Source organism: Xiphias gladius, chromosome 15 (genome assembly GCF_016859285.1).
Source record: "Xiphias gladius isolate SHS-SW01 ecotype Sanya breed wild chromosome 15, ASM1685928v1, whole genome shotgun sequence".
NCBI lineage: Eukaryota > Metazoa > Chordata > Actinopteri > Istiophoriformes > Xiphiidae > Xiphias > Xiphias gladius.
This window is the reverse complement of record NC_053414.1, coordinates 23,700,493-23,771,571: the sequence shown is the minus strand read 5'-3', so window position 1 is coordinate 23,771,571 and position 71,079 is coordinate 23,700,493. Positions and strand designations below refer to the sequence as shown.

At 40.0% G+C, this 71,079-nt stretch overlaps 4 protein-coding genes across 5 annotated transcripts in view; all 4 read left to right on the top strand.

The window, feature by feature from the left end:
• gcgrb (glucagon receptor b) overlaps window positions 1-5,143 on the top strand; it is a 14,776-nt gene extending 9,633 nt beyond the window's left edge. Inside the window, exons 10-13 of the mRNA XM_040144907.1 lie at window positions 761-849; window positions 1,375-1,519; window positions 2,611-2,652; window positions 3,030-5,143. Of these exons, the coding sequence (XP_040000841.1) occupies window positions 761-849; window positions 1,375-1,519; window positions 2,611-2,652; window positions 3,030-3,461 (708 nt within the window). The 3' untranslated portion in view covers window positions 3,462-5,143. The remainder of the gene's footprint in view (window positions 1-760; window positions 850-1,374; window positions 1,520-2,610; window positions 2,653-3,029) is intronic.
• Window positions 5,144-28,431: 23,288 nt separating this feature from the next.
• LOC120800045 (tubulin beta-4B chain-like) lies at window positions 28,432-31,868 on the top strand. The gene is made up of 5 exons (XM_040145816.1): window positions 28,432-28,689; window positions 29,763-29,871; window positions 29,978-30,088; window positions 30,283-30,527; window positions 30,614-31,868. Exons 1-5 carry the CDS (start codon window positions 28,633-28,635, stop codon window positions 31,424-31,426), a joined length of 1,335 nt encoding a protein of 444 aa, XP_040001750.1. The 5' UTR covers window positions 28,432-28,632; the 3' UTR covers window positions 31,427-31,868.
• Window positions 31,869-32,771: 903 nt separating this feature from the next.
• Window positions 32,772-43,031, top strand: dennd1c (DENN domain containing 1C). Of its 2 annotated transcripts, XM_040146138.1 has the most exons (23): window positions 32,772-32,926; window positions 33,407-33,471; window positions 34,170-34,213; window positions 35,098-35,147; window positions 35,233-35,352; window positions 35,479-35,548; window positions 35,645-35,725; window positions 35,819-35,884; window positions 37,032-37,085; window positions 37,234-37,344; window positions 37,597-37,697; window positions 37,772-37,817; window positions 37,942-38,043; window positions 38,801-38,926; window positions 39,219-39,320; window positions 39,700-39,790; window positions 39,892-39,932; window positions 40,025-40,075; window positions 40,175-40,222; window positions 40,319-40,426; window positions 40,709-40,791; window positions 41,562-41,775; window positions 41,858-43,031. In XM_040146138.1, exons 1-23 carry the CDS (start codon window positions 32,910-32,912, stop codon window positions 42,860-42,862), a joined length of 2,796 nt encoding a protein of 931 aa, XP_040002072.1. In that variant the 5' UTR covers window positions 32,772-32,909; the 3' UTR covers window positions 42,863-43,031. The 2 variants fall into 2 exon arrangements, with proteins under 2 accessions (XP_040002072.1, XP_040002074.1); XM_040146140.1 differs by lacking the exon at window positions 35,819-35,884.
• A 7,717-nt stretch (window positions 43,032-50,748) lies between these two features.
• Window positions 50,749-69,320, top strand: LOC120799888 (complement C3-like). Its single transcript, XM_040145374.1, has 43 exons — window positions 50,749-50,827; window positions 51,457-51,652; window positions 51,771-51,933; window positions 52,133-52,227; window positions 52,666-52,754; window positions 54,057-54,139; window positions 54,246-54,333; window positions 54,448-54,550; window positions 54,729-54,849; window positions 55,115-55,230; window positions 55,755-55,901; window positions 56,400-56,499; window positions 56,618-56,712; window positions 56,840-57,031; window positions 57,179-57,334; window positions 57,655-57,784; window positions 58,884-58,952; window positions 59,320-59,517; window positions 59,625-59,745; window positions 59,857-59,945; window positions 60,074-60,213; window positions 60,716-60,928; window positions 61,117-61,180; window positions 61,284-61,373; window positions 61,569-61,775; window positions 62,204-62,279; window positions 62,415-62,574; window positions 62,727-62,822; window positions 64,086-64,236; window positions 64,556-64,641; window positions 65,252-65,329; window positions 65,445-65,600; window positions 65,741-65,803; window positions 65,963-66,044; window positions 66,248-66,296; window positions 66,475-66,565; window positions 66,707-66,796; window positions 66,877-66,979; window positions 67,176-67,265; window positions 67,712-67,804; window positions 67,941-68,024; window positions 68,621-68,765; window positions 69,036-69,320. The coding sequence occupies exons 1-43, from the start codon at window positions 50,751-50,753 to the stop codon at window positions 69,175-69,177; spliced, it is 4,977 nt and encodes a 1,658-aa protein (XP_040001308.1). The 5' UTR covers window positions 50,749-50,750; the 3' UTR covers window positions 69,178-69,320.
• Window positions 69,321-71,079: the final 1,759 nt, after the last annotated feature.

Genomic DNA, 71,079 nt, shown 5'->3' with positions numbered 1-71,079 from the left:
TATTCTTTAGTGTTTCCTGCCTCTTGTTCCCATAGAGACAAACAACATTATGGATAGACACACTTATGAGCACAAGCGCACATTAACAGTGACAGTTGCAACCTTTATGACCCCATGCAAAAGCATACGTGTGCACACATACACTGAAAAACATATTAACAAATCCGCACATTTCCTGGAATATGTGAGTCGTGCAGTGCTGTATGCACTTTGTGGAAAAAATCTCTTTATTGTCATGGTTGAAATAGTTGCCGTACGGTTGTGTAACAGACGTAACATCATAAGTCATCCTACAACAATCCCTAACAAAGCCCTGCAGTTCAAACATTGTTCCACACATATTCACACCTAAATAAACTGTATTTTTGTGCACTCAAACACACACATACACACACACACACACACACATTCACACAAACACATCTGTCAAGACAATGTACACATGTTACCAAACTTGGAGTGCTAATAACTTGAGTGCAGTAATAATTAATGTCCTCTGTCATCAGAGAGGGGTCTGCAGTAGATCACAATGAGTGTTTGCACATGCGTGTGTCTGTGTGCATGTGTGTGTGTGCGTGTGTGTTTGTTTGGGGCCATGTCAAATCCCTAAGACTCAAGAGTTACAAAATGAGTGTCCAGCTATGGGCATTTTAGACAGTCTCTGCCTCTCTCTCCCACACATGATATCATCTAAAGATGTACAGAATATATTTTGCATATTTGTTTGCCACCGCTTAACTCCCTTCTTTTCTTATTTCAGATTAACTTCTTCATATTCATCCGAATCATCAAAATCCTGATGTCTAAACTCAGAGCTCATCAAATGAGATACACTGACTACAAATTCAGGTTGAGAACTGTTTCCTGTTTCTGAAAGAAAAAGAATAATTGCGTTTGGGGTTATTTGCGAGACAGGTGGCGTACAGTTTTTTTTTCAGAGCTTTTTCTCTAAAAAAGATGAGAGTGAACTGAAACAAATTTGCAGGGCAGAAAAACAAAACAATGACCATAGAGATGCTATAATGTTCTTCAGAGCTGTGGAGAACTGCAGAGTCAGGTGCTGGGTCATCACTATGAACAACCCCTTTTCACATCCAGTGTTAATATAGAAATACTGATTGTAGCTGCTCTAAAATCTTAGAAATGAAAATTTTACCACTTTGCATTTCATTCCAGAAATAGTTATTGTACTGAAGACCATAATGAAGTGTTCTATGTATTTTTCTCCTGGTATAAGTTTAACGACAATGGACAGTTTAATCTTACTTGATGAGAGTCGTACAGAAGTGAAATGAGTAGCAGCTGACCTTTCTAGTTCATTATAATATAATCATTGCAACTATTCCCTGTTTCCCCTTTCCTTCTCTGGTCCAGACTGGCAAAGTCCACTCTGACTCTCATCCCCCTGCTGGGGATTCATGCCATCCTCTTCACCTTCGTCATCGATGAGTCGGTTCCCAAAGGCTCCATGCTGCGCCTCATTCGCCTCTTCTGTGACCTTCTGTTTAACTCCTTCCAGGTCAGAGCTCACAGGAAACTTAACAGTGTCTTATTCACATTTCCAACCTGAAAGGTTTAACGTTAGTGTGTTTCAGTGGGTTTTCTGTCTTTTTCCCCTGTGGCATACAAGATCATTTCTGAGCTGGTTGTTTCTTCAAATGCATTTTTACTTGCAGGAACCTTTTATTATAATAAAACTGGATGTTTGGCTATTTTCTTTCATATGTTCAATCAATTACATTTGTGGCATTCCTAGAACACTGAGCATTTTATTTCTATAATTAATATTCTACCTCAAAGGAAAATTCTTTAATTTACAGTGTTAAAATGTCTTTTATCCATTTCATAGTCTTGTAGCATAAAATGTTTTACTACTTTTCAATTGGGGAAGAGTGATAAAATGGACCTGGAGTAAACCTAAGTACAAATGGACTCATAATGAAAAAATAGTAATTGCATTCAAAGCTGCCCTGTGGCGTTTTCTTGTGAACATATAAAATTTCTGTTTACATGCAAAACACATTGTGTGTATCTTTGAGGTGCAACAGCTGTGTTGAATTCATTTCCATCCTCTTGAAAAAAATCTGCAAAGCTGATTTCTGGAAAAGTTTGAAACCTGCATTTTTTGTGTCCTCGTTTACGTGCTAAGAGGACTTCTTCTTCTTCCCTGGCTTTGTTGACAGATCTCTGCTTTCCTTGGCCCAATTACAGCCACCTGTAGATCAGTGGAATAGTGTGAAACCATTGAGAGGAATGAGTATCGTTTCAGAGAACAGAGAGGCCCACTCATAAAAACATTGCTCAACAGCATCACTCCTGGTCAAAAACTCCACAGGGTACCTTTAAACTGTACTTGAAAAGACCTAAACTGCAATAAATTCTTTGCAGTTTACATTGCATTTATGCAATATGACACCTATTGTATTGGTAAAATTTTTTCACATATTTTTTAATTTTTAGGAGTCTAATGGTGCAAAGGGTTAGGTGATATCTAGGTATTTGTTGATAATGATAACATATAAAAAATAAATAAATAAAATAAGGAATTAAATTGGTTTGTGCTTCAGTATCTGACATGACTGAAATGTTACACTCCACCTTCCATTTCAGGGCCTGCTGGTTGCCATCCTGTACTGCTTCGTCAACAAGGAGGTGAGACAACTGTGCTTTCATGTCAACCACCACCTTAATTTAATCTCTGCCATAGCTGCAGTTCCTTCCTTTCCCTTTGTAGAGAAGATAAATTAGGCATTTCTCATCATCAGTGTTCCTGTTCCTAGCCTTTATCCGTCTTTTTATGTCTCTAAAAGCTCCATCTTTGTTCAGGTCCCACTTCAATCTTTTGTCTACAAAGGTGGACGGAAACAACATCATCCATCTGCTAATCTCTAAATTTTTAAATGTTGTCTTTGGCAGGAGACGTCCATCGAATGAGATGCTCAGTGTCTTATTTAATCTTCATCACAAATCTTCATGTCTTCATGTCTCTCTGCTGTCTGCTCTCTCTATGCTATCCCATCATCCCTCAGGTTCAGTCAGAGATGCTGAAAAAGTGGAAGAGGTGGAAGCTGGGTAAGGACATTGACGAGGAGTACCGCCACACCCACAGCCACACGCCGCACATCAAGGGTGGCAGCATTGCCACCGGCAATCTCCCCGACCCCCACGACAACAACGGCAGTGACCCCAGCGGTGACTCGCCTCGCCTCAACAAAACTGACAGAGGCTCGTCCTGCTCTGCCGCACCGGAGGAGAACCGCCGACTGGTCGTCTCCTACAGCAACGGGACGGGGAAGGACAGGCCCACCAAAAGTAGACACACCCTGCAGTTCTCTTTCCTGCCACACCAAGGCCCCGCCACCCATGTCAGCACCACCACAGAGGACATGTATCTGGAAGAGCGGGCAAGACAGCCAGACAACAAGACAGCCTGCGTGGGAATGAGGATAATGAGGAAGTGAACTGCATGGATCAGGATACCCACCTGCCCAGCTGCAAATGAGTATTTATTGGTTTTGGGACCTTGAGCAAAAAAGCACTTATTGACTTCAGACATCAGGAATGATTAAACTCTAGCGGTGTTTCAGTGTGAGTGTGTGTATGATGTCATTTCGACACTTTGCAACCGACCCTCTCCAAATCTTTCCATCTGTGCTACTGTTGCCATTGTGAGTCATGCTTGTGTTGTGAGTTTGTTTGCAGCGATGGACGCTCATTTGTGATACCTTCCTACAAAAAACTCTTGGTGTCAGTTTTTTGTGTTGTCTTGTTTTTCTTTTCTTCTATGGTTTTATGAACCTGAAGGTGGAATACAGTGCGCATGACCCCTGACATCTTGGTCACGGACAGCGTAAGAAAGACAGGAGAGAGCAATTCACTGGAGGCCACTGACTCCATGCTTACACAGCCATGCTGAGGCAGCCTCACAGAAGATGGAGGCTTTCATCTTCAAGACCGAGCTATGATTTTTAAGTTATTCTGGTTTTAAACGACCAAAGCCAAACAAGAAAATAATAATATACCTTTGTGGGTTTTACATCATTTGGGCAAAGCATTAAATCCGTTCTTTCATGCGCATTGCTTTCCTCTTTTGTTTTCTGTACCAACTCTATCTTTCTCCTTTTTTGAACAGGTTCTCCTGTCTGAATGTATATGAACAAGTAGAGAGTATGGGTGACACAATGTTTAAGTGTAAATATGTAAGTAGAAATACACACTACGTCCACAGCTCCTGGTTTCATCCAGTGGTGAGACTTAATTTAAAATCTTGATTTGCCTTCGTACAGGCTCGAAGTAAAAATTCATACATGACACACTGGCAGTTAAATGCATGAAAATCAGTTTGGCAAATGTGACTTTCGGTGTTACATAACAGAAAGTTGTTCCAGATCCTTGTCCATACAGCTGCACATTTATCCAGTAAATAGAATTCAGGCAAGTGCAGAAAATTACATGTTTTTGTACACAAAAATACAATATGTACAGATGAGAGAAGTTCTTTTATATGCCAGGAAGGATTTTAATGGGAAATTGTTACATTTCATAACATAATGTGTGTATATTTTTTGTTGAAAAAAAACACCACATTAGCGATGGAGGAAGAGATTTTATTTTTGTTTTCTCCCTCTGCAGATTGGATCAGGGCTTGCATTTCATGACAAAGAAAGCTAAATGTGACTCACAGAGCTACTTTTATTACTTTGACTTCAGGAAATGAGAAAAATTAAGCAAGGTTTATTTTGATAAAAAATTCAGATTCAGTTTAATTGTCAATAGATTTCAATCAAGATGGAGCCAACAAGGAATTTCACAAGGAGACTCTTGATAAAGTTCTTGATCAAGGATGGAAAAAATGTGTTTGAAGTGCATTGTATAATGTAAATATTGATGAAAGTGAATATTATAAAGACAAAGAAGTGGTGGGTGGAGGGATGTGTTGTTGTTTAGTGAAATGAAAATGAACATGACTACTTGCCTTGCGAAGAGACTCTGTATTGCAGAACATGATCGCACCTGTCCTTCAGTTTAAAGTCTTGCATATGTCAGGAGGGGGCCAAAATAAAAAATGTCATGAGTGAAAGCAAAAAGTTTTATATAAAAGCCAAATTGTTGTGTCTCATATGTCTCTATGGATCCAATTAAAGTGAATTCTGTCAGCCAAAAACGTGTCAGCATATATTGTGTTTAAATGATGGTATGAAACGATCCAGTTATGATGATATGAGACATTAGTGTTAGAGTTTCTTTCTTTTGCAGCTTTGCAGTGAGTCTACTAATCAGGAGCTGACATGCATTTGTCAAATCTATGATCCATCCACCCATTAACTATACCACTTATCCTTATAGAGACAAACAACCGATCGCACTCACATTCACAACTACCTACCTTCAATTCAGAGTCACCAGTTAACCTAACCTGCATGTCCTTGGACCATGGGAGTACCCAGAGAGTACAGAAAGGCGCCGGCCAAACCGGGGTTTGAACCCAGAACCGTGCTAACCACTGCATCACCGTGCCACCTGTCAAATTTGTGATATTAGATTTTTTAAAGAAAATCGTACTCAACTGATATTTGGTGGTTGCCTTCACTGCAGACATGCTCCTCCGGTGGACTCCTAAAATGTGTTTCAGCATCAGCTGAAAAATACGACAAATACATCAAATGAAGTCCCCTGTGTGTGCGAGCATACATGCATATCATTGTGCAGTTATTCAACACCATGTTTGACTGCAAAGCCGATCAATGGACTTATTATCAATCAACATGCATGTATCCATCGGAGATTACTGCAACATGAAATTATAGACTCATCTGAGTCTTGTTGTGCGGAAGGCCACAAGTCGTCAGCGGATGAATTATGTATTGGTCACGCACACATGTCCAATAATGTGTGTGTATGTGTGTGATTGATGTAGAAATCCCCCTGAAAACAACTCCCTCGCTATGCTCGTATAACATAAACCACTGGAGGTTGCTCTCTGAATGGCAGGATAAGGCCAGCAGAGAATATTAGTTGGGAACAATGTCTCACAGGGGAATCGACTCGACATCGGCTTTCACTACAGGCGAAGAAGGTGATGACTACAGAATAAGACAACAGCGCATGGGAGATATTAGAATTTTTAGGCTGTAACAGGCTTTTGCAGGCTCAAACAGTTTCACTACCATTAATCACTTGAGCTATAAGCCTCAGCCTCTCAGGTACATCTACTGCATTTACCTGCTTCTCAGAGTCTTTTAATAGTAACAAACGTGGATGTATTGCACATTTTCAGGATAACCGGGGTTACTAGCATTCAAATTTTATAACAGATTATAACCATTTAGAAAAAAATGCACTGTTAAAAAATTGCATTTTAGTAGAATTTTGAAGGTGTTAAATATAAGAGCTGTTTACAGGATGGTAATCCAGCTTTTTGGTGAAAATGGCAGGAACTGTGGTGTCAAGACAGCCTCATAAGCGATGGATAACGTAAAATAAAATGTTTTATTTTGATATTGGAAAGTCAGACATCTGATACATTGATACATCTTGTCTGCGTTTTTGGAGAATGCAAGTGTTTAATTAAGGAGTTCCTTGTACTAGTGTTGCTGTACCCTCACCAAACTAAATGGGAAAAGGAAATAAAAACAAAGTTGGTCACAAAACAAATAATAAACAAATAAATAAAAGATGCAAAAACCGACTGTTCAAAAATGTTCTTACTTCATTGCCAAGGGACCACTCCTATGATATGATAGAATAGTTTACAAAAGCATCATAACCAGTAAAATAAGATAAAATAAGGAGAGAAATTCAGGTGTTGCAGCAGCACAAATTTTGGATACATAGAGAATACAAAAAAAAAGAAAGCAAAAAAACAGAAAGCAAAAATATAAATAAATAAAAAATAAATAAAAATAATAAAAATAGACTTAAAAAAATAAAATCTGTACCATGGCAAATCAAGTCAAAATTACAAGACAGTGCGAACAGCACTTAAACAGTGGATTCATAGGGACAGGGTTTACAGTATAATCAGTCTGAACGGCTTTAAAATGATTTAATTTTCACTTAATGCAGTATTTTTCACTAAACATTGTGTAGGTTGTACTAGCTGTGTTTCCTCTCTTTGGGAGCACACGTCAAACAGATCACTGGAGGGCATTGGAGGTCTAGGTAATCATATGCAGAAAAAGTGTTTGGCTTCTCTGGTGTCAACGTTGTGAGACACCAGGCTGCATTGAGAAGCCACTGTTAGGGCTTTAAACCTCGGCTTGCGTCAAGTTCATTTAATTTAGATTTGTTTTCTTTCTAAATTTTACAAAGCTGTTCAGAAAATGCAGCTCAAAATTCCTCTTCGCTTTCAGCAGCCTGATGCAGAACTTAAAATTACAAAACCACAGCCAGGACATTAGAAAAACAGATCAAAAAGTCGAACTGCACTGACATTACCCACACAGGAAACCTCTATTTTAAGGACTGTCATAATATTCTAACTGCTGGGACCAGCTAATGCTCCGGATGGGCATTTGTGATGTTGCAAGTCTACAGGGAGGACCGTGGAAAATACATTACATATACGAAGGGTCACTGAAAACATATTGCAGAAATCTTCCCTACATCCTCCCCAAAAACTCCGACTCAAGGTCACTCTGCTGAAAGCATCTGTCTGCAGCAGATTCCATTCATTGAGGAAACTATTTAACAGCAATAACTTGAATCTCAGCCAAATCCAAACAGAATGTAGATGTGTAAAAATACCTATATTCCAGGTATTAAAGAAATCTTAACCACTTATTTTCTGAATCCCGGTCTATTTAAGTTCCCTACATTCACTTGCCCAACTACATTTAAGGTCGTCATGAGTCCAGCAAATATCCAGCTTCGTAAAGATCTCCAATCAGTTGGAAGGTGTGAAAGCAGAGGGTGAGACTATGATTAAAAGGAGTTGGAGCACATCGTATTTACTGAGCACCATCTTCAAAGCAAAGGCCAGCATAATTACTGAATGAATGATTAAATATATAAGATGTGATATTATACCTTATACCTTTGGTGGTTAGAATTTGGTTTGAAATCACCAGCTTCATCAATACAATGTGTTCATGTGTGTGTGTGTGTGTGTGTGTGTGTGTGTGTGTGTGTGTGTGTGTGTGTGTGTGTGTGTGTGTGTGTTGCAAATGCAGGCAGATTTTCTGATTGAATAACTGCTTCCATCTCTTTGTGCCACTGCCGTCTGTGACTTCCTGTGAGTTAAAACTGGATAGGAAGTCGTTTACACATGCAAAACAAAATCAGGCTGCGTTATTTTGGGATCAGGACAAAAACAGCTTCTAACAAAGATATAACAATGACAAAGCAGCTACGTGGAGCAGAAATCAATCAAATGTGACAGGTCTATTGTGGAAAGTACTTGAGTCCGAGAACAAGCAAAGACTGGGTGAGGTTTAACGGTCCCCACAACAGTGAAGGAAGAGGAAAAAACACTGTTCATTTCTGGGTGAACAGTGTGTGATGTGGGTGGGGTGTCAATATTGCATAAAAATCACGATACGCCTCGTGAGTGCAATGCAATTAGGTCTGTGATATGAATCAAATGTTCCCACTGCTACACTGTAATGAAAGTGGTCCTTCCCCTCGTGTTCAATTGTCACACACAGAAGGAATCAGCCTTTCTGAAATGAGCTGTTTCCTTGTATTCCGAGAAAACATCAACATACTGCAATGAGCTGACAAAGTTCAGTGTTTAGTTTACACTTTGTTACATGGAGACACATTCAGAAAAGTAAACATGGACGTACAGTGGCACCAAACTGTAGAAGAAATGATTGTGTGATGAATGATTGTTTTAAAATGTAGCATTTTACCAACATTTGACATTAAGCAGTGACAAAATTCAAACAGAACATGCTTTAGGTAATTTCAAGGCCAAGGTGTCTATTAGTTGAAAATAACTGATAAAGTTCAGCTTTAATATCCCTGCACAATGTAAAAATGAAAAAGTGAAGAAAATTCTAAATTTTAAGGCAAGAACTTCAATTAAATAAAGTTGGGGTAATATTTTACAGTTTCACAACATTTTTTTTTTTTGTTAAATTACTTTCAGTAATTAACTCAAATCTGTAAGTTTTACCCACTCGGAACTTGCAGTTTAATATTAAACTCAAACTATGTTTATTTTGTCACAAGTAAAACAATGTCAAGTCTGATTCATCATAAATGACACCATCTCATCACACTTTTTCCTGTATTGCTAGCAGCCTTATTCATGGTTTGCAGTATTTTAATTTTGATCAGAAAGAAGAATGTTACTAATCTGAGGCACATTTATAAACAGGCACATAACAAGCCCCCATTGAGTCAAATTTCACAACAACTACAATGAATGCTGGGACGTATGTGTACACAGGATGTGTTCAGAGTTCACATTTTCTTTTTTTTCTTTTTTTTTGCGTTTACGAGTGTGATGAGTTAGTAAAATGAGAGCTGTTAGACGCCATCTGTAGACAACGGGCTTGATTGAAGTAGAAGCCTGGTCGGTCAGATGCGCATGAGAGGGATTCCTAAAAAAAACGCAGCAGAAACTCTTTCTGTGTAGATACACCACAGGATGTTCACAATGACAATGCTAACATGCTGTGTTTGGTAGATATAATGTTTAGCATACTCACTATCTTTGTTTAGCGTGTCAGCATGCTAACAGTTGCTAAGTAGTCTAAAACACAAGGTAGCCCTAAGAACATGTGAGGCTGATGGGAGTATGATTAGTTTTGCAGGTATTTGCTCATACACCAAAGCACTAGACTAATTTAATTTTGACCTGATGATGGTGCTAGATGAAGAAAGAGGTTCAACAAAGTCATTAAGATTTATTGTCCTGGAACCATGTATATCTGCACAAAATTTCATGGCATTCCTTCCACTCTCTCAAAATGGTACTGAATTACAGCAAAGGACCGTCAAGACTCACTTTTGTTGCAAAAAAAGACAAGGTTGGTCTGTTGGCGCAACTTCATTATTTTATTTAAAATCTAATTATGTATATTTTCAAGTCCTTACAACTTGTAATTTTTAAAAATTTCCAAATATGCAAAGTATACGGCATTTTTACAATTTACCTGTGTCTCAATAGGAGCAGAACGAGACCAGAGCTTTTGAGGCGAACAGGGATAAATTTGCTTTTGTGAGGCTTCTGAGTGCTATGTGAGGTAGTTTCAACTATGGACCCAACATTGCAGTTGTGTGTGTTTATTTGTAACCTTTGTAACATGTTGCTTGGCTGCTCTGGCTGAACTCTTCCCATCATCCGTGTTTTTCAGGTTTTCGACATCCCTGAAGAGCCATCATACAAGATTTAAGCTTGCCGCTACAATGTTGGCCCTAAAGGCTGAGTGACTGGTACAGAATGCAGACAACTGATGGCCCATTAACTCCTAATATATGTAACAGCAATGGGAACAGACAGAGATAGATTCTGATTTCTTCCACACTTGGCTCAGACTTCCATAACTGCTAATGGCTTGTCAGCTCATCTGCCAGAAAAGTGCCAGTGCTGAATCTCACGCCTGTAAAATGAATTGTCCTCGACCATGCAAAGTATCCCTCTATCAAACTACCTATAGTCTCCATGTCTTAAACAACCTGGATGAGCTGCACTTCTTTTTTTCACATATGTGCTTGACTACAGTTAATTTAAATTACAAAGTGAAAATTAAGGGATCGGTGTGGAAGCCCAGAATAACACATTGAACACTGATTGATGTAACCACTGATTACCAAATCGGTAGCACGTGGACAAGAGAAGAGCGTGCTTCAGAAAGCAAATAGATGACACAGAATCAAGTCACTCTTGGCTTTGCATCAGCTGGTGCGATATCCACTTCGTTATTATACAGTAGCTTCTGTCTCTGACACTTGAGCTTCAACCTCGCTCTAAAACAAGCTGCTAATACTTCCCTGTCATTTCATAAATAGGAGCCAGTCTCAACTCAGACAGCTGAATGAATGTTCTTTCTTGCAGTTAACCATCAACACTTCACTGTGAACATTAATAATAAACATTTTTAGTGGGCAGACTCTGAGTAAAGTGGCATGAAAAGGTTTGGGCACCCCTGGTCAAAATTTCTGTTACTGTGAATAGTTAACCGAGTAAAATATGACCTGATTTCCAAAAGGCATAAAGTAAAACAAGAAACATTTCTTTAATTTTTTTTTAGCAGGATTACCTTTTTATTTCAATCTGTACAGTTTCAAAATAACAAAAAAGGAAAAGGTCCCGAAACAAAGGTTGGGCACCGTGTATGGTCAGTACACCCCCTTTGGCAAGTATCTGAGTTTGTAAAAGCTTTTTGTAGCAGCTAAGAGCCTTTCAGTTCTTGTTTGAGGGATTTCTGCCCATTCTTCCTGCAAAATGCTTCTAGTTCTGTGAGATTCTTGGGGTGTCTTGCATGCACTGCTCTTGAGGTCTATTCACAGGTTTTTCCATGATGTTTAGGTTGGGGGACTGTGAGGGCCATGGCTAAACCCTCAGCTTGCGCCTCTTGAGTTAGTCCATTGTGGATTTTGAGGTGTGTTTGGGATCAATATCCTGTTGTAGAAACCATCCCTTTTTCATCTTCAGATTTATTACAGAGGTGTGATGTTTTCTGCCAGAATTTGCTGATATTTAATTGAATCTATTCTTCCCTCTACCAGTGCAATCTTCACTGTGCCACTGGCTGCGGCACAAGCCCAAAGCATGATCTATCCACACCCGTGCTTAACAGTTTGAGAGGTTTTCTTTTCATGAAGTTCTGCTCCCTTTTTTCTCCAAACATACCTTTGCTCATTGTGGCCAAAAAGTTCTATTTAAATTCATCAGTCCACAGGACTTGTTTCCAAAAATGAAGCAGGCTTGTTTAGATGTTCCTTTGCAAACTTACCGGCTGAATTCTGTTTTCTTCTAATGACTCTTCCCTGAAGGTCATATTTGTGCAGGTGTCGCTGCACAGTAGAACAGCACACCACCACTCCAGAGTCTGCTAAATCTTCCTGAAGCTCTTATGCAGTGAAGTGGGGCTTTGATTTGCCTTTCAAGCGATCCTATCAGCAGTTCTCTGTGAAAGTTTTCTTGGTCTTCCAGGCCTCAACTTTACCTCCACTGTTCTTGTTAAGTAACATTTCTTAATTACATCACGAACTAAGGAAACGGCTACCTGAAAAAAACATCTTACCCTCTTCTTATAGCCTTCTCCTGATTTGTGGGCATCAATTATTTTAGTTTTCAGAGCGCTAGGCAGCTGTTTGGAGGAGCCCATGGCTGCTGATTGTTGGAACATTTATAAGGCTTTGAAATTTTCATCACTTGGCCTTTCCTAACGATGACTGTGAACAAGCAATAGCCCAAACAAGCTAATTAAGGTCGAGAACTTGGTAAAAGTTATTTTTGGGGTGTCCAAACTTTTCTATGGTGCTCCTTTTGTTTTTTTCACTCCCAAATATGTACTATACAAAAATATTCCACTAACCTTGCTTAAAATGTTGAAAAGACTGTTTCATCTTTAACTTTATGCCTTTTGTAAATCAGATCATCTTTTACTCGTTTAACTGTTCACAGTAACAGAAATTCTGACTCAGGGTGCCCAAACCTTTGCTACGGTATCTTGCCACGGTATCTTGCATTAATCATCTTTAACCAAAATTCTTTTAGATACCTAAATACTCCATCTTGCTATATAAAGTCTAGTCTTGTCTAGAAATACACAAAATTTCTGAAATGTGTATAAAGTATGGATGAACTTAAAGTAAATGCAACACATATGCCATCCATTTTCCAAGCCAAAGTTTTTTGGTTGTTGAATACATTTTCCTACCTTCCAGACAGGCACTGGTTTCCGCTCCTTCCAGACAAGCACTGGTTTCCGCTCCTTCCAGACAGGCACTGGTTTCCGCTCCTTTTAGAACGGTTTAAGAATCAACTTGCACAGACTTGAAATTTGCTCAAGGTAATCAATCACAGTTACCGCATGTCTTTTGTCCGTCTTGTCTTTTATTACCTGTTAATGTAGTTAAAGGGGAAATCCACTGATTTAAAACATCAAAATCAGTTATCTAGACATGAGGAGCACTATGGTGCCAGTGAAAACAATTTCATGTTTTTACCAGGCAGGGAAGCTCCAACAAAAAAATGAACAAAAAAACCTTACCCTCGCAAGCCCCCTAATTTTAGGAAGGGCGGTACTAAATGGTGCTTTCAGGTGCTTGTGTGAAGGTAGGACAAACACCTTGATGAGTCTTAAAACTAGCTAATCTGAGTTAAAACAGAAACTTCTGACCACAGAACAGACCTTATCTGATTATATATAAATTAAAATAGATTTACTGTATTAGCAGTAATGGGGTCCCCTGAAGGCCTCTGTTATGTTAAATCACTAGCCTACTCTTATCTCTTCTCTCATGCTGTGGTCTGTATAAACAGTAACACATTTTGGGACAAATGTGTCCACAGAGACTCTGCAGTGTTTGTTCAAAGTTTCATTAATGACCAACAATTTGGCCAGTTGATGGTCACCCACCTCTTTAATCATCCCATTAGGGTGTGCCTGCATGTGTGTGTGTGTATGTGTGCGTGTTTCTGTGTGCATTTCTTCAGGGTCAGAGTTGAGCTAAGAAATGTAGTGGTTAGAGTTCAGTTTAGGGGAGTGAATGTAAACAGTGGAAACTCCGCGTAAGTCTAGTAAACTGCATATGTGTCTGTAATGTTTGTGTGCGTGTGTGTATGCACGTGCGTGTGTGTGTGTGTGTGTGTGTGCTTTAAGTTTCAGACCTTATCATCACAACATGTTCCTCTATAGGTGAACAGAGGAAATTCCATACTTTGAAATATTTGGCACGTTTGGATCAGAATTTCACAGAGTAGCAGACTGCGCTCGGATTCCCACGGGGACCTTTTCGAAGGCATCAAAGCTGCAGGGCCTTCTGACCTCGCCCAGTTTTGTTCGGGTCAGCGAAGAAACAGAGCAGAGACCAATAGTGTCAAAAATATCATGATTTTCTTCAAGGAGAACGTGTGGAATCAACGAAGTGAGAAGGGAGAGTTAGTGCATCTGTGTGCAAATATTGTCTTTCTTTCACTTCTGTCACTTCTTAAGTCTCTGGAAATTCACTCCTCAAGGAATAGTTCAGTAGGAGTTAGATGAGAAGATCGATGCCACTCCAATGTGTGTACGCTAAATATGAAACTGCAGCCAGCAGCCAGTTATCTTATCTTCATTTTTTTTTTTTTTAAATCAGATTTAAAAAAGGAGATATAACGTGTTATTTAGAGAGCTGTAGAGGTGCTGGTGACTTTAGTTACCTTCGGACAGATCCAGGCTAGCTTTTTCCCCATGTTTCCTGTCTTTATGGTAAGATAACTTAATCGGCTGATGCTACATATTTACCATACAGACATAAAAGTGGTATCAATCCTCATCTATTTCTCAGAAAGAAAGTGTATTTCCCAAAATGTTGAACTATTCATTAAATGAAGACACTGGGATTCATGCATGTATCTTAGTGTTTGCCTCTTAAAGCATTTGCACACCTGCACATAATACTGAAGTGTTAATGCAGTTTCAGTCTCAATCTTAGGTAGACAAGAAAGCACAAACAATAAATAAATACACCTGCGCTAAAGTACAATAATTGTGGATTTCAATAAAAATCACTAACAATCACAATGCAACAAATAGAAAGAGAATAGAAAAGGGGAATTAAGCAGAACATAGTGTCTTCAGTGTGTATACTGTATGTGTAGGAGTGGGAGATTAAATGTGTGTGTATGTGGGAGGAAAAATAACGAGGCTCATCATCATGTGTAAACATTAATCATTCAGGGTCACAGTAATAACCTCTGAGTAAAGTGTGTGTAATTGCAGTGTGCATGCCTCTAAAATAATCTGCCTGATACTCCTCTGTGTCCCTGAGGCTCGTCACCCATTCTGCTGCCAGTGCAGTAGCTCCATACAGTGCTGTTGGCCGTGCTTTCAGCGAGTGAATAAAACTGTGTGTCAGATGTACATTATCATGTCTGATTCATTTAAATCATCTACATTCTTAGTTTATTTGTTTCTATGCTTGAGCTGTAAAATTACAAAGAACTTTGGTGTGGAAAGGAAGAGAATTTTTTTTATTATTCTTCAGATTTTCAGTCAGTGGGCTAAATTAGTGAGGTTCTAATGGTCAGTGACCATGTTAAAAGATTCATACAAAGTGAACAGAAGTCTGAGGAGTATTGAAACTGTCAATGAGTTGAATCAACATGAATTAATTAAACAGATAAACAGTGTGCATAAATTAGTTTTCTAACCCAGAGCTGCTGCAGCATAGACACCATCCCTCCTCCTCCTCAACATCCCCCCTCGGTTTTCTTTGCTTACATCTGTTACTTTTCTCCTTATTCTCTACTCTCTCACTTCTCGGTTTCTCAGTACCCGTCATTTCTCTCTCTATTAACTCTCAAAAACTTTTTCAGCGTTCGAGGGGAACTGCTGACGCATGAGGAGTAACGGAGGTACCCTGAAGCTGTTTTTGTTTGCACCTCCTCATCAGGAGACAAACAACAGATGAAAAGTTCAGCTGGACCGTTTGTTCACATCTGTATCCTCCTCCTCATCTCTCTAATATCTGTTGTTTCTCTGCCTCTAATTTCTCCTCATGTTCTCTCTATTCTTTCTTTCCTCGGCTCTTGCTCCATCTTCTCCCAATATCTATTAAAGGTTAAATAATGTTCATTACAAATAATAAGCAGGACTTGATTAAAGGGCAGCTTTAATTTAACATCCTGTGCAATCAAGAGATCTGTGTTGGTGTCTGTGTTTGTGCTTGACAGCAGATTGGTGTATTGTTAAAAAAATCAAGCCCGCATAGGAAGCATGAACCTCCAATGGAATGTTCTCCCTCTGTCAGACCACTGATCCCTGGGTCTGGGTCTGGAGGTTTTGGTCGTTAACAAAAAAAAAAATAACACGCTTCACCGAACACACACACACACACACACACACACACATCATCTGTTCTTTCTCCGGAAACATCTTGCTGTGCAGGAGATGGAAAAGTCAGGAGTGGGACAGTGAGGTCTCATGCCTTCAGTTCATTTATCTCCTATTTTGTCAGTGAATAAAAACATAGGGGCACAGCTGTAAATTTGTGAAATCAAAGGGAGGATGCACAACCTCCTTTTTGTCATTTTAATAAGGCATTTGCTTAATGCAGTTTTTTTTTTTTAAAAACCCTATCCTCAAATAACTCTGCTCCTATTGGATTTGTTTTGTAAATTATAGCTACAGTATGTAACTTTTTTTCTTGTATTTTTTAGTTGAAATAACAAATATCAGACATATCTTAATATGGAGAGGTGCTGTCAAAGGCTTCTGTCACGCAGAATCATTGAACGGCCTGGCAACAGTGCAGAGATATTCCCTTTTAAAGTTACAGCAAAGAGTAAGACCAGAATATAAAATAAATGATATTTGAGAGATAAGGTTGCAGAGAGGGTTGAACTCAAGAGAATAAAAATTTAATTTGTGCTTTGATGAGAAAATGTACTAAAGCAGTTTTTAATAAAAAACACAACCTAATTTCTAATGCAAAAGATCGTTCCTTCTGTTTCAACTTTGTTTTTATGTATTTCTGTGTCCTTGCTTTTCACTCCTTTTTGTCCTTTCTGTCTTCATTAAATTATCCTTTTTTTTACCAAATTAAATCACCAAATAAACAAAAAAAGTAAAGATAAAGAAAGAATTTACATTTCTGTGCACACTGCCCTTTCTGTCTTTAACCAGCGCTTTACGTGGACCAAAGCCAAGGGTGACATCATTTGGACTTCATGGCATTCACTGACTTTCCCAAATCATCTTTTTCTCACTCCCTATTTTCCCTGCCTCTTTCCCTCTTATCAACTCCATAAGTCTTAATAAAAGTCACTCAATAAAAGGTAGCTATGAAAAGTTAATGCTGGAGTTAGTCGACCATGGAAAATATAGGGTAAGTTAAAGACATAATGACAAACCAAAATGTGAACCTAAAAACTGGTGTTCTGTAACATAAGGGGGTCAGCCGTAAACTTGATTATGTGTGAGCCCTCAGTGAATTGTCAAAAACAAGTATCAAAGAAGGTGGGGATGCAAAAGAAAATTCAGATTTTTGCATTGCTTGTCATTTAAACTGGACGGACCAACAATGTATAAAACAGAAGAAAAAGTAATCTGTACACTCTGTTCAAGGTGGGTTTCTTCAGCTGTTATACACCAATATACTTTAATAATGCTCCTAAACTTGAGAGAAACCCATTCAAACTGTCTTCATCAGATTAAAATTGTGGAACACTGGCAAAATCATCAGTAACTGCCCACTGATATTTGGATGAATGATACCTTAGACTGATAATCAGACTGATTTGTCTTTTTTTCACTTCATGGTTCAGTCTGACAGTGTGTTCCACCAAAAGCATTTAGTCCTCATGGAAACTGTGAATATAGTTGCTGGGGAGACTTAACTAATATAAAATAGATTTAGAGTCTACAGCCATGCCAGCGGCTCTGTGAGGCCGTACGTGAGCTACAATTATCCCAGCATGCTAGCCTGCTTACAATGATAATGTTAGCATGTTGATGTTTAGCAGGTATTACATTGACCATGTTCACCATGTTGGTTTAGCACATTAGCATCCAAACATGTAATTGTCAACAGAAACAAAGTCAGGCTGAGACTGTTTTGTAGGTACTTGGTAAAAAACCAAAGTACTGGGGGGCAAATTAAAGATTTGACCTGATTATGGCGCTAGATGAAAAGTCAAGGGATCAAAGTTATTATAATTCATCCTGGGGGGGACATGTATGTCGCTACCAAATATCATGGCAATCACCCAAAAGTTGTTGAAATATTTCAATGAAGAACTAAAAAGTCAACCTTATGTATGGTGGCGCCCGAGTAAAAGTCAGAGGATCACCAAAGTCAATAGAATGTATCCTCTAGAAACACTGGATATCTGTTGTACACTTCATGGCAATCAATCCAGTAGTTGTTGTGATATTTCACTTTGAACCACAAATGTCAACCTTCATGCTGGCACTATAGGAAAGGTCAGGAGATCACTAAAGTCATTAGTATTCATCCTATCCATCTAATAGATGTCAAGATATTTCAGTCTGGTCTAAAATGGTGGACTGATCAACAGACCGACATTGACATACTTATGGTCATGGTAGCAGCATGACTATAAGTATGGTAGTAAGATTTAAGAGTTGCTATTTCTGCAAATTGACTTACAGCTGTAATGTCATCCACACTTAGCTATCGTACTGTTGATACTTTTCTGTTTCTTCGAAGATGACATAGGAGCAGACCTACTTGAATCGCTGAAAACACTCGAGAGGATGGTAGCAATTCACAGGTCTGGAAACAAAGCTAAGTGTACCTTTAGTTCAGTCTAAACACATACAACTTTGTACCTAACCCATCAGAAATGACTTTGTTCCCTTCTGATGGATCCAAAACAAACACCATTAAGTGTCTGTTTTATTGTCTTTGAGAATGTATCTAACTACCAGGTATAAGGCGGGCAAACAAGTGCAACCTCACTCCTACACTGAAGAAAATGTGACAAAACATGATCTGAATGATTTGATGGTGGAGAACACAAAATTAAGTGAACATCTCCAGCAATTATTGTTTTGTTGCCAAAATGTGATGATTTAAGCAACTTGGTTTAAGTTTGTTAATTAGCTTTGAGAATTTTGTGATTTCTTCTGTGTTTCTCTCTCAGGTTTGGCTGGCTCTGAAGCAACAGCTTGACATGCAACATGACTTGTTATCAGTCTCACGGCTCAGTCATACGTGTTCTTTCCATTTTGGTTTCCATCTTCCCATCTCTCTACTCTTGTTAAAGTTTATACAAGCTCAATTATTTGACTAAACACAAGTCCTTTTATGTTTCTGAGCAGCAGTACTGACAAAAACACTTTCAGAGTTCATTCTGGCAGCTTCTTAAAATTCTTTGGATGATTGAGCTTGAGCTCCAGTCCAACCAACCTCAGTGTCAAAGCCAAATACATTTTCCAACATTTTTTTCCAACAGTGTCTGTGATTGTGCCCAACAGCAGATTCAAGTGACCAGATGTTTGTGAGGCCGCAGTTGGAGCTGATATGTATTTAAGGCTTCAACGCAGGGCCAGCTCGTGGCATAGGCGACATAGCTGGTTGCCTAAGGCGCAGAGTGTCAGGAGCAGAATATGCCACTAACAAAATTTTATTAATCCTGGTTACAGTAACAACAGTATCAGCAAAAACAGTCGTTTAATTACAATAATAAACATACTGTTCCCCCCGTCACAAGTTGACAACATGAATAAACATAAACATGAATGGAATAAACACTGCTGCTCCTCTTTTACTGTGCGCACTAAAAGTGGGGGATGATGGGTACCGTTTGAGGAACAATTTTTGCATCACTCCGCCCAAGTCCATGACGTAACACTGACTGACTGATGGCAAATGTTAGATTGGATCAACCGGAGGGAAGCTTCAGTCATTACTGAGCCAGGTGCGCAAGGACAAAAACAGAGAAAAGGGAAGGAGGAAAAGAAAGCCCATAATAGAGGTAGGTCTTCTTATGTTAACATTAAAATGTAGCAATAGTAGCAATAAAGCTAATGCTAGATAATGGTGCTTCGGTAGCTGCTAGACTTAGATAAAGATTGAAGGATATGAATCTGAACAGCAAGAAGTAAGCAGAGCCTTTACTTAAGTAAAAGCTCCAATGTTTTACAGCAATGTAAAAATATTATTGGGAGAGGAAAGAAGAAACAACAAAGTCCTAATTTCACCTAGGGCACCAAAATAGCTACAGCCGGACCTGCTTTAAGGCTTCTTCCTCTGCTGTCTATAATTGATATTTCTTGAGCATATGTTTCTTTTTTTGTCTTTTTTTTCTTTTCAGGTGGGTGTGATTCATTTTTTTTTTAAAAGTTCTATAATGACGTTATTAAAGAAACACCAGCAGGAATCCGTCCATGAGATGACAGACGACACAACCTAATTGCTTGAAGGCTCTCAAACAGGTATGTGCTCAAAATAAAAAAAGGGTGCAGGGTTGAAAGAAAATGGTTATTAATCACACATTTGGAAAATATATAATATTTACTAAGTACCCTTCTCTATTAATTTTGTTTTAAGGGGCCTGCTTTCTCCACTTCCATGCATGCATTTTTTGTAACACTTTATAACAGTAAGCCCACTGGCTAGCCATTTTTAAACCAAATTAAAAAGTAATTCTTTTTCAACAAAGCTGCATAAGAGAGTAAGAGTCATGTTCTCAGAGGAATGGTTCAACACTTTGGTTAGTACGCTTATTGCTTCCTAGAGTTAGATGAGAAGAGTGATACCATTTTCATGCCTGTATGGTAAATATGAAGGTACTGCCAACAGCCAGTTAGCTTAGGATAAAGACTGGAAGCAGGGGAAAACAGCTAGAATGGTTCTGTCCAGAAAAAAAAAAAATTAGTTGCATCACATGACCCCCATAAAACCACAAAGTGTCACTTTCACACACAAGGCAGTCAACATGTGACCCACACAATTCTAGCGCTGTGCTTTAGCTGGGAACAGTAACGCTTTATGCATTAAAATGACCTGTTCACTGGTTGAAAGCAGGAGGGAAACTCACAATTCATTTTATGACCAACACCGAAAGACGATTAACCAGCTTAATATACTCACCATCATGATGTCATCTTTCCTTTAGGGGTTTATTTTCTTCTGTATTCCTATTTTCTCTTTGTCCATCCATCCATTCCTCTGTCTGTTTATCTATCCATAGTGGAGAGATTTAGGGTATCATAGGGATACAGAAGTGGTTTGATTAAAAGAAGGCTTAGAAAAATTAGAGAGGAAAGGAGGAAGGGCTTGATAGGTAGGAAAAGTTAAAAAAAAATAAAGAAAGAAAGGGAGAGAGACCCGACTTTTCTATTCTTTAATATTAAACCACAACCTGAAAGAGGGGAAAGAAACTAAGTCAACCAACCACTGAATTCTTGTGCATGCAACGATTCTGCATCAAAGCTAGAATATGTATCGATATCCAACAGGTTACAAAATGAATATATAGGATTTTTTTAAAAACAAAACCCTTCAGATGTTGTTTTTAAAACAACCTGTGTATTTAAAAATGACCCCCATTATTAAGGCTGTTCAGTCTAGGTTTGTCTAGGTTTTCTGTGAGTCGCCATGTTTAACGCTGCAGGCTATTGATCACCCACTGAATAATTAATGTGCATGTGCAGAAATAATAGAGAAAGGCCATTTTGAAGTCCGAGGTTTGGGTAATTGAAATCTGTGTATATGTGTTTGTGATCTGTGCATGTAGATGTGCACATGTGTTTATGCGTGCCATTAAAATGACACACATACACAGTCACACATACACACCACACATCTTCACACCCCTTCACAACTGATAATTCCTGAGATGATTTGAAAGCCTTTGAGAAAGAGAAAGATAGAAAAGAGAGAAGGAGGGAGGTTGAGGGAGCGATACAAGAGTGGCAGAAGTGATGTTTGTACTCTATATATATATATGTGTGTGTGTGTGTGTGTGTGTGTGTGTGTGTGTGTGTGTGTGTGTGTGTGTGTGTGTGTGTGTGTGTGTGTGTGTGTGTGTGTGTATGTGTGCCTCTGGGCCATATCTTAATATACATAAAAGTGTGAATTTCACTTATGACTCTCTATTGTCTTTTTTTTTTTTTTTTTCTTTTCTTCTTTTTTCCGCTTGAAGTAACTCTGTAGGAACAGACATGAAAAGCGTTATAGCTCAATGCACATGCCGGGAAACGCCGCACATTGCTTCAAACGTGTCACTTTTTGCATACATCTGTGTAATGCTGTATAAAGAGAGGCGAGAAAGAACCATAGTTTGTGTAATGATATCAGTGACCAACATACGATTGCATTAAACCAAGCATATTACAAAATGATTTTAGCACTAATTATCTTGGTACTAATTCTTCATAATGTCAGAAAGGTAAGCCACAAATTGCGAGTGGCTGCCAGCGTCTTAAATCATTTCCAGAATATATCATTAGATAAAGAAAACCAATTGCAGTAATAAAGGCAGCACAGTGGCTGAGTGGTTTGTTTTATTGCCCTGTAAACTGTGGGACTGATTCTATGAGGGCTTTGCATGTTTTTATTGGGTTTCTCTCAGGTGCTCCACTTTCCTCCCATAAACCAGTGACATGGGGATTTCAGATTGTTCTTAGAAAGGCACAAGGATGAAGGAATCACAGCAGCAACAACTGAAAGAAATCCTGGTGAAGTTTTTGACTAATGCTGTTCCCACTTCGAAATTTCTTTTAATCTTTTGCTCAAGTACGTTATAGCTGAAATAGCCCCCACAGTATTTACTTTTTTAAAATGTATTTTACTCTGCACCAAATGGATGTTTGAGAACAATCATTCATAACTATCTAGATAAATACACTAAAAAGAGAATCATTTTTTACAGCAAAACCCATTAATGCTTTCTATAGAAGAATGATTAATGGACTGCACTTATATAGCACTTTTCTAGTCTTATCGACCACTCAAAGCACTTCACACCCCTTCACACCTCGTTCATACAGCACTTTTTTCTATGCATACAGCGTTTTCTATACATACACTCCCACACTCACACACCAATGATACATCTTGGGCAATTTGGGGCTCAGTATCTTTCCCGAAGACACTTCAACATGCGGACTGGAGGAGCCGGGGATCGCACCACCGACCTTGCGGTTAGTGGACGTCCCGCTCTACCTCCTGAGCCACAAATTGTCTACTCTAATGTAGAAAAACTATGAGCATCATTTACATATAGGACACACAAGTCTTTAAACACACCCAAGGCAACTTTGTGACCCATATGGCCTACTCATCAAAACATAATGATCTTGTTTACACATAGTCAGCAATAGGACTAAAGACTACTGCTCGAGTTGAGACTGAGGTCACCAACAAGAGGACCTGAGACCTGACTTTTTGCACATAAACTATAATGAGACTGCATTTATTGTGTATATTCTTTCATTCTTCATTTTGTGGATATATTTGTGGAAAAAGTATCTAATGCATCCCATGGCAGCAGCTGACATTTGGAAGCCAGCATTGGTAGGAGACATGCTGTTGACCTCCGCAGCGCTCTACTGACAGAAGCTCGTTCTAGCGCTGTGAAGACTACAAAAGTTGATGCTGAAAAGTTTTTTCCCCTTTTCCACAAGCCCACGTTGCATTGGCTATGTACCATTATTAGTTTAAGACGTCTGTCCCTTTGTAATATTGAATGTTCCACACGGAGTTACGTAAGAGTGCTCAAATCACAGATGGTACAAAGTCTCATAGAATATGTAAATCATATTGCAATATCATACACTAACGAGCCGCAACATTAAACCGGTTAGTTTTAAATTTTTGGCTGAATAGTGTATATATACAGTAAACACACATAGACACCGGTGGTGGCTTATTGGTGTATATTGTGTTGTAGTATATTTAAATATAAAATAGCCAGACAGAAAAGTTTCTCTCTGGCAAATGCGGTGACTGAAATGCCTGAAACATCGAGGCGTTTCCCCACATTGATGCAAAAATCCTTTAAATCCAGTATTTATTTCTCCTAATTTTGGATTTACTTTTCTTATTTCTAGGACATAATAAGAAAGAAAACTGTGAAATTGAAATGAATGACAAGAGCTGAGAGCTGATTTTTTTTCTTCCTTTCGTTTTCTTGGCCAACAGATGCGAATGATGAATGTGTAAAGAGGGAGAGGAATAAATCTTAAGACATCCATATGCCAGTGCTTTTAGGCACAATCGACTGCACACCCACAAATTCTCTTTCTACCACTCTGCCTCCTTCAGCACACTACTGTATTTGCCTCAACTGTCAAACTGATCAGCAAAAATGGCCAACAGCCAAAAACCACTTTCCCACCTCTTATTGAGTTCTTCTCAGTCACACGCATAAACAAGTTATTAGTGGCTTCTGCAGGCTTCTACTCCAGTAATTCATGTATCATGTGACTTTTATTCACCTTTAACAGCAGCACTAAGTGTGAATATCTACTCCAGATAACCGAATCGCTGCAATAAAACAGACTTGCATAAAGTTAGGATCTTTATGACACTGTGTAAATAACACAATAAATTATAAATTGTATTACACAGCTTATTAAGTTGTCCTTCTTTCTCTGCTCCACCAGCCTTTACTTCTTCGACCCCTTTTTCACTTTCACTTTTTCTCTCCTTTTTTTCATTGTGTGTGTGTGCGTGTACACTCGTGTGTCTGTCTGTGTGTGTGTGTGTGTGCGTGCCTGTGTGTGTGTGTCCTTTCAAAGTGCTGAGTACCCTCTTCAGTGAACGCTGCTTCCAACAGACTGGGTGGTTTTATGACTCTCCTTAATGAGAGGGAATGCATCTGCCAGCTCCTGCAGAAAAGGACAAACTGCTGGTCAAGCGTTCCCCCCAGTGTAGCATATGTAAATAACCATGAAATCTATGAGCAGTAAGAAAGCTGAAGGGAAGTATGTGTGTGTTTTTCAAGTGTGATATTTTAAGAAAGCATATTGGGAGGAAAGGGCGGGTTAGACTGGACAGATGTAAGGTAGGAGATTCAGTGATGATGGTCACGGTAGTGATGTCGGAGGCGAGAGTGCGAGAGAAGGACAAATGTGACACTATAGGAGAATGTGACCTGAGGCACTGGGGGTTTGATAGAGCGTTTTGAACATACAACATCAGGATATGCGCTTAATGAAGGGCAGTATGATCTGCACCCTTCATATCCTCGAACGGAAAGGAGGAGGCAATCTCAGCAGGATGTCACATGTTCTTATTGAGCCCTTCTCTAATTGAGTTCTTCTCAGTCACACGCATAAACAAGTTATTAGTGGCTTCTGCAGGCTTCTACTCCAGTAATTCATGTATCATGTGACTTTTATTCACCTTTAACAGCAGCACTGAGTGTGAATATCTACTCCAGATAACCGAATCGCTGCAATAAAACAGACTTGCATAAAGTTACGATCTTTATGACACTGTTTAAAATGTGTGTGTGTGTTATGTGTGTTAGTTTTTAAATGGTGAACAGGTAAGAGTAAGTTAACCGGAGGCTGCAGCTTTCACCATCATCTTTCATAGGTAAATCAGCCCTAGAATTTTCTCCATATGGGATCCTAATCAAGCAAAAGGAATTCCAAGTTGGCATGTTTGAATGCAAACAGTACCGAGATGGATATAAGAAGCCAAAAAAAGAACTGTTCAGAGAAATTTCATCAGTTTGTTTGTTTTTTCATCACAGTACTGTATGGCTGCTATTTTATGCATTTATTATGCAAATACTATAGCAATCAGGCTTAGGAATTGCCTTCTTCGAGGTATGTGAGTATCATTATGCACATCTTTATGCACATAAGAAGTAACCAAAAGGAGCGAGGGACAGTAAAGATACCAGGGTCAGGAAGCCTGAGTGCGATCAGCTGAACAATAATAGATCTCTACCACCCCCCGGTGGATATCAGGTGTAATTATAGTGATCATGGCTGGATTAAGCTGGTTTCTGACCACCAGTCCAACAGCAGACACACACACACATATAGTACCCTTTTTGTTTTGTTTTGTTTTGTTTTGTTTTGCTGTTGTGCATCAATTTCTGGTAAATTTAGTAAAAACTGACTATGGGGGCCTCACAATTAGTTAATAATGCCGGTCCCAACATAAGACACTCGGGTAGTCATCCGTGACAGTGATTCAAAGTTCACCTACTGAATGTTGTTGTAAACCTGAAAATAAACACAAAAATAGAACTTCAATTTTATAACTCTACCCACCTTTGAGCAGTGCTGAATACAAAGAAGAAGATAACATAACTTTCAGGTCAACTAAAAGTAATGCAGTTCTATCATTCTGTTATTGTAGATTAGATTACAGGTAATCTATTACATATAATATTAAAACTACACTCATCCATCATTTTTTTATTAACAATTGATCAAATGACTGTGCAATGTGAACAGCGTCGCTCACATGAATCCACAGAGAATCCTCACATCACTCTGTAGTTCTCCTTATCATTGTTTTGGTTTTATGGTTCGCAACTTTAATGTTTTGATTGAGCCTCACCCATCTCGTCAACCTTGTTTCCAGCTGTTTTTAGCGAAAAAAAAACAAAACACAGCTTGATCTCCTAGCCCGAGGAGGCCAAAAAATAAATTAATGCAGCTTTAACAATAAGACAAACTTTGTTTGTCTTTCAAACAAGATATGCAGATCAAATTCACTTAAAAGCCTCATTTAATGATCAACATATTGTTTACACTGTATATGACTTCTGTGTGGAGCATTAAGAAATCCAGTACATTTTATCATTTTTAAGGCCCACCATCAGTACCCCTCTCTCTGCATTTGAACTAATGAATGACCAGTTATAAGAATGAAAAAACAAACACAGCTGACTGTGGACTCAGACTGATGTTATTTGTGAGACTGTTGGCTGTGTTTCAATGTGTTTCAGGTTCTGGCTGCAATACGGGCTGGGTACTGCACAGTCATTGACTGGTGGGCGTTGTGGATGTGGCTGAAGGTTATTTGAGGTAAGGAAAAGACAATAAAAGAAATGAAATAAAAATAAATCTAACCATAATGTACCAGTTTATGTATCCACAGCATGATCAACAATCTTGAATCAGGATATTGTATATCCAGATTGTGTGTGTGTGATCGCTTTTTTTTGGATTTCACTTCCTTACTCATCTTTACTGTATTCTTTGGAAAGGTCCGACAGCTGAAATAAAAGTTTGGTGAATTTGCAGACTCATTTGCAGACTATCACATTCTGCTTCCTTGCTTGCTCCCATTCAGGCTCTGTTTTCATACTTCCTGTCTCCCCAGGCAACAGCACAAGCAAAATAACGAGGTGCTTCCCAGTGACGGACAACATTTAATTGGCTTGTACATGCAAAATATTCACTGAGGACACTGAGGTCACCTCCTCTGTATTTTTCTCTAGTTTTAGCAGCCTGCGAGGTGCCGAGTTATACGACCAGGTTTGTTTGATGAAATACTGAGACTGGGCGTGTTGGGACCCAACGTCAATTTTTGGCCTTGATCGAGGTTGATCCTGTTATGACAGAGATAGTGTCTCTATGTTCCATGCAAACATTTTATCCCAAAAGTAGAGTAAGACTCATAACCAGGATACAATGAGTGCATGTTAGCAAAAAAGGCTACTTTTAAGATGAGATTTTATTAATCCTCAGTGGGTACATTTTTGTGTCACAGCAGTACAAAGAAATAGCCTGAAGAGGTGAATGAATTCAGCAAAATAAGAATACAGGGCTCCTGTCTTTCCCTGGAGTTAAAAGAAAAGTCTACAGGCTCTAGGGCCTTTTCCCTTTTGTGCCTTTTGTTCCTCTGGAACAACCTCCCTGCTGACATTAGACTGCCTGACATTGTTAAGGCTTAAAACGCATCTTTTTGCCTTAACTTTCAGTCAGTGGCTCATCCTTCGATAAGTTCAGGTCTGCTGTCCTGGGACGTGTCTCTCTCCCCTGTCTGTCGGTGCCTCATTCCGGACGTTCTGGATCTGGATCTGGATCTGGATCTTCGTCCTCTGTCTGTTTTTTTTTACCTTTCTCCTATATGTGCAAATGGTGTGCTTGAGTTTTGCTTCCTGTGTGTTTGTGTAGTCTTTCCATGGTGGAGACGAGGTGCTGTGGCTCGAGTCCTTTTGGCGACTCATGGAAGTTTGCACGATGTCCTCCCCGATCCATATTCTTCATATATGTTTATAGTTTATCTATAATGTTTTCATCCTGATTGTCCAAACTGTTGTTTTACTATGTTGCTCTATTCTGTAGATACAACATCTGCTGCATGTCTGTCCATCCTGGAAGTGGGATCCCTCCTCTGTTGCTTTTCCTGACGTTTCTTCCATTTTTTTCCCCTGTTAAAGGGATTTTTGGGGGAGTTTTCCCTTGTCCGAATCGAGGGTCTTTACAAATAAAACGGACTTAACTGTATGGATAATGAGGCAAAAGTTCACATTACTGCTAGTCCCCGCATGCTAGGGAATCAATCTCATGCCAACATTACTAACCCCCCCCCCCCCCCCAGACAGGCGTCAGCCACACATTAGTGCTCAATGGCTACTTTGTACGATGCAAAAAATGTAACATGAATAACTGAATCAAGCTTTAAGGGCCTTTATCTCTGAACTCTCATCCCTCCGGCATGTCAACCCCACAACAACCGGTGTCTGCTCGGGCGCTCTTCCAGCCAGCCAGCCAGCCAGCCAGCACGGGCAGGCAGGCCAATTTTTCCAGCCGTGCCCGGTTCCCGTTGCCATGGCGATGACGTCATGCTGCAGCACCGGGAGGAACGGCGCAGTCGCGGACGGAGGGGTAGGGCCAGACGGAGAGCTTGCGACGCAGCCACAGCGCCTCCGCCATTCAGCCAGACTGTCTACCGCGCCGGGAGGGCCAGGACCGAGCAGCCCGCCGCCAGCTTCCTCTCCACCGCTCCTCTCCAGCAGCCGCAGCAGCAGCAGCAGCAGCAGCAGCAGCTCCTCTGTCAGACTCCCGACGCCCCAGCGACAACATGAGAGAGATAGTGCACCTGCAGGCCGGGCAGTGCGGGAACCAGATTGGAGCAAAGGTACGGAAACACGCACACACACACAGCCCGTCGGCGTTTTCTCGACCTGTTAACTGCAGTCGGCTTTATGGCATAGAATTCGAGTTTATTCTGGTTGCTGCCTACGTGTCGGCTGTTAGGAGGCCGTGCTGTCCACAGGAAATACGAAATAGGTCAACATAGTGGAGTGGAAAATGTTGTGTAAGACCCTGGCGAAGGCAGCGTACAATAGCATCCTTTAGGATGGGCGGTGGCAAGCAGAGACATCCCCGCTGTGGTCACTCGGATCCCGTTAAATGGGCGCATCCACCCACCCTGAGTCACCATCGCTGGAGCAGCGTGTGGCTGTGGGGTAGTAGGTGTGTGTATCCGGGGAGGTAGATTTTTCTGAAATCAGAGGGATTTGACAGGAAATGAATGAATGAACAGACGACAGTCTGGCGTGTGTGTGTGTGTGTGTGTGTGTGTGTGTGTCTGTCTGTCTGTCTGTGTGTGGCCAGAGAGAGAGAGAGAGAGAGGGGTGTGGCTCAGACACCGAATGCACTGGAACGCAGGCAGTTTGTCAAAACACATTAGGTCATTCCAAGCACTATAATAATTGATTTTATTACCATACCTGCACCACACAGTGGGCATGGCGTTAGCCATTATTCTGGGGCTGCAACCAAGTATTTTTAAATTAATGACTCTGTCAGTTATTCTTTTGATTCATTGATTAATAATTTGGTCTATGAAATAGAGAAAAATGAGCCATCACAAGATGACGTCTCGGGATTTTGTCTGACCAAAAGTCAAAAATCCAAAGATATTCAATTTACAGTTACGCATAAAAGCAGCAAATCCTCGATTTGAGAAAATGGTGCCATGAAATAGTTTGCATTTTTGTTTTAAAAATGACTTAAATGATTATTCTATTATTCTATATTTCTGTCGAAAAACGAATTGATGAATGGATTGCTTCAGCACTATAATGCTCACATGGTGACTCAACACGTAGACCGGGTCGTAAAGTGCGACATGAACGGCAGGCCTGCTGCTGTACATTCCTGCGTTTACTGGTCTCTGCCTAATCTCACCCATCGACCTGTCTGTAGTTCTGGGAGGTGATCAGTGATGAGCACGGCATCGACCCAACAGGAACCTATCATGGAGACAGCGACCTGCAGCTGGACAGAATCAATGTCTACTATAATGAGGCTTCAGGTCAGGACCGTTAAAACACAAACACCCACATGTATTACTGAGAACTTCAGTTATTCTGTCTTTTCTTTTCTGATAAATAGTTTTGACACATGCAATTGTGTTCAAGGTGGAAAGTACGTGCCAAGGGCCATCTTAGTGGATCTGGAGCCAGGCACTATGGACTCTGTCCGCTCTGGCCCCTTCGGACAGATCTTCAGACCCGACAACTTTGTCTTTGGTATATAAGATCAGTCACACACATGCACATATGTTGGTTATTACACAGGAAAAGAAAAGGTCATGTTGATCTGTCAGCAAATTAGTGATAAGTGAAACAGTTTTTTCACTTTAAACGATAAACTCAGACCTTTTGGCACGATATATAAGGCAGAATATTCCAAGCTTAGATTGTAATTAATCCTTTCCTTCCAGGCCAGAGTGGAGCAGGTAACAACTGGGCCAAGGGCCACTACACAGAGGGGGCTGAGCTGGTGGACTCGGTCCTGGATGTGGTGAGGAAGGAGGCTGAGAGCTGCGACTGCCTCCAGGGTTTCCAGCTCACACACTCCCTCGGCGGCGGTACCGGCTCTGGCATGGGAACTCTGCTCATCAGCAAGATCCGTGAGGAGTACCCCGATCGTATCATGAACACCTTCAGCGTGGTGCCCTCCCCTAAGGTACAGTGATTATTTCACACTTCTTTTTGGTATTTTTTCCTTTTCTGGATCTTCGCCTCCCTGACCTTTGTGTGTTCTGCCTCCAGGTGTCAGACACAGTGGTGGAGCCCTACAACGCCACCCTGTCTGTCCACCAGCTGGTTGAGAACACAGATGAGACTTACTGCATCGATAACGAGGCCCTGTATGACATCTGCTTCCGCACCCTCAAACTCACCACACCCACTTATGGAGACCTCAACCACCTGGTCTCTGCCACCATGAGCGGAGTGACAACTTGCCTGCGTTTCCCCGGCCAGCTCAACGCTGACCTCCGCAAACTGGCCGTCAACATGGTGCCCTTCCCTCGTCTGCACTTCTTCATGCCCGGCTTCGCCCCCTTGACCAGCCGCGGCAGCCAGCAGTACAGAGCCCTCTCTGTGCCCGAACTCACTCAGCAGATGTTTGACGCCAAGAACATGATGGCCGCCTGCGACCCGCGCCACGGCCGCTACCTGACTGTGGCCGCCGTGTTCCGTGGCCGCATGTCGATGAAGGAGGTGGACGAGCAGATGCTGAACGTGCAGAACAAGAACAGCAGCTACTTCGTGGAGTGGATCCCCAACAACGTCAAGACGGCCGTGTGCGACATCCCACCCCGTGGGCTCAAGATGGCCGCCACTTTCATCGGCAACAGCACAGCCATCCAGGAGCTGTTCAAGCGCATCTCCGAGCAGTTCACCGCCATGTTCCGCCGCAAGGCCTTCCTCCACTGGTACACCGGTGAGGGCATGGATGAGATGGAGTTCACCGAGGCGGAGAGCAACATGAACGACTTGGTGTCCGAGTACCAGCAGTATCAGGACGCAACAGCTGAGGAGGGAGAGTTTGAGGAGGAGGGAGAGGAGGAGGTGGCCTAAGGCTAAAATCATTCATTTCTCCACTGCACTTGTCCTAACTCCATCCAACCATCCATCCACTGATTTCAGCCCTACTCTGCCCTCTTTCACTGACTTTTTTTTATTCAGGACCTTCTTTTTTCCCAGCTCCCTTGAGCTGTATTCCCTCTTTTTCTTTTTCTCTCCGCCTCTCCTCTCTCTACCATTGACAGCCCCCTCTCCTCCACCCAGAGTAGGATTCACAACACTAAACTGATTCTCCCATCTCAGCGCTCACGTAGAGGTAGCCAACACCGGTGTGCTTGTGGTCTTTTGTCAGTAGCCCTCTGTTAATGTTAATTTATCATCATCAGTCGAGCAGTTCCATACCTGGCCCAAGTATACAATAAAACTGTTCAACTCACTGAAATTTGATCACTTGTCTAATTTGGCATTGATTGAAATAAAACTTGTTGGAAAAATATCCCTTTGTGTGTTTGTAGTTCCTCAGTGTGGTTTTATTTTAAATTTTAATACATTTCAAAATGATATACAAACAAATAAATGAGATAATTACAATTAATATTTAAGTAAAGCTCACTCTGTAAATCTTTCTGATATACCTTTTGAAAAATATACTACTCTCGAATGAAATGGACCAAACAGATTATCACCAAAATGGAGACCTGTAATGTCTCCAGATTAGGTAGTGTTGCTTGAGCACCACAGGGAGGCAGTATGAGATCTGTGAGTTTGTTGCCTCTTTTCGACTATGAAACCTGTAACAGCAAATGCTCTGTTATGATATACATACTGGCCTAGCCTGTTTATTCGAGCAACAGCTAGACACACCATGCCAGTCAACTTTCCATGTAGGCTATATGAGATATACTCAAAACAAAAGCATATCATTTTCTATATAAATCAAGCAATGAATAGATCCTAAATAGCAGCTCCAGTGTTCTTGGCACACTACAGAAGGATTCATAAATCGTGGAGACCGTTTGTTTCATGTGTTTATTATTGGCCGCTTTTCTGTATACAATTGATTCTAAGGCAACGGCTTTAGTGTAGAGATGAAAAATGAAATCGAAGGTGGAGGAAAGAAGGGGAATTTTTTTCTGAATGCAAATATCACTGAGGTCACAGAAACGCTGTTTCTATAACTTGATTATTCCTGCTGCTGCTCATGCAGATACATTGAATTTTTGATTTTTTTAAAAAAATAAGTAGAGGCTTAGTAAAAAAGAAGTAATGGAAAGTTAAGAAGAGTGAATATGACTTAAGAAGTTGGAGAGTTGGTCTTATAGCAGACGTCATGCACACATTGACACAACACACATAATGAGGTAGATCAGGAAGTGTTCAGTCACTCCGGCGCCGATTGTGCAGACTGCTGTTTCTGCTATTGTCCGCCTTTTTTTATACCAGCGCTACATTGGGGGCGATGACTGTTATCTCAAACACCTGCTGAAGATCTCTGCCCTCCTGGGAAAACACATGGACACAGACAAATTCAGACAGCATGGGCTCCAGACTGAAGTAAGTTAATCATGTCATTTTTGTTCTGCGTCCTTCATCATCACTCTGCCGTCTGTTCTTGTGGTTTTTATTACTTCCTCTCACAACTGCACAGGAAGTTTCCTGCAGCAGTTCTGTTGCCCTGTATCAATTGCCATACGCTTCATGGTAGACCTGTTTTTATTCAGAGCAGAGCAAAAATCTGTTGGTTACGTACAACCAGCATTTGACTGTTTTACTGTAATCACAGTCAATTCTTTCTGTAGAACTATCTACCTGTGTCAAATAAATATGTCACATTTTACCTTTGTCTTTAAAAACACACGTTTTATTTTAACATGGGAGCAGATTCTTTTAGGTTTGGAAGAATTGTGATTTCAGTAATGTGATGGAGGTTAAGCAGGTTCGCTGGAATGTCCCAACATTAATATAACCATGTTTTGTGGGTAACGCACTGTAAGCATAATCTCACATTAGTGCTGTGAATCTCTTTCCTGTCAGACAAAACCCTGAGAGAACCTTCTACTGTTTCTTTGAAGCAACCTGTCCCGTAGCCAGAAACAAAGGTGAGGCCTCTGCCTTCTTTTCCAGCAGCACGGCTGGGCCAGGTAGTATTTGCAAATGCTGTGTTTCCCAGCTTGTGTTTCAGCGGCCATCGAGTACTAGAAGTGTGTTGTGTGCTACAGAGCAATTTATATGTGCAGACGGATTTGTCAGTAACAGAGTAGCTGATTAAAATTGTTCCTCAGATACTTTCCTATGAACCTCTTCGTCATCTTCTTGTCATTTTCCTACATGGCACACCACACCGATCTGAATGTTAACCACTATCTGAAATCAGCTTCGCACGAAAAATCAACACTACATAATTTCCGCGTTGTAAAATGGTAAAATGAAAGACTTAGTGTATATGAAGCTGTTTCTGCATAGCCGAGAGTTGTTCATACGTCCTGTCATGTGATCAGACAAACCGCACAGCCTGTCTAGTCACACTTGAACCAGAGGGAGACATGTTGTGGTAATCGAACAGACTGAGCAGCAGGGCATGAGCTGAGGGGGTTAAAAACCATTAGATCATTTTTATTTTCTCGAAACATTTATTGAATTTGACCATTTTTAACTATTTGCAACAGGCAGTTTATTTTATTTTTATTTCACTCACTGTTGCCTTGTAAAACATAAAGTTTTTGCTTCACTTTTTACTCTCTGTGAATAGATTTGGAGTATTATCGATGATGTTGATTCATTTGTTTTAATATTACAGATCCTGGGGTACTGTTTCAGTTTCCAGAGGACTTCAGTGATGAGGTAGCTACTCATGTCTCCTGCTCCTGGAAACATACAGTATAGTATTTTAGGATATATTGTCACGTCGAAATGATCATGGCAGCTTGTTTTTAGCCACATTAGCAGCATGGCTCTCGGGATTGTAATATCAGTCAGTTGGTTTGTCACTACTTTGGTCCAGATTATAATATCTCAACAACTTTTTGATGGATTGCCCTGAATATTTTTTACAGACATTCGTGGTAACCAGAGGATGAATCCTAATAAATGTGGTGATTTGGTGGCTTTTCCTCTAGCACCACCATGAGGTTCACATTTGTGGTTTTGAGTGAAATGTCTCAACAGCTATTGGATGGATTGCAATGAAATTTGGTTCAGACATTCACACTCCCCTCATGATGAACAACTTTGGTGATCTTCTGACTTTTCATACAGCGCCATTATCTGGCCAAACTTTAATCACATTCCCATCAGCCTCAGTTGTACTTTGTGTTTTAGTACCAATTAGCAAATGTCATTATGCTAACATGTTACACAAAGATGGTGATCATGATAAACATTATAGCTACTAAACATCAGCACGACAACTCGGCAACACAACTTGACTAACTGGAAGAATCTTCTTTATTTCACCTATGCCTTTCAGCATTTTAGCACAAGGCCTTCATCGGGGTGAAATCACCGAAACACATTGACAAACTAAAGAAGAATCTTCCTTTTAGTCACATTGGTTCCTTTGTTTCTTGAGCACCTGTTCTGCCGAAGTAGCGACAGCACGCTCCAAACATCTACTACTAGAACTACAGCCTCACAGAGCCACCAGCATGGCTGTAGACTGTAGACTAGTCTTTTTAGGGGATTTTTCATGTTAAATTTTACACACACAATTATTTCCCACATTCCAGGAGTCCTGTCAAACAGTGCCCAGATTCTGCTTCCCATATGACATACAAAGGTGAGTATATATTGGCTGGTTTGCTCATTACTTCTAGCCTGTTTGTTTTTCATATGTCCACCTCTCACCACATTCCTCTGCTCAGAGTGAGGGACGGCGTGGCCGTGCAGCACTTTACCTTTGTTCTGACTGACCTTGAGGGATGCCAACGCTTCGGCTTCTGTCGTCTCACAAACAGCACACAGACCTGCCTTTGCATACTCAGGTCCGTGTGTGTGTGAGGGGGGTTTGAATGTGTGTGAGGGGGGTATTGAAAGAATCATTTTCATGCCAAGTTAAACCGAGTCTGTAACACCATGATGAAAACCATTTCTCTTCATTTTAATTACAGCTATCTTCCATGGTTTGAGGTGTTTTACAAACTTCTCAACAACTTGGCTGATTACCTGACAAAAGGACAGGTGAGTTTCCACTGCTTTTGTGTAATGTTTCTGCTCTTGCATTGGTCTCTAATTCACACAGTATCATTAACATAATGAACATCACCTTCTCAACAGATCAATGAGATGAAAGCGCTGCTATCTGCACTCTACAAGCAGCCCATACCACTGGCAGCTGGTTCTGTCACTCTGCAGATGGTAAATCTTGAATTAGTCAATAAGAACCTGGAGACACACTTGACTTTATGGCCGTTTTCTGTCAGTGGTTAGTCTGTTGTATTTTTTTCTGAGGGAGAGCAGCTATTGGTCAGCACAGAGGTGTCCCATCCTGTTGGACACCCAGAGGGACAAGAGGGGGTGAGTCCCAAAGGAGGTCATATGGTCCGAGCAGAGACAGACTAACTCCTTCTGGAAAACTTCAGCTGTCTGAGCTTAATGGCTATGCCTGATGTGTGTGGACTAAAACCCTGTCTCTCACTCCTCTAATCAATTAAATGTTTAAGCCAAACTCAACGCTAACATCTGACAGTCGCTATGACCTTTGGAACAGTTAATTGTATGTATTCATAACTCATGAATAACCCACGATTATACTGACCTCAAAGCAAATGTTTTGTCTAACAAGAAATGACTCCATGAGGCTCAAAGCTACAGCAAAATTTTTCTGGCAAACACTTGGGCCACATATTTGTGTTTGTTCTGGCTCAATGTATATCCACATCCAATTCTGGTTCAGACACAGAAAGTCTTCCTGGCTGTCAGCCGACACTGGAGGATGACAGCAGGAATCAGCCGAGATGTGGAAGTATGTGGGCCAGACTCGGGCAGAGGACCTGGGCAGAAGCTTTCACCAGAAAAATTCTGCTATCTGTGTGTTTTTACATTTGTAGAGTTTCATTCCAAAATGGGAAATTCTCCACTTGAAAGAAACATTCGCTCATCAAAAACAATTCTATGGTGGGAAAATATTATTGACATTGTAATCCATACAATTTTAGTCCTTATTGATTTGGCAACACGTGTGGTAACCGTGGTAACGGCAAGTACAGTTTAATACTACAGGTCTAAGAATTCTGGTTTGCATTAGCAGTAACTTAATACGGCTCTGATATGACATAAAGCGAGTGAAAGCAAGTTTAATCCAGTGCAGGCATGGCGGACTACACCACTAACAATGAAAACCTCTACACAGGATGATTACCAAATGTATACACAATAAATAGTATCAAAAATGGGGCTTGATTTGCTAAAATTCTTAAAGATTATAAATTCAAGGTCGTGTTACAGCAAGACATAAGCTTGCATAACCTCATTATAGTGTGCATCTGACATTTTTGTTTAATGGATACAGAATTTTGGAAAGAAACCCTAAAGTCTGATCCTATAACCTTTGATGCACACGTCTATATGATGCTGAAGATACTAATCCAGCTCAAAACAAAAACACTTCAATTGAATTCCCACAGTCTTCTCAATAATGTTTTGTTTCACTCGTTTTGACCAGGTTCCATACTTCATTGCTCCAGACCCCAGAAGTCTCCCTTCCATCCCTGAAAACGTGAGTATGTTAGATTAAACTGAACTCAGGGTTTGAATCTTTTATATTAAATCTAACCCTCTCCTTTACAAAGCAGAAGGGTTTGTTTAATGCACAACACTTTGCCGATTCAAACTGACATGTGTGCGTGTGTCTGTGGGTTCACCAGAGGAACTTGACAGAGCTGATCGTGGCAGTAGATGTGGGGAACCTGCTCCAGCTCTATGCCAGCATGCTGTTCGAGAGACGCATCCTGATCTTTGCCAGCAAACTCAGCACTGTAAGACACAAATCATTCCTCTGTTTCAACATTCACCTAACGCCAGTGAAGACAAAACCCACTTCTTTAGCTTCTGCTGAATGCTACTACAGGGACACATAATTCACTGGAACTACAAAGATCTCCATTGTGCTCTCTGGAAATCACACATTGGCCTTCATGTGTGGTTTTCTAACAGACCACACAGGCATGCTTGTGTGTCCTGTGTGTTGTTACTGTCTGTAACCAACCTCCCTTTTGTGTTGTTCGTAGCTGACGTCATGCTTGCATGCTATCAGTGCTGTGTTATACCCCATGTACTGGCAACACATCTTCATACCTGTCCTGCCAACCCACCTACTGGACTACTGCTGGTAAGTAGTCTGTCTATCTAGCCAGTGAGCTATGCATTGACTTTGGATTCACATGTTGTTTTATTTGGTTACAGTGCACCTATGCCTTACCTAATAGGAGTCCACACCAGTCTATCTGAGGTAAACTACTGAATAAAACTATTTCACTCACTCAAATACTACCAAACCTATGAATCCACCAGGTTTGTGCTGGCAAACAAACATACCCTAATGATTGTAATGTTTCTCTGTATCTGTCTGACAGAGGGTGAGGAGTCGCGGGTTGGAGGATGTTGTAATTCTAAATGTGGACACAAACATGCTAGAAACCCCCTTTGATGACCTTAAGAGGATACCTTCAGATGTGGTAATAAATATTCTGTATGTAGGTTTGTGTGTGTTTGTATGATTATATATCCTTGTTGCTTCTCACTTAACACTTTGTCATTTTGTTTTTATCCAAAGGAAAGTGTGACTACAATGTTATTTAGATACTTTTTTAGATTGTGGTTCATAGCACAGAATAAATAACCACTTGTTAGTTGAAGGGCACAGGAACCACAACAACGAAGCTAAGAGTGTCAACGTCTATTTCACATATTCCTGTTTGCATTTCCACCACATCTATAGAAGCATGAAGATTAGGCAGTTTGAACCAGTAACAACAAAAAAAACATCTGTATCATTTTAGATAGCTACTGTGTGAATTCATTGTGTTCACACAGTGTAGCAGCTTGAGGTTTTGGATGAATCAGTGATGCTCAGCACTGGACGCTCTGCCCCGAAAGTTACTGCACAGGGCAGGGACAAATTGGGGCCAGGAACTGTGGCAGAGAAACCAGATTTAGACCCTCGTTCCTCTGGTGAAAACACAGCAATATTCTTGAGCTTGTGAAGTGGTTCTTAGGACCCTGTAAAAGTACCTGCGCTGGAAATGAGCTACTAGACTGCAGTGTCAGACAAAAGAAAAATTCACAAAAAGTTTACTCTCTAGCACCTTATGCACTTCTACCTCATCTTCACTTGATTGAAAGTTGCTGTTTTGATCATGAACACTGCACTAGCACTGGAGGTTTCTCTGGAATAGATTAATGTCCCAGCTGTGATTGTAAATATGTTTCCAGATGTCTGGGCTGAAGGTGTGTTTGAAGCGTCAGGCTGTGTCTCCTGGCTCCGGTGTCTCACAGGCCTTCCTGAAAGCTCAGGCTCTGCTATTTGGAGGCTACAGGGATGCACTGCAGGGTCACAAGGTCAGCCACTCATAGATGATCTTATTGAAGATTTTAATATTTCTGTTTTTAATAACCAAAAATAATAACAGAGGAGTGAATAATTAATAGTTTGTTGAAATTTATTGTTTGCACTTTAATATACATTTAAAACATGGATTTAATGATTTAAAGTGTTCTCTGCATTTCTGTTAGGTCATTTATAGGCAGCTCTGCATGCCTATTAGGTCAAAACAGTAGGCCTGTGTGTATTTTTAGGACTCATTCTTGTCTTTTGTCGTGCCTATCTCTCTCTCTCAATCTGCTTTTGCAGGAGGGTGAAATAGGATTCAGCGAGGAGCTTTTTCTGGATCACAAGTCTCACAGTATGAGGCAGTTCCTACGGAGTGCCATTCATTTACAGTTCTTCAAACAGGTACGCCCTGAGCCTCATTTGGTTTTGCTGCCCTCTGCTGGACTAATACTACGACAAATTATAACACTGGAGAAGGGCTTTTTGGGCAGGGAATTAAAGTGAAATGTTGCAGCTGGTTATTAAATGTCTCAGACATCCTTTGATGCAGATTAATAATCTAATGGACTAAGTGTTGCACCTAGTCTGGGTTATTATTTCAGACCTGGTATTTAGATATTTCACATGGTTAAAGCAACAGAATTGTATCTCAGTTCATAAAGTTCAATTTTTTGAGAAGTCATTGGGACTATTCCATCCACGAGTATGCATTTTCATATATTACGATCAAATAATAAATACATTCTTTTTAAAAAATGTAATTTATTTATTTATTTTTTAGTTCATTGATGACCGCCTGGACATTCTGAACAAAGGGAAGGAACCAGATGACCTCTTTGAGGATGAGATCCTTAAGTGTGAAACAACAGCTGGTGTGTGTCTGTATTTGTGTGTGTGTGTGTGTGTGTGTGTGTGTGTCAAATTTTCTATTACTCACTTATCCTCTTTCCTTTGTATTTCTGTTTATTTGTAGGAAGAGGCAAATCTTATCAGCAGTTAGTTGGTAATTTAAAGGTAAGTTCTTTTTTGAAACACTTTTATATTTGAACATTTGTTTCCCATCTTGTTGAAAAAGTGCCACATAGATGGATTTGCACTTTTGACAGAAAGGGGGAGGAGCACTAATCCTCAACATGAAGTCCAAAGCAAACATGAGGGTAAGTACAGGCTGAGGTGTTTTTGCTGGGAGGAGGACAAGTGAATTCTGTATGCAATCCCAAAACAGTTCTCTTCATAGTCTTTTTAATCTCTCCCAGGCCAAAGGTCTCGCCAAGTCTGGTTTGAAAAACCTGCTGATGCACAAGGTGGGCTTATGTTTATGAGTGTACATGCTTTGACTGGTACGAACTCTGCTGTGGTTTTACTGTTTGTGTGTGTGTGTGTGTGTGTGTGTATTGCAGGCCCACAATGAAGAGCACACCCTTCAGAGAGGAGGATCAGTGTCATACCGCCGTGCCCAATCTGACTGCCTGCAGAGTCGCCTGCCAATCACTGAGCACTTTGGGATGGTGAGATGTTTCTCAAAACAGTCCTGCATCTAATTTTCATGCACCAACTGTAGATCTCATTTATTTTTAATGTCTTAATAGATTGGAGATACCATCCACATATATTATATTCATGACCTAATCTGCCTGTTCTACTGTCTTATACTGCTTCCTTGGGCTATTTTGCACCTTTTGTTGCCCCGTTTCTGTTGCTTCATTGTCATTCAACCCCAATATTTGTCATGTTTGTCGTGGGAATGTTGCGTTGCGATCCCTTTGCCTTACTATGTTGCCCCATGTCAGTCGCGTCCACGTCGGCCTGTTCACAAATTTAGGACTTCCAGAGACCAGGACAAAATTAAGGACACTGGAGACACATGGGATGGGTGAGCAGTGGTGCAAAGTAACTAAGTACATTTACTTAAGTACTGTACTAGGGTACAATTTTGAGGTACTTGTATTTTACTTGAGTATTTTCATTTTCTGCTGCTTTATGCTTTTACTCCTTTACATTCCAGAGGGAAATATTGTACCTGTTACTCCAGTACATTTATCCGACAGTGACTATTTTTTCAGATTAAGAGCTTGTATACACATACAAATGCTGAGTTTTTAAAATATGATGTAATGTAACAGATTAAACTACCCGTAGTGACTATTTGTCCAAAATCAATGTCCAGCAAATTGAACTGGATGCAGGCAAAAGAAATACAGTGCTCAAGAAAAATGTTTTGCTTTATTTATCCCAGGAGAATGAGCAAACAAATTACAAAGAAATCTTAGCTCCTTATGCCTCTCTTGCTCTGGTAGAAAAACCCTCGCAGGTGCATGCTGGTCCTAAATAATCCTGAGGTGCCTGTAGTGCTGCTGAACTCTTACAAAAAGAAGCAAAGAACTAGCAAAAGAAAACACAATGTAAATAATAAAATACCAAGAATAAATTAGACACTCAAGATGAATTATAATAATAAAGTAGTTAAACTTCTCAATATCTAACTAATTGGCTCCTATGTATGTAATAACACTGTGAAAGGGGCCATTCTACACAATCAGTACTTATAAATTTTGTATTTAAAGTATATTTAAGGAAAAAGATAGTAATACACAGCTTGTATTTTCTTGTTTGTGTCACTGTGTGTTATCTGTTTGTTTTCAGAGCTGTGTCTGGGCCTATGGTTGAGCCTGAATCTGAGCTCCAGAAGGATGAAGATGAGGGGGAAGATACACTGCTGTGTGACCCGGAGGAGATGGATCTGCTTGGGGAGATTTTCGACACACTCAGCTCCCGGAGCTCCCATGACCGCGGTCTGCTGTACGGCACACGCAGCCTGGATCTGTTCGGACCGGACAGCCATGACTATATCACCAAGGTAAGAAGAGGAGGAACTGACGTGCACACACTCGCACAAATGTGATTTCTAGACTAACATGGACTTTTGCTGCGTTTTCCAGCGCAGTCCAGTCAACCCCAGCCAGGAGAGCCTGTCTCTGTCCATCAGTGGCAGTGGCAGCCTGCACAGCTGGAATTTAGAAACCACAGATGAGCTGTCAGACCTGATGGAGGACTCCGATTGTCTGTGCCTGGACAGCAGTGTACCAGAGGAGGAGGGTTCAGAGAGTTTGCTAGCAGCATGTGAAATGGGGGAAGAAGATAGGGGACAGAGGGAGGACGGAGAGAAACACAAAAAAGTGAAGGTAGCAATAAATGGGAACCAACTAGAAGAAATAGAAAACAGAAATAACTTTAAGGAAGTGAAGTTTGAGGAAGAGAGAAAGAGAGATCAGGAAAAGGGAGTAATTTTAGGTGAGGAACCTGTGAAAGAAACATCTGAGAAGCAAGAGGGATTAAATGAAAAAAGCAAAGACGAGAGAAATCAGAGTGAGGAGGTAGCTGAGGGACAGGAAATTGAAAGCGAAACAAATAAAATGCAGAAAGGTGTAGCAAGAGAAGAGGAGGGAAAAGAGAACCAGGAGGAGAAAGACAAAGATCTGACAGGATCTTTAAACAAACTTATAAAAAGGAAACCCCATGATCCAAACACAGTGGCGGAGCCGCAAGGACAAGAGGAGACAGCCAATCCAGAAACCCCAGCTTCTCCTGGGCCTCAAAGCCTCGCTGCTGACCCTAAACCTACAGCAGGTCAGGAAAAGAGGAGTGAAGAAGCAGTTAAGAAAGAGGAGCGAGGGATAAGAGAAAACCCCTCTCCTCCTAAAGTGCTATCTGCTGTAGCACACTTCCAGTCTCAGGCATCCAGCCAGAGCTCTCAGGTGAAGTCCAGGGTCAAGGGCTTGGCTGAACCCGAGAGACCGTGCAACGTGTTGTGGAGCAGGGACAACACACAAACCCCGCCATGTGACTCAAATATATCAGAAGAGAACAACCTCTCAGAAGCGCATGAGGAGGAAGACTCTCCTCCCATCAAAGTGTCTGAACTGAAGAAGAGATTTGAAGCTTAAAGAATAACGCTGCTGACATTTTTTGTTATTGTAAACAAATCACATGAAAAGACCAAAAGTAACAGTGCGTTAGTCTCTCTCTGTAATCTCAGATTTCCCCAGCCCGTCTATGACTCCCAGCCCCAAGCTTGTTTGTTGTTACTGAAGATGTAAGATTTAAAAAAAAAAAGAAAAGGTCACAAATATAGTTTCATTTTTGAAAAAGTCAATGGAATTTCCAAAAACAGCTGGGCACTGTAGTTTTAAGCAAATGTTACACAAACTGGAGTAAAGAGTGAATTTACTGGGGACTAGTTTCAGCCGCAGATTTGGTTCTCAAGTGAGTATTTACAACAGCTGGAAGGGGCACGTGATCGAGTCAAAATAAACCACAGCGGGTTTGTTCGTGGTACTGAAGCAACATGTCACCCAGTGCCACAGTGTGGTTCAGTGATTTGTTTTTAATACTTTTCATGGGATTTGTCGACAATAAGAAAAACACTTATTGGTGACTTTGCCAAGATTTAGCAAATATTTAAGCAGATTTTTGTTTATTTGAATATTGTATACTTAATGAAAAGCAACTAGGCAGCATGGCTGAAATAAAGAAATAAATGAATTTTGTAACAGATCATTTGTCACCAGTGACAGCATGTGAGTATTCTACAAATGCTTGTGTGTGAGACAGATATGCTGTCCATCAGCTCCTGCCCAACAAATCCTGACTCATTCTGAGGATAATTTCATTTTTGGTAGCTCTTTACACAGAATCTGAATAAATAACTCAAACTTTAATATACTAAACATTTTGAACATCCAAGACTTTTCCTCTTTGCCTTCAATGCTCCCAGACATGGGGAGTACTGGGTGTCTACGTTGTTGGTAGGTTTTTTATGAAATTGAGCTCCTCAAAGTTGACGTAAGTGCATCACAGTCATCGTCAGTGTTTTTTTAATCTATATTCTTCAAATGGAAATTGCATAAAACACCATGTTTTATATATATAAATACACAGAACACACAGTGTACTAAAAATAAGACTAACCTCTGTACAAATACAAAACATACTCAGGCTCATGTTACTCATGCAGCAGAATAAAGGAAGTGACCTGTTAAAGATAAAAGGGAATACTAACAGTGAGCAAACGTTCCACACGCCTAACAAATTTCCTCTTCTCATGCAGTGCAAACAGATGATAGAATTGAATGTCTGATCAGACTACTTGTTGTCACTGGGAATGAAAAGGTGCAGCACAAACAGTGTTCAGTGTGTCTGAAGATTTCTGTTGCAAAAGACAAACATGGATGATCCCAGAGGACAGCAGCATCGCAGTATCAGATAACAGGAGGAATCGATCCACAGGTGTACACAATGACAGAGGAGTGAAGGTATGCAAGGCCACTTTTAATCATATGAGACGTTCCTCTTTGGGCAACGGTAGAGGTAGGCCAGGTTTTTCAGATCCCGCTGCTCCTGTCTGTTTCCTCTCCTCTGCACTCGGCCTGTATGTTCCCTCCATCCTTCTTTTTTTCCTGATGACACACAGCAGCAGCAGCAGAGTCAGGCTGAGCAGGGAGAGCACAGTGGAGACAAGCGCTGACACAGTACGGGGGATTGACATCTGCGTTTCCATGGCGACAGAGACCTGGGGAGGGAAGCGCACACACAGGTCAGGCTGTCAGAGGGGTCGGTAAACTCCACATCAAAGCATTGATCACAGGAATTATGTCAAAGTCTCGATAATGCTTTGGTCCGTTATATTCCAATAATTTGCGACTACAAGTTTAACCTTGAGAGTCTGAGTCAATGCACAGCAGATCAACTGAACATGCAAAAGTTGCAAAATTTGTCTACATCCAAGCATACAATTAAACATATATGTAGAATAAAGTTCCTAAGAGTAAATCAATTAGTGAGTAAATATTTCCATGGGTTTAAAATTATTTTAAGATCTCAAAATGTTAAGTTTAATATCATTTTCATATTTGACAAGCTGGATTTTTATTTAAAAAAAAAAAGTTTTTATCAAAAATGACATGTAACATTGAAGCGATAATCCAAGTTTTTGCCAGTTAATTTTCTGTAACCCGTCTAATCAATTAATCAAAGTTTACTTGTAAAGTGGAAAAGGTAGAGCATGGTTGGCGCAAACAGTTAAAGCACACTGGAATGGAGAAGGACTAAAAGCCCCAGTCGGATGGCCTGAGTGCCCTGAAACCAACATAACTGTCAGAGGAAATTCTTCTTTTCAGGTCTGGGAGAGCTTTGAATACCTGGAAAAATATCTTATCAATTTGCCACACTGACTGGGAGACAACTAAAATGTTTAAGAAGAGTATTATGCCATTGCCAGTGACTTATTCAAGACAAGAAATGAAGCATTTTGGATTAGTTGTGTACAAGTCACATTACAATCCTTCTTGAAAAAAAAAAAACAAAAACAAAGTTGGCTCAGTATATTTTGTTGTCCTGTGTATATAAAACGTGAGAAACATCTTTCCAATACCACAACACGAGAAAATATGGACTCAAAAGTTATCACCGAGCTGAGTTAAGATATCTCTCACAAAAACATTTTTACACAGGTAGTATTTACAGCAGGCCTGTTGTACTGGATTACATTGCATTACATTGTTGACGGGAGTTGAATTTTCTGCTAGAGGGTGCATTATTGCCGAAAGGCCAAAAAACCTCAGATACTGAAAGTTGCTAGTAGAAATAGAGAGAGAATCGATCAATACCCAGATTACTTTCTCAGTGGGTCGATTAATCATTCATTCTATAAAATGTCAGGATATCAGAATTTCCCAAGGTGCAAGGTGACGTCCTCCAATGTCTTGTCATCAGCCTAAAGTATCTAGTTTATGTTCGCACAAAGCAGAGAGAAGCAGCAAGTCCTCGCAAATGAGAAGCTGGAACGGAGAACGTTTGACATTTTGCTCGAAAAATGATTTTGATAAAATCCATCATCAAAATAGCTGCCAATTATTTTTATGTCGATTAATTGACTTAAAAAGAATTGAGCTTTAATTCAATGAATAAAAAGCATTACGGATGAAACAAATTGTCAATTTAGAGAGCAACAGAAAATGGATAAACTATTTTGGTAATCAATCCAGCTTCTCAAATGTTCAGATCTGCTGCTTTGAGAGCTTGGTCTCTAGGCAACTGTGATTGATATCTTTATTTATTTCCTAACATTTTATAGATAAAAACAACTTATTGATTAAAAAAAAAAAAAAAAAAAGTAAAAAAAATACATAAAGAAAAGAATCGTTAGTTGAAGCCCTGAAAGCATACAATGCTGAACAGTTTAATGTACACAACAGTGCCTGCATTGCTAAAATTAGACTTAACGTTCACACGAAAAAACCCCAACGACTTGGCTGAATGTATGAACGAGTCTCTAAAATGACATTTAATCCAATGATAGGCAACATTTTACACCAAAACCAAAGATTAAGTCCTGGTAGGAACCATACAGATAAAAAAAAAAAAAAAAAATACCAATAATGATGCAGTAGAAGGCAGGTAAGAAAATACACCCAACTCACCGTAAATCTGTTTAGACTATACGGGCAGCTGGTGCTTTCTGCTCGTGTAAAGAAACGGTCTTCATCTCGAATTATTTAGAATGAAAATGCTCTTTTTTTTTTTCGGTCAGTAATCCTCGATAAACCAATTACACCCACCAAAGCTGTGTCTTGCCACGGGCGGACGCATGCCTGTGGACGGCGGAATGCCACAGGTCCTGCTCCACCTGTCTAACCGGTGCCCTCTCAGCTCAGGTGAGCTCGCTGCTCGCTGCTGCTGCTGCTGCTGCAGGTGACACCGCCGAGGAAGGGGAAAAGAAGGAGCTTCCGTGGGCGCTCGGAAACCGATTCGGTCGTGTCGCTCGACTCGTAGGCGACGTCGCCGTTTTCTTCTGAAGGGATACATTTGATTAATTCGGTGGGAGGTACTGACCTGCCGGTTACGGGGCGTCCAGGTGAGATGACTGACGTGCCCTGTGTTGACCCCTGGCTCAAAGCAAGATGCTCCGGGAAACCCACAGAAGTCATAATCCAGCAGTCAGGGGTCACAATGCGTACCTCCGCATAGCTGAAACTACTTTCCCCCAAGCGCACCTGCCTGTCCATATGCAAATGAGCCTGGTCACCTGTCCCATTTGCACCAATCAGAAAGAGCCGCTTATCTCTCTCGCTCTCTCGCTCTTTTTTTTACCATCAAATAGTCCAATTTAAAATAATTTCTGGTCTTTTTTAATATTTATTATTTTGGTATTAACACAAGTCACAGAGCTCACTTCAGAGACCATTTGGGTTGAATGTATTTGCTTTGACGAAGGCAAATCAATCACTCAGATATCACGAAGGCAGAGGTTTAATAATTAGAGAGAAGAGGCCTTGTGCCACGTCAGAAGGCTTTTGTTTGTCAGCTGAGGACAATCTGCTCTTTGGCGTAGCCTACTTTCATTATTGCTAATCAAACAAACTTTGTTCATGTCCAAATAGTAGGGCTGACGACTGATATGCAGGACAAAGATACACTGTGGCTGTCCTAGGCTGAATAAGGGCTTACCAGAAGCCAAAAAGAAAAAATAAGAATTGAGTGATCCATAAAAAAGGTTAGAGGTAACACATAATTTCCATTTTACAGTTACACAGAGCGCTTTTTTTTCCTCTCTAAAATGGTAAGAGATCAGAGCTCAAACTTAGTCCTTCAAATGGAAAATGGCAAAATTACCTGTACAAATGTAACAACAAGATGTAAAGCCGGGTTACTGTTTTGAACTACTGAGTTTTTTAAGTTTTCGAGTATTGGTTGTTGTGCCTCTTTCTGGCCAGAAGAGTGCAGGACACACTAACATTATATGTGGGTATCCAGTGGAAGGAAAACAATATGCATCATTATCCTCCCAAAATATGAAGCAGTAGGATACATAAAGCTGGCGAGAGAGAGCAGCAGGAAAGAGAACATGGCACAACGCAGGTTCCACATCGAGATGTATAATAACAATAATAATAATGAGACTAATAGTAATATTAATAAATATAATAATAACAAGAAGAAGACGAATAATAATAATTGAAGCAGTGGGTGTTGAGCAGGATAATGGGGGCAGTAGGTGGTTTGCAGTCACAGATCCAGACTCTGCAGCTCCGGAGGCAGAAATACCTGCAGAAAGCGACAGTAGGAGAGACGACAGAGATGAGAAAGCATAAAACTATGGGAGACAGAAGAAGCCAAATTAAAAACACGCATTAATGGCATATGAATGCATACAGAGGGAGAGGGAGAGGAGGAGAGAGGAGCTCGGTGCATCATGGGAGGTCCCATGGCAGTCCTGGCCTATGTGGCCAATGGATACCTATCTACTTTATGTTTCTTACTGACAGTCCACAAAATGTGTACTTTCTACTGAATGTGATTTAAAATGCCGCCAATAAAAGTAAAATTACTGGCTAAATGTTTAGTATCTGAAAAAATGACGGCTATCACCACCCACAGTTTGTATGGTGTTTAAGGGCATGGTTTGACTTTTTGGGGAGTACACTTATTTGCTTTTTTGCTTACAGTTTGATGAGAGGATTGGCACCACTCTTATGCTAGTAGTGTAAATATGAAACTACATGAGCAGCCAATTTGCTTAGCTTAACACAAAGACTTAAAATGGGAAAGAGCCAGCTTGGCTCAATCAGCATTTGAAGTTTACTAATGAACCCATTATATTTTGGTTGTTTAATCCGTACAAAGACTGGGAAAACAACCCCTGTTTTTATGGGATGTCAATGTATTTGAGTCTTGTGGTCACCGTGAGGTTGACAGACAGAGCTAGCGGCTAGCTGTTTTGCCCTGCTTCCATTCACTGTGCTAAGCTAAACTAACTGTCTCCTGGGTGTAGCCTTATATACTTAGGATATAAACATAATAATGATATCAAAGTTATCATGTAACTCTCAGCAAGAAAACAAATACGAGTATGTCCCAAATTGTCAAACCATTCCTTTAAGATAAGACATATTAATGGATAATACTAGTTTCCAGTTTTCTTGCAAAATAAATTTGGTTGCAATCAGTACTGATGTAGAAAAACAATACGGCTAAAATCCACGGTCAAAGTAATTTTATGTCGCCTCTTTTATTCATGACGCCTTTTTTGGAACATAATTCAGAAACTGTCATTGGATAAAATACCAGAGGGATTTTTTTTTTTTTGGCTAATCCAGCAAATTAAATATCATCAGTTAACCACATTTCCTGCAATGACCTAATACAACCAGAGAAATTAAAGGGGTAGGTGCCTCTGCATAAATGGTAAGTCTCTGATGGTTAACAAGTTTGTAGACTAATATCTCATTGTGTCATGTCCAGCTCTGCTTCCTAGGTCAAGTTTTCTTTATTCTATGCAGTTGTGTTTCATTTCCTGTTTTATTTTGTTTCTCTTATTCAGTTTCCTCTGGTTTCAGTTCCCCCCTTCCTATCCTCATGTGTTTCCCGCCACTGTGTTTGTCTGCCCCAATCCTGATTTGTTGCAACTGTGTCTCATTGTCTCCCCTGTCCTAGTGTATTTAGTCTCTGTGCTCCCTTACTTCTGTGCCAGTATGTCATTGTTCTCTGCAACAAGCATTCCAGCTTTTTTTCCTAGTGTTAAGTGTTCTCCGTGTGACTCTTTTCTAGTTGTTTTGACCTCACCTTAGCCTGGCCCTCTGGTTTTGTCTGCCTGTTCCTGATTGTCTGCCTGTCTACCGAACAATTCTTCTCCATAAAGACCTTGAGTTCTCTGGAACCCTTTTAAGTCCCTGCTTTGTGGTTTCAGTTGTGATACATCGTATTTATCACCATATCTCAGAAGCCTGTATACAGTAGATGTAATCAAAATGTTTACAGTTTAAATACACATTTTTATTTTAAATGATATACTGTTCCCCCTGAAAAAACACACAGCATAGTTAGTATTATGTTTTTGTGTGTTTACTGTATAACATTAATGTAAAATAGAAATGTTCAAATATAAGGTCGCCTTTCAAAGATTTCGCACAGGAAGGATTCAGTATAATGTAACGGATAGTTTACTAGTCAGCAAAATATATTTAGGTGTAATTGGGGCGCCCTGGAATTAAGGTTCCGACCGTGAACCACATCGTCCTTGAAGTGTGTAATTATCAAACAATGGGATCCACCTTTTACTGAATCCAGTCATTCTCCAGACATTCAAAACATCTGAATACATTTGCGACATCTATTCGTCATTGAATGATGTGAATTCTTTAAAAAAAAAAATAATAAATTATATAGTTCAAGAAATAAATAAAAACACATTATAAGCACAAACCACAATGGAGAAATTTTCTGACTGCTGAAAAAACCTTGCCTAATGCTTAACCCAGAAATTACTCAATAAAACTTTCACCCCATTGGTTGTCTGTGAGTTTGTGCATGTTCGGTATGTTTGATTTTATGTGTGTATACTGATTCAGCAAGCTCAGAAGAACTATGTTTAAAATGTCCAAACAACAAAAAGACAGAGAAAACAAAGACATCATAGTATAAAATGTTGATCAGAAATGCAGAATAGCTGTTTTTTCTGTAATTCAGCAATGAACTTTTTCTTCATCTGTAAGTTTAGCAGTTAGTCAAACATGTAAACCCTCATTGATTTTCTAATGTTTATTTTTTTCCTCAGAGCAAAGATAACGTTTATCAGAAATGAACAGTTTCTCAACTGCTGCTGGGAAATCATGTGTGATTGTCTTTGTATTATCATGTGTACAGAAATCTTGGGGGGTGGAGGGGGGTGGATGAGACATAGTGAAGTGAAGTGGAGGTGCGGGAGGAGGGAGCTGAAAGGATAAAAGGAGGGAGCTGCAGTACAACACTGACGTTAGAACGGGATCTTGTGGGAGGATGAGTAGGACTGAGCTGTGGCTGCTGGCCTCTCTGGCCTTTGCCTCTCTAATTTCTCTGGCTGATGGATCGCCAATGTGAGTAGATCTGCCTTACCTTTATGCATTCTCCCTGAGCTTGAATTAACAAAAAACAGAGCGGGAGTATAGAGTCTGTTTGGTTCAACTGAATGGGGGAACAACAGTATCAGGGGTTCCCTGCTTTTATAATTTTATTTATGTGTAATGATAAACATATTAGTTTAATTCAGTTTCATTTCATTTGTGTCTTACACAATCAGGAGCTGTAATCTAGTTTGCAGTTTGTGTCACATAAATCAAGGTAATGCTCTTTTCACAGTGATGTGTTACACCAGACACAACAAACTGAGTCCAAAGCCATGATGAAATGTTGTATTGATCCAGTGCTGGATCTTAATCAAGATAATCAATAGATCACTCACTGTGTTTAAAGTCCATGCTTGGGCAGATGACCCTCATCTGAGCAAATTACATTTTTTTTTCTTGTTATTTGGATGAATTCAATCTTGAACACAAACATTCTGGGACCGTGGATCTCAAACTGGGGGTCAAGACCTAAAAATTTCCTAAAATGCATACAATAAAAAACAACATATTTGTGAGTGAGCCAGTAAATAGCTACCAGTAAATGGTCTACAGAGACAATGGTATATTGTCTATCTTTCTCTTCTCCCATCACCCTGCAGGAAGGTGATGTCTGCTCCGAACCTGTTGCGCGTAGGAACAGGAGAAAACATCTTTGTGGAGTGTCAAGACTGCACCGGAGGAGACATAAGGGTTGATATCAATGTGATGAACCATCCAACTCAAACCAAAAGGCTGGCAACTACATCTGTGACCCTTACCGCAGCAAATAAATTCCAGGAACTTGGGCAAATAACGGTAGATGAAATACTATTACAGTTACTTGGCTTCATTTTCTATCATGACCTCAAACAACAAATGTAGAATGCAGAAATGCTCCTCACACTTTGCTCGTTTCTCTTCATACTGGCTCCAGATCCCTGTGGGAGACTTCAGCAAGGATCCCAACATAAAGCAGTATGTCTACCTGAAAGCTCAGTTCCCCGATGTAGAATTGGAGAAAGTCGTCCTAGTGTCCTTCCAGTCCGGCTACATCTTCATCCAGACGGACAAGACCCTCTACACCCCCAACAGTAAAGGTGAGTCCAGTACTACTTCAGTGCAGAAAAACAAACCCATCTTCATGAGAGTGTCTCTACATAAGATAGTACAATGGAAAATATATCACCCTATGAATTTATTTATATCATTTATATCATCATAATGCATTTTTCATTTTTTAAATGAATGACTGTACTGTAATTTACAGTAAAATGAGGCTCTTTCTCTTCCTGTCAGTTTATTACAGGATGTTTGCACTGACACCCGGCATGGAGCCCGTAGAGAGGAATGACCAAACCCAAACTGATGCTTCCATTGCCATTGAGATTGTGGTATTGTATTTTAACTTTGATAAGAAAAGACTCAAAAGGAATTCTACAATCATCTGTCACTGCTCAAAGGCAGATCATTTGCGTACTTTCACCTTCGTCTCCTACATGCTCCCAAAATTACAAAATTACAAAAACATATTCACTGAACCTTGTTCCTTAGTATTTTAGGTTTCAATTTTTTAGCAACAGCCACACCACCACTCACTGTAAAAACTAATACCCTTTAGGTGGTGAGTTTCACATTTGAATGCAGCCTCTCCCTGTAGACAAAGTCAAGGAAATCTGTAAAATAGCCAAGTGTCAATCAAGGAGCTGATCAGACTCATGTATGGTAGACAGAAGATTTGTTGAAATGTCGTTGGAGCATGGTTTTACTACATCAGTTTGTTAAGTGGCATGGCTCGCTGTTAATGGTTGCTCAATATTGTTTATTTTTAGACTCCTGAAGGCATCATTTTGCCTGCTGACTCAGTCTCTCTGAAATCAGGGCTCCACTCAGGAGATTACCAACTTGGTGAAATTGTCAGGTGAGTGTTTGATTTAAATTAATCTAATTTGCATTTCTATACATTCTGTTTACTGTTTTGCAAATTTACATTTTAACATGGATAACAAGTGAATTCAGTTCAATTAAATGACAAGTATCTAGTATGTTTCAAGTATATCTTTAACATGTTTATGGAATGTTTTATACAGTGAATGTTGCCTAGTTAGTGTTTGGACAACTAATGAAAAATTATTTAAGCCATACTGTATACAAAGTGTGGAGAAACTTTGAATCCTCATTACAAACATCCCATAAATTAATGAATAAATACTAGTCAAGCATAACTGAATGGGAAAGGTGACATAAACTGGAAAAAGAGTTGTGTGACTGTAACCTAATTTTCTAATGTTATAAGTAAACATGAATAGTCTGACAGACTTTGTTAGTAATAATTCATTTATATTCAACTTTGTGATTCTTGGGCTCTACAACCGTAACTGCACTAGCAGTAATTGCCATCTCTGCTTTAATGCTTTAATGGACATGATGTTGTTTGGTGTGGTTAAGCTGCCTTTAAGTTACATATTTGAATGTATTATAGCAATAGCTTTACATTTTAGGAAATCATGTATTCGCTTTCTGGAAGAGAATTAGATGAGAAGATAGCACTCTCTTATCTGTCCATGAAGTATAAGGCAACAGCCAGGAGACCATTAGCTTAGCTTAACACAAAGACTGGAAACAGGGAGAAACAGCCCACTTGATAACAAATTAGCTGTTGGCAGGCAACCTGCAGAAACTCCAGGAAATTAGTGGTTCAAGCCAAGAAATATAGTGCATTCATGTGGTGTCGGAATAATCAGAAAAAATGAAAATTTATGTGAATGCCCTCTCAAGTACGACTCGCAAAGTCGGCGGAATTTTTTGGTACGCAACTTGCCAAGTTGTTGAAGTTATATACACAAACATGGTGGCCGAAAGAAAATATTTGGTTAATTAATGTAGCAAATTCACGTGTTGCATATCAATTTTTTGTTAAAATTTTAATTTTTAATGTGGTTTTATGTTGTAATTGTTAGGTGCTGTCCATGTAGAGTTTCCTAGATTAGTCACAAAAATTACTTGTTAGCAGTAAACCCTGTTTTCTCATCTCCAGTATTTTCTGTAGTTACTGAGCCCAGCCCATGTAGGGCAGTATAAGTCAAATTGTTTACTTGATTACTGACAATTGTGTTCTTGCATGTGTGTGTGTGTGTGTGTGTGGGTGTGTGTGTTGGTGTGTGTGTGTGTGTGCGTGTGTGTGTGTGTGTGTGTGTGTGTGTGTGTGTGTGTATGTGCGTAGTACTGGACTGTGGAAAGTGGTCGCCAAGTTCAACAGCAACCCACAGCAGAGCTTCTCCACAGAGTTTGAGGTCAAAGAATATGGTGAGTCCCTTTTTACCTGAACTGTTGTTTACTGTCAAACCTATAAAGCATTCACTCACTTTTTGCCTGATTTTGGACACACAATAAAATGGTTTTAATTTTTCAGTGCTGCCCAGTTTTGAAGTGAAACTGACACCTGCAAGCTCCTTCTTCTACGTGGACAGTCCAGAGCTCATTGTCAACATTAAAGCTACGTATGTGAAGGTTTTTATTTTGTAGCATTAGAGAACAGGTATGATTCATTTGTCCTTTGTTGTCATTGTTATATTTTGACCATCCAATTTTTAATTGTCTTATGGTGGTTTTAGGTATCTGTTTGGTGAAGAGGTGGATGGGACAGCATACGTGGTATTTGGGGTTGTGCATGACGGTCAAAAGAAGAGCTTTCCCAGCTCTCTTCAGAGAGTGTTGGTCAGTAAATACTTAAATTTTTGCTGTATTCCTGTCTGTCAGTCTGCCAGTTGATTGGCCATTATGTGTTTTACAGCTTCACTTTTACCAGTGCTACAAAATTTGCAAGACTCTAAAAAATGAAAAGTGTCTAGGATATGCTGTTTTTTAGATGTCTACTGTTACTTTGTAACATTAGGTCGAGAACGGTAATGGAGTGGTCCAGCTAAAGAGACAGCACATCACACAGACCTTCCCAAACATTCAAGGACTGGTGGGGGATTCCATATTTGCAGCTGTCAGTGTGCTGACAGAGAGCGGTAAGAAAGACAGAATGTGTGTTTGTGCCCGTTCAGTATGTCTGATCATGTCTGATATATAATAATTCAGCAGCTCCAACAGTTTATTCATTATTACTGGTGTCTAAAATTTTCTAAACAAGAACGAGAGGAAAAAAGAAAATAAAGACTTCATATTGGGATATATATACACATCAGAAATGGAATGCAAGTACTGCTTTTACACATTGGGTAAAACACTCCAGTAAACAGCAGCATTTGTTTGTGTTTCTGCATCAACTCACAGGTGGTGAAATGGTGGAGGCAGAGTTGAGAGGTATCCAGATTGTCACATCTCCCTACACGATCCACTTCAAGAAAACAACCAAATATTTCAAACCAGGAATGTCCTTCGACGTTACGGTAAAGGACTCATTTAGATTTACATTTATATAAAATGCCAGTGACAGTATGGCTATATTTCTACTTTAATAAGAATCCTTTCCAGAAAACATGTCATTACTGTCAATCAAAACACAGATGAATGTGACATATTCCCAAAAATATAACTTTTTTATTTTGAAAAACCTAACTTTCATGCCACGAGTCTTTTCTTTTTTTCAAATGCCACATCCAGTTTAATGCCCTCTTAGTAACTATAAGTGATCAGTGAAATGCTTTAATCTGTCGTTGATCTTCATTATAATGCAAAGGCGGATCTTAACAAATAGGTAATATCCTAGAGGAAAAGTAGAAATTCAACCACTAATATTATGTATCACTTTATACGGCCTAAGTCATAATACTTAGTGCACAGCCAGTGCAGTTGGCAGACGAAGTGATGTAATAGCGTTAGGTTGCCCTTAATAAGATGTGATTAATTGAATAACTCAATAAGACAGTTAAATGTTTTCTGATTGTTCAGTTGTTTGTTTCTTTGATGGCAGCTTGAAGTTTTGAATCCTGATGAAACTCCAGCACAAGGTGTTCCAGTGGTGTTGTATCCAGACAGGGTGCAGGGTTCCACTGCAGACAATGGCATGGCAAAGCTTACCACCAATACAGAGGAAAGAATGGGAAGACTGGAAATCACTGTAAGTCTCCAAAATTTTTAGATTTATTTATTTATTTATTTTTATTTTTTTTTTATTTTTTACAATTTTTACATTACAAGGATGTTTGCAAATGGAATCTAAAACCTACGTTAATCCACATTTTTGATATTCACCTACAATAGTAAAAATCAAGCAGCGCTATCACCCAACTCTGCAGCTCTGTACAGGTTTTTAGCCTTATTTAGTTCATTTATTTGGTTCTACTGCTCACACATTTACTATGCAGAATGTGACTGATGAACATACTAGAGTCAAGAAAACTTTCTTCCCCCTGGTGGCCAATAATTGAATAATGCAGCTTTAAGTAAGAAAGCTATTATCTAAAAACCTGTGTTAATTCTTGTAAGTGGTATATCAGGATAGGATAAGATAGGATGGGATACTATAGACCTGAGACCTTTCTTTTTATGACTGTGTGTGTGTGTGTGTGTGTGTGTGTGTGTGTGTGCACTTACCTGTGTGTGTCTCAAATTGCAGGCAAAGACCAATGTTCCTGGTATTTCAGCTGAAAGACAAGCATCAGCCACCATGGTAGCTCTCCCATATCAGACTAAAAGCAAAAACTACATCCACATAGGTAAAGAAAATCTTGAAATAACATCAGATGGTCAAACAAGGTGTTGAGGGCAAAGTTTGTACCATGAACAAGATCTTTTCAATGTCTAGCACTCATTACGTGTTTTTTTTTTTTGCAGGTGTGGATACAGCAGAGCTGAAATTAGGAGACAATCTGAAAATCAACCTCAACCTCAACAGGCAGTCAAATCAAGACACTGATATCACATACCTGGTGAGAGATGTTTTGCACCTGTGCATATGTGGACATATATATATAGCTATTTTTGTTGCATGTTACAACCAATGTAATGAATAAACTCATGTTGGGTAAGTGCTAATTTGCAAATCTGTTTCCCTAGATCCTGAGCAGGGGTCAACTGGTCAAACATGGCCGTTACAGGACAAAAGGCCAAATACTGATTTCCCTGATAGTTCCCATCACCAAAGACATGCTGCCATCATTCCGAATCGTAGCCTACTACCATCCAAATGACAATGAAGTGGTATCAGACTCCGTTTGGGTGGATGTCAAAGACTCCTGCATGGGCTTGGTGAGACACACAACATTGATGTAGCAGAGTTAAACTACTTAATTAAGTGAACAAACAGGATACACAAAGTGGAAAAGTTATTCAATATTTCTAGGACATATTTTAGGTGTAACTGCTTTAACAAATACAAACTCTCTTCACATTTAGCTGAAGTTGGAACCATCAAGACCTGCTCCGTCTTATGAGCCTCGCAAGATGTTTGGTCTGAAAGTCACTGGAGATCCAGAGGCCACAGTGGGATTGGTGGCAGTTGACAAAGGCGTCTACGTCCTTAATAACAAGCACCGCCTCACCCAGAAGAAGGCAATTTCTTCATTCTTTCTTTATCTTTGAAAATATTTGAAAGGCGATACATTTAAAAAATGTACCAAAAAAAAGCCTGTTAAGTTTTCACTAAATGTAAGGTACAGGTTAATATACTATAAATTGACATACAGTATGCAAGGGCATCATCGATTAATATCCATTATACTGTATATCTATCATGCTGCAGATGCACTGTATAAATAAGTCTTTCCTACTTCATATCAGAACTTGTCACGAGAGTTTACAATGTAAATATGTCTGCTTAATTCACGTACTGTAAACCTAAACCTTGCCTGTTTGTATTTCTGTGTGCTCAGGTGTGGGACATTGTAGAGAAATACGACACAGGCTGCACACCGGGGGGAGGAAAGGACGGCATGAGTGTGTTCTACGATGCCGGGCTGTTGTTTCAGACCAGCACTGCCTCTGGGACTCCCTACAGACAAGGTGACACTACTTTACTCGACAGTCTCATGGTTTTACCTTCTCCTACTAGTCTAATTTCATCCAACTGTCATGATTGAGATCAAACTATTCTTTATTTGTCCCAATGGGGAAATTTGTTTTGGAGAGAAGTGGGTGTAGAAGTTTAGGGTTCTCCTATTCATCATGTACAGTACATTCAAGTACAGTTTTCCTACTGTCTTGTGAACAGTAGGAAGACTGCACCTTAAAGAGTCACCCAAATTTTCACCCAAATTACATTTCCTGCTCCCCTTTTGTGGTGTGTTAAATTACTCATTGCTGTGCAGTTTCCCTTAATGTCATTTTTCAGTTCTGTGAGCACCACAAAGTTCTACTCACCACCTTTGTTTTGAGCTGGCGGCAGAAACCTCAGCAAAAGATATCTTATACTCTGGGCACATAAAACCAAAATTATCTTCCATATACCTCTAGGAGTAACTGAGATGATAGATACAAGAGAAACACAATTTTGAGCTATTTCTAAGTTGGCTTCAACAGTCAGCCATGGTGATTGTCACATGAGCAGATCATGGACCTGTGTGTTTTGGTGGGGGTGTTCAAATTTAATTCCAGCAATTTTTGAAAATGTAGCATTTTTATAATGTTTTAAACATGTTACATCCCCTAAAAATGTCCAGTAAATAAAGGGAGTAACATAAAATGAGCCCGGAACAAAGGTAAGACAGCAGCTCAAATGAACCTCCTCGTCAAAAAAGAAAAGAAAAAAAATGGGGGGAATGGAGGACAGCACCAATCTCAGTATCGAAAAAGATACAGCCACAGCACACAAACTCCTACATGGCCCACTCCCTCTCTCCCCCTTTATACACCTGTGGATGAGTGATGGGAGTCAGCTGCAGGTAATTAACCTGCTCCACAGGAGGAGGGGCAGTACCTGAGGCACAGGAGAGAGGAGAGCAGGACAAAAACAAACAATCCATGACACAAGGGCTGTAACACAGTCCAACAAATATGGTTTGCAACTACAGATCAATTTTCCTGTTTATGCCATGCAAAACAAAAGTCTAGTTCCCAACATTGTTGGACTCTGATAAAGATCCCGTCTGTGTTGTGTTTCCAGAATTGAAATGTCCGGCCCCCAACAGGAGGAGACGAGCCACTACTATAATGGAAGTTACAACCAGCTTAGGTAAGAACCACGGCGCTAAACTACCCGATAACCACACATGCAGTCGTATTATGTCTCCTCCTCTGTCCTGTAGTGGGACTTCTTGTGTCGTTGACTTTCACAATACTCAGCTTCGCCTTGTTATGTATAAGGGGACGGATACAAATAAGCGGAAACTCTTTTTACCTTATACTTTATTTATTTCTTTTTTAGTAAGTGTTAAAAGTCTAAATTTGTGATAATGTGTTATGTAGATAAAAATGACTTGACCTGACTAGTTTATCTCTTTTTCTAATTTGCCCTATTTTGAAATGCTTTTATTTACAACTTGAGAAGGTACTCCATACCTTCTCACCTGTCTCTCCTCCACAACCCTCCTTCTTTCCAGTGAGTCAGTATAGAGATGAACTACAACGGGACTGTTGTTTGGATGGCATGAGGGAAAACCCCACTTCATACAGCTGTGAGATTCGCAGCGAGTACATCTCAGACGGTGCAGCCTGTATCGAGGCCTTCCTGCGCTGCTGCAAGGAGATTGAAAGTCAGCGAGCTGAGAAGAAGGAGGAAAACCTCCAACTGGCTCGCAGTAAGAGACGGGGACAGGGGAAGAGGGAAAACGCCAGAGTGGTTATCTATGGTCATACTGGTAGTTATAAAACAATCAAAATGGTGACCTTTTTAATGACACTTTAGGTGAAGAAGAAGATAACAGTTACATGGACAGCAATGAAATTGTTTCACGCACCAAATTCCCTGAAAGTTGGCTGTGGTCAGACATCAAACTGCCTGCTTGCTCTCGACAAACACCCAACTGGTGAGGAAACTGAAACATACACACAAAAAAATACACTGATAATTTGTGAAACCAATAGAATTTGAAGCTTCCCTTTACCTGTCTGAGTCGTAACACTTTGCTTTGTTTCAGCGAGTCCACATCATCTGTGAAAAACGTTCCTTTGCAAGACTCAATCACAACCTGGCAGTTCACTGGCATTAGTCTGTCAAGAACCCATGGTGAGGATTCAGTGACTTAAATCTGTCTTGTGTTTTAGTTGTACCTGTCTAACCTAAAAACAAGCTGCCCTCCTTTTTCTTTTGCTATGTTTCATGCCTTGTTTGTTTCCTTGATTGTTTGTTTTAAGGTATCTGTGTGGCTGATCCATTAGAGGTAATTGTCCGGAAGGAATTCTTCATTGATCTCAGACTGCCGTACTCTGCTGTCCGTGGAGAGCAACTGGAAATTAAGGCTATCCTCCACAACTACAGCCCTGATCTTGCCACTGTGAGTCTGTGCTATTCTGCTCTGTTGTGTCAGGCCGGGGTCAATGGAGACCATGATATTTTTCTCAGGAGATTGTAAACAAAAAGGCAAAAAAATAAGTAAATGGTTGATTGATCCTTTCCCCAGTCTTTGATAAGTGTAAAAGCTGCTCACATGGTAGTCGGTCCCAGAACAGGGGCAACCTTACTACAATATTTATTGTGCGCCTTCTCACTCTCAAAATCAAATTGATCCGCTGGGAAACAATTTAAAGCGTTAAATTTCTTCAAATTAGTGATGCATCATTGTTGAGTGACCTAAACTAAAACTGATGATTATGATCCTTTATAAGTTATGATTAACTGTGCGCATACCTGAAATTGTCAAACGTGAAAGGTATTATCTGTAAATGCTAAGAATCAACATTTGTCAACAGCATCTGATTCACTTTTTTGGCAGTTCTTTAAATTTAATCAACTACATATACCTCAGTCTCTTTCTCCATCTTTGTCTCTTTTTCAAGGTGCGTGTGGATCTGATTGAGGAGGAGCATGTGTGTAGTGCAGCTTCTAAACGTTCAAGGTATCGTCAGGAGGTAGAAGTCGGGCCTGAAAATACCCGATCTGTACCCTTTGTCATAATTCCCATGAAAGAAGGCCAATTCCGCATTGAGGTCAAAGCAGCTGTTAAAGACTCATCGCTCAATGATGGAGTCATGAAAATGCTGCGGGTGGTGGTAAGAGAAAAAGAGCCTGTAGTCGGTTTAGAGTTTTTTTTATACCATATCAAAACTGTCCTTCTGTTGCAGTAAAATGTTCAATCTGCAAAAAAAGTACTCAGTGTAAACTCTGTATTTGTCATACACCAGCATATAAATGTTATTTAAAATTGTTGTAATTTCCAATGTTTGTCCTGTTTTTCCAGCCGGAAGGCGTACTGGTTAAATCTCCACAGGTTATAACTCTAGACCCCACTAAAAAAGGCGTAGGTGGGTTTAACAATGAATTAGCTACATTGTATAGTAAATTAGTAATATTATGTTTTTATCACATGAATTGATCCCCCAACTTGTCCACTGTTTCTCCCTTTAGATGGTAGACAAGAAGAAATTCTCAACAGTGGAATTAAAAAAAAAGATATGGCTCCGAACACACCTTCGAGCACACAGATCTCTGTGACAGGTGAGATGGAATGTTATATTGGACATGTATGTTATACGGTGCCTGTACAATGAACTCTGCATTGGTGTAAATTGTTCTTATTCAGAAATGACCAACTCAGTGGTTGTGGGGGACCTTTTGAATGTTTTATTTTTGCTGTTTCTTCCTGATGATTTATATCAGTTTTGGTTTTTCTGTTTGTGTGTGTGCTTGCAGGGAGGGAGCAAGTAGCTGCACTGGTGGAGAATGCCATTAGTGGGAATTCTATGGGTACTCTGATCTACCAGCCATCAGGCTGTGGAGAGCAGAACATGATCCACATGACCTTGCCTGTCATTGCAACCATTTATTTGGACAAAACCAACCAGTGGGAAACTGTTGGCTTCCACAAACGTAATGAAGCCATCCAGCACATCAGGACTGGTAGGCTCAGCCAGGTGTATTTATTTGCAGATATCTGAAATGTTATAGATGCCCCTCTTTACGGGATTTGAAAATTTCTGACTTGGCCAAAGTGGTATCAAAACAAACATTGTGGAAGGCAACACGCTACCCCTTCCCCAGAGATCCAAGGTACAGGGACACTGAGATTAAATGAACTGTAGAGTCATAGACCACAGTGGTTTTCACTGGGATTTTCTTCTTTTTTTTTTTTTTTTTTTTTTTTTTTTTTTAAACAAAGAAAAACCTATGCCGTCAGAATAATTTGCTGCTTTACAAACTGGTCACGGCTCCTTTTAAACAAGGAGCCCAACTTAACAGGACTCCTCAATAGAACATCCAATGGAAGAGATTCAGTAGAGAGCTGAATGGCAGTCAGTAAAAAGGTTGTGTGTTTTGTTTGTGTCCAGGCTACCAGAATGAGCTCACCTACCGTTTAAAGGATGGGTCTTTTGCTGTGTGGCCCAAGAGCAAAAGTAGCACCTGGTGAGGCGTCTGAATCTCCATGAACTCATACAAAAATGTTTGCACATCCACCTCTAGCGGAGATTCTTCCTGTGTAGGGGTGGGTGTATTTCATGTGCAAATAAATGAAACAAATTACGATCTCCTCTCTTTAAGGCTGACAGCTTATGTTGTCAAGGTGTTTGCCATGGCCTACAATCTGGTGGCAGTGGAAAGAGAAGTGATCTGTGACGCAGTGAAGTTTCTGATTCTCAACACACAGCAACCTGACGGCTTGTTTAGGGAAGTTGGAAGGGTGAACCACGGAGAGATGATTGTGCGTGTACTGCTTTTATTAACATTAGTCTTTATCTTAATGCTAATAGAGATGAAGACAATTATATGCCATTGGCTATCACCTTATAAGAATAAAAATATTTTGTAAAACCTTCTGTGTGGGTGTGGGTGTGTGTGTGTGACCATGTCTAGGGTGATGTCCGTGGCACAGATTCCGATGCCTCCATGACGGCCTTCTGTCTCATCGCCATGCAGGAGTCACGCACACTATGTGCTGACACTGTCAATGTGAGTACCTCATCTGCACACATTATTTTTTCATTTCTCTCACCTCCTTTTATTTCTTCATTTCTTATAGTCATTCCTCAGTAGTGATGCGTTGTTGTAATATAAGCGCGGTGAGGGAAAATGTTAGATCAGACTTAATTATTTATGGTTGATGTTTGCTGGGGTTCATGGAGTGTTAAATTACCCAAATACAATGAAAAAACGGCAGGACAGAGCTGCTAACATTAGCTTAAATCCTTATAGTATCCAGGACCTTTCGCGCAATTGGGAAATATTTCATAGTAGATGTGCTAATCATGAGGTGCATGTAAAGGCTTTTTTTGAACGTAACCTGTAGCCTCTCAAGTTAATGTAAGTAATTAGTTAATGATGTGCCTTAGGAGTAAGGTCGAAAGAACGTTGAACTCTATTTAAACGGACTTGGAAGATTGCAGCTTATATTAGAGCAGATAAACACACAGTTGAATCCATTCTTTACACTTGTTCTCAGATTTTTTTTGGTTTTGAAAAGGCTAAAAAAAAACTCTTGCAGAGTATTGCACTTACTACAATCCTACGCACATCGCTTGAGCATGTGGGGAAATATTCAAAGCTTGACAGACCTGCTGTGCCTAGTTATGGGTGCTAAGCTACAATGGACAATCACTGGGCAAGTGGTTTAGGAAACGTTTTTAAAGCATTTGAAATATCCAAATTTCCAACAACGCTAAGTGTATTTGGCTGGAGGGATTCAATCCAAGACCATGATGACAGATTGAGTCAGAATAGAAGGGGTTTAATCGCTATAATTTACTGGTATCCCACTAAATAAAGGTTAGGTTGTAAAAAATGACTACTTTTCAACAGTCTAAATCTCTGCTTTAAAATACTGTAGGAAATTGACAAGGACAGTCAGTATTCATACCACAGACACCTCTCTGGTAAAATAGCGATGTAATTAGGCCACAGTGGCCGTGTGATTGTTGGTGTGTTGAAGTTGCAATCTGTAGCAAGCTACATCTTGCTACAATACTTCTGCTTTGGAAAGTCGATACTGTTTTGAGAGATCTGCCTCAAGAGTAACGTCACTACCCCACAGCTCAATAGTGACTGTAACTAATGATGGTCAGTAAGTCTCTGAACACACAGGGGAAGATATGACACAACATTCCTGAAAAGGAGCAGGCACTGAAAAGAAAATGGATGGATTACTGTTCTCTCTGCCTATCTGTTCTCCTGTTGCACTGATTCCTCCTTCCTTCTTCTTTTTATCCTGCTGTCCAGAGTCTGCCGGGCAGTATAGACAAAGCAGTCACCTACCTGGAGAGGCGCTTGCCTGACCTCACCAATCCATATGCTGTTACTATGACATCATACGCCCTGGCCAATGAAAACAAACTGAACCGAGAAATCCTCTACAAGTTTGTTTCCCCAGGTCCTGCCACATAACAATATTATACAGATGTATAGATGCAAAAATAATGCACATCCACGAATAATTATGTTTATTGGAGCCCAAATGACACATTGTTATGGTCGATATTATGGGACGATTCTAGCCAAAGATATAAGGATTTTTATTTTTCCACTGTAAAGTGTCCTGCTCAGTACTTATATTGATAACATTTTTTTAATAACTAAATTTAAGGTATTTTTTCAGAAATCTTCAAGTTAGGTGCCTATGTTAAAAGCCAATTATCAGATTTTTGTAAACTGCTTTGTAATAAAAAGGTGTTTGTCTGTGTTTTCCTTAGAGTTGAGCCACTGGCCTGTACGTAACACAAATATCTTCAAACTTGAGGCCACAGCTTACGCTCTTCTGGCTCTGGTCAAGGCCAAGGTGAGTACGTCCCATTAATCTGTATTTCGCCAGCATGTCAAACTACAGAAAACATACAATACAGTCATCATCCATGCTGCCTGACTAAAAGGATAGAGGGTTTATGAGGAGCAAACAAAATTCAGTGAAATGTGTTGTACGCTATTAATTACCCATATTTTTCAAAATGTTTGGCTTATTTACTAAACATCATGGACCCTTTACATTTCTGCTGACCATTTTCTAGACCACTTCATAGTTATTTATAGACATCTGAAGGCCTTTTCTGCCGCTCCAGTATCCTTTTATTTTATTATGGAATGAAAATCCAACTGCAATGACTTAAATATTAACCCAGCACAGTGAAAATAATTTTTCTGAATTAAGTTTTTGTCAGTGTCTTATCATTTTGTGTTAATAAAAATAAAAAGACTATAGGATTGATTTGAACAGTCTGCCATGCAAAACCAGGAAGGAACATACATTTGAAAAACAAAGGCAGACATCACGTTTTTGTAAATGATTGCTTGTATCAGGCAAGTGCTGAGACTCTTCGAGGAGGCATTTTAAAAATCTGATGCACAATCAACGACAACGACTTTAACCCTTGTCTTGCCTTCTGTTAATAAAGGCCTTTGAGGAAGCCAGACCTGTTGTGAGATGGTTCAACAAACAGCGGAAGGTGGGCGGTGGCTATGGATCAACTCAGGTAACACAGGACTATCCATACTGACCTCTACCTGTTTTTAATGCAGTTGCACTTTTTCTTAGTTCATCTTATAACCTATTATCTTGTTTTCTCCTCCACATTCTTTTCTCTCCAGGCTACCATAATAGTGTACCAGGCTGTAGCAGAGTACTGGGCCTCTGCCAAAGAACCAGAGTATGATCTGAATGTCGACATCTTGTTGCCGGGCAGGGCAAAGCCTGACAAGTACAACTTCAACGCTGAGAACAGCTATGCCACGAGAACATCTAAAGTGAGAACACACGCACACACACACACACACACACAAACACGCAAGGGTTCATTAATATCATCACTGCTGTTACTTTATTCTGCTGATCCTTGTGTGTGTCTGTTCATTCGTGTTTGTGTGCATATTTTAAATCCCCACAGATCAACGATATAAACCAGAATGTGAAAGTGACTGCTACAGGAACAGGAGAAGCAACAGTGACAGTAAGTAAAGCTTCTTTTGTACAGATGTGTCCTTTCTGAATCCCAAATGAGAGTAAAGACAATCTTTAACCTTGTGTGGACAATACTATTAAGATGGATGTCTATATTATCTTATCACAGTGCATTTAGTATTAAAAGTCACTTTTTTCTGTGTGACAGATGGTGTCGCTGTATTATGCTCGGCCCGTAGAGAAGGAGAGCGACTGTCAGAAGTTTAACCTGTCAGTGGAGCTCCGCCCAGGTAATGAGGTGCCCCCTGTCTCTTCCTGTTAATCTTCCTTTGCTATCATTTTATCTTTTTGTATGCTTGTATGTGTTTATTTTGTTGGCCTATGTGAAAACCATTTGTTTTTGCCGTCTAACTGCTGTCTATCCAGGATTCTGCAAAGCATTTTTCTTTAATGAGAAAATATTTTATGCTCTCCTGATATTTTGCTCCTCCAGACAAAATGGATGAGGATGAGAAGATATACAAGCTAAGAATAGAGGTTTTGTAAGTACAATCAAGGAGTCATACTGACAAGTGTTACAATAACATGGCTTTATACAAAACATTTTCTAAACAGGTATGCCCCCTTTATTACTTCAGTTCTTAGTCATTGTGTTATTCATATTGTTTTAATTGTCCAATTAAAACATTTTAAGTGGTACATTTTCCATTTTCTGGACAGGTATAAAGACAAGGATCATGATGCAACTATGTCAGTCTTGGATATTGGCTTGCTAACTGGCTTCACCGTCAACACACATGACCTGGACGCAGTAAGAGCTTTTACAGACACACACATCCACACAGAGTTCTAAAGTCGATGTGAGAAACAATATTTTATGATTTCGAAAGTTGTCTGACAGTGTTTGTTTGTTTGTGTGTGTGTGTGTGTGTGTGTGTGTGTGTGTGTGTAGTTGGCCAAAGGACGTGCCCGGTCCATTGCAAGATATGAGATGAACAAAGTCCTGTCAGAAAGAGGCTCGCTGATTATCTACCTGGACAAGGTATGGCGTCAGCCTTTCTTTCCTCTCTCCCTTGTTCTCTATTTATCTCTAATCACACCTTTGCTTACATTTCTCCACAGGTTTCTCACACACGACCAGAGGAGATCACTTTTAGGGTCCATCAGAAGCTGAAAGTGGGCGTCCTACAACCAGCGGCTGTGTCTGTCTATGAATATTATGACCGTAAGTCTCAAAGATACTTAGAAATAAATGCTGCTCCAGTGAGCTTCAACATTTTTGCTTTGCTGCAGATGGATGTCAGAGTAGATAGGTAGATAAGCAGGCATTATTAGATTCTCAAAGTATTTAATGTACATTTTCTCTGATGTACTGCAGTTAGCACATAATGTTTTTCAAATATCTTTCTTTCCCATTGCAGAAGCACATTGTGTGAAATTCTACCATCCAGATAGGAGGGCTGGACAGCTACTGAGGCTCTGTAGAAATGATGAATGCACATGTGCTGAAGGTAATTAACGTGATGTCTCTCTGAAGACACAAGCTGTCTATGCATGAACACCTGAAGGAACTCGTAAAAACTAACATTATGCTTCCTGAAGCATTGATCATTTGTCATCCTGCATTGTCTTTTACATTCAGCAGTATGGCACTGCACCTCAATAAATTTGGGTACTTTGAGACCAAGAGAAGATTAAACAAGATTAAAGGAGATGGTTGTGGAGTTTGGCTTACAGTAGAGCACCAGATCGTAACATCAAAACTTTCTGTCAAAGGAAACCAGCACCTGCAGGATCCTGTAGGATCAGACAAGGAGTCGGAGCTAAAAAAATAACTCACCACCGTACCTAATACAGCACCAATCACCCATCAACCCATCCACACACATAAAGGTGCTCAATTAATCAAGTCATCAGTTGTGTATTTCCTTTGTGCCTACTGTTTTTATATTTCCAGAGAACTGCAGTATGCAGAAGAAGGGCAAAATCAGCAATGATCAGCGCACAGCCAAATCTTGTGAGAGTACACCAACCAGCAAAATAGACTTTGGTAAGACGTAGTGGGAATGGACTGCATCTATGTAGAGCTCATATCTAAAAAAATTGATTTGTATGTTTGTATAAGTAAGATATTGAGAGAATAAGTAAGCATGTGAGGTAACCATCTGCAACTTGTCCATCTTCAGTGTACAAAGTGAGTCTGGAAGAATTTAAAGATGAGTTGTCAACTGACATTTACATAATGCGGGTACTGGAAATGATCAAAGAAGGTGGGTATCTATCTCCTTTAAAACATTAAAGCTTTTTGAAATGCCTAAAATTTGCTATCACCTGATGTTTTATCTAATGTGTTTCAAGTGTCTAAAAGGTTCTTTTTTCTTTTTTTTTTGCCTCTTTCATAAATTTTATGGGGGCTTTGCATCTCCTCAATGGTTTTTCTAGGCATATGAAAGGAAAGGTTAGACAATTTGGGAGGAAAATTTATTTGCATTTTGGCTGAGAGGCAGATGGAAAGATTGATGTCTGAATGCCAAGTATAAAGCTAGTCTTGGTTTTGTCTTTTGGACAGAACCAGGCTAGATGATTCCTCCTGTTTCCAGTTTTCATGTTGCACTAAGTTAACCGGCTGCTGGCTGTAGCTGCATATTTACTATACAAGCACGAGAGTTTTATCAATCTTCTCATCAAACTCTCAGCTAAAAAGAAAATAAGTCTATTTCCCAAAATGTCTTAGTATTAATCTGTCTTTAAGCATGATTCCACTGGGAATGTGTAAGAATATAACACTAATGTTCTATACTGCTCCTTTAGCTATGCATTCAATCCTTAAGTATCTTCACTCTCTTCTGCTATATTTTAATTACAGGAAGTTATGATGTGGGTCCTCTGGGTAAACTGCGCACATTCCTCAGTTATCCGCACTGCAGAGAGACTTTAGATCTGGTGAAAGGCAAAGCATACCTTATCATGGGCACCTCCAAAGATATTCACAGAGACGACACCCAACAAACGTAAGTTTGTTCTTTGTGTGTACATATGCGTGTGTAGTGTATGCAGCTCCCTCATAATATTGTCTCTATTTAAACATTTTAACTGTTTCACTCCTTTCTGTTACTAAATCATACACTGAATCAAGTTTACCTATCTTGTACTCTAGTCTATGTATTACTGTTCCCATTGATAGAGTCGTGAAATGCACAGTGTTCTGTGGGAAGGATGGAGTTGTCCTCTTTTTTAAATATTTTGCACCCGTCACGTGTGTTTCACTTTGCTCTCCACAGGTATCAGTACGTGCTCGGTGAGAGAACATGGATTGAGTACTGGCCCACAGAGGCAGAGTGTCAAATTGAGGAATACAGACCTACCTGTCTGGGCTTAGAGGAGATGGTCCAGCAGTATGCACTCTTTGGATGTCAGCAGTAGAGAAACTCAAGGAAATACACTGTCCTTTTCAAATTGTTTTTGTTTTGCATTATCATTGTTGTGTAAAAATTTCACTGCTATGAAATATAAGGAATTCAAAAGTACAATGTTACACTGTGTTGATTAAAACGTATTGGTATTAATCCCGTTTGTGTCTTATACAGATTAATTTTTGGTTATTGTAGGAAATTAAACTAGAAGTTATTACTGTTTGGTCGCTGTATAGTAATTTTAGAGAGAGAGGTAGAAGTCTAATGTAAAGTTTGATAACGCTGAGCTCAATGGAGTGATTAATAGGAAGTTGAGCAATGCAGGATCAAATTTGACTCATCAAGGGGGCGTTTACAGGCAGTGTTACCATCTTAGCGCTTTATTCACTAAATTTACCGACTTTTCACAACCCTTTAGTGACTTTTCTTACAAAAGTACCTAGCGACAAATCTAGTGACTTTTTCGACAAACCTTAGCTACTCTAAGTGGAAGAAAGTTGCCAGTATTGTCCTGCAAGCGTGAGGTTGGGCCTTCCCTCCGCAGTCACACCTGTCTCATTCAGTTGACCGCACAGCAGCTGGCATAGATTTGAAGCTTCTAACTTTCTCTGAGTGATCATTTAACAGGTAAATATAGATGAAATCACAGCACAGCTGTTGTCTTTAACTTATGTGTATGATAATTTTGTCAGACGATGTCACGGTCATAAAATCAGGGTAGTAGCGGCACAGATCAGCATCTTGGAAATGGCTTGGAAGTGACTGCTGGTTAACGTCTTCTTAATGGGCCACGTTTCATTCTCTATTTCATAATTGTTCCGTTGTCTGACAACAGAGACAGAAAAGCACATAAATGAGAACAGCTTTATTTGTGAGCACAGACAGCAGGAGAGAAGAACACAGAAAAAGGGCTGTCCAGTATTATACTAGGTTTTGACCTAGTCTTGTTTGAGTTTGTTATGGCCTTTTTCAGGTCAAGTGAAATGTTATGCTAGATAGTATACGCCAGTGTTATTGTTATGTTTTGAGAATTGTATCAGTGTTTCAGAAAATGTACTCACCAGCAGTAAAGGTGACAGGGTAATGATTGACATTAAGAATTATTATTAATGGGAGTTTTAGTTTAACTATGTTCCATTTCACCCGTGTTTGTGTCACATAAGTCCAAGTCCTCTGCCAGTAAATGGTCCTGATTTCTGCTCTGACTGTGCATTACACCTGACACAGCAAACAGAGTCTAGAACACTGATTAAATATTTTTATCATATCAGTGCTTGCTCTTGGTCAAGACAGTAAATAAATTACTCATTGTGTGTAAGGTCCATGCTGTATGATTATCCTCATCCTCGCCTTTTACTTTCCACATTTCCACCACACATTATTTAAGTTCATTGTTTTCCTTAGGTATTTAATCAATATGCTGGCTCCAAGAGCAAGCAAACCAAATAATAGTTCCTGTGTGTGGCTCTGGATGGTGAAGTACGTTTGTCACCACTTTGGTCCAGATTGAAATATCTCAACAACTACTTGTATACACATTTATGCCACTTCTATTTTATTAGAGATCCCTCGACATTTCCTGTAGTACCATCATCAGGGCCAAATTTCATTCTGTCCAATACTTTGGTTCACGACCAACTACCAGCCTTAGCTGTATTTAGCATTTAGCTCAAAGCACCACTGTGCCTATGGTTCTGTATAGCCTCACAGGACCACTATCATGGCTGTAGGCTCTTAGTAGAATGTTGGTGATGTTTACCCTCCATATTTTGTAAAACTGCATGTAAAATTAAACTTCACATTGTCTTTCTTTACAAGCAGAACTACATTTTCTATACTTCTCTCCCCTCTCTCACTAGGGAGGCCTGTCTGCCCCAACTTGTTAGGAGTAGGAACAGCAGAAAACATCTTT

Bases quoted from the DNA above. Each gene is read 5' to 3' on its own strand.
- LOC120799888 (XM_040145374.1), top strand. From the start codon at position 50,751: ATGAGTAGGACTGAGCTGTGGCTGCTGGCCTCTCTGGCCTTTGCCTCT. The intron at 59,746-59,856 runs GTGAGGAAACTG...GCTTTGTTTCAG, and splicing joins TCTCGACAAACACCCAACTG to CGAGTCCACATCATCTGTGA. The intron at 66,045-66,247 runs GTAATGAGGTGC...TTGCTCCTCCAG, and splicing joins GTCAGTGGAGCTCCGCCCAG to ACAAAATGGATGAGGATGAG.
- LOC120800045 (XM_040145816.1), top strand. From the start codon at position 28,633: ATGAGAGAGATAGTGCACCTGCAGGCCGGGCAGTGCGGGAACCAGATT. The intron at 28,690-29,762 runs GTACGGAAACAC...ACCTGTCTGTAG, and splicing joins GGAACCAGATTGGAGCAAAG to TTCTGGGAGGTGATCAGTGA. The intron at 29,872-29,977 runs GTCAGGACCGTT...ATTGTGTTCAAG, and splicing joins CTACTATAATGAGGCTTCAG to GTGGAAAGTACGTGCCAAGG.
- dennd1c (XM_040146138.1), top strand. The intron at 37,818-37,941 runs GTAAACTACTGA...TCTGTCTGACAG, and splicing joins TCCACACCAGTCTATCTGAG to AGGGTGAGGAGTCGCGGGTT. The intron at 40,223-40,318 runs GTGGGCTTATGT...TGTGTATTGCAG, and splicing joins AAAACCTGCTGATGCACAAG to GCCCACAATGAAGAGCACAC.